Here is a 60,948-nt window from a genome sequence, read left to right on the forward strand (position 1 = left end):
AGAGACCCATAATTCCTCCATTGCTCGTCTTAGCTATGATTTTAGGCTCTGGTCCGGGACCATCATCTATTTCATGTAATTCTTTCAAAATAAAAGAACCATCGTATCCCTTGAGGTTGTGAAAGTAGATAGGAATGGTTCTCGACGGCCGGCATCCTTCGCAATAGAAGGTCGCCTCCTCCTTCACTACTCGGTATCCTGCTGGCTCTCCACATGCAATACAGACTGGATTGCCGTAATTAGAAGGATCTTTTATCGGTTTTATTTTCCAATAATACGATTTCGAATAATCCTCAGCCCGTTCTTCATATCCTTCAGAAAGTCTGTAACACAGGAGAGCCCCGTGAATGTTCTTTTACCACAAACTTTTGGCCGCCCCGGGTCCGAAGGGGCCCACCCCCGTTCCACCATAACATACGAAAGACAAATTGGAATGTGTCGACCGGTCCCCTTCTCAATAATTGCCTCAGTATCTGCATAGACGACGTAGGGAGAAGGAACCTTCTTCCGATGTCCTTCGAATTGACACACTTCCTTAGGAAAAACTGGCTGGGCGTCGTTTGTTCCACAGTACACCTGATGTTTTTCTAACTCTTCTGTTGACTTAAAACCTCTTTTACAAACCGGGCAAATACACTTACTTCTGTGCTTATTCTTACGATTAGTATGAGAATTAAGAAGACGATTTAACGAAGTAATTGGCACGAAGTGACCCCTCCCCACCAACTATCAGTAATATATTTGCTACCCGATCCGCTCCCCCCTCGGCTCTGCTATATAACACAGTTATGTCTGACGGGGCGGGATCGGACTCGTGGATCTGAAACACTTGAAGTTTCGTGCTCGGATTTTGCTGCTCGAAGCGCCTGAATACAGTCAGATCAGCGGGCGTAGGAAATGGAATGCTCTCCCAACAGTAGTCAGCAATAAATTTGTAAAACGTATTCCATTTTCTCCTTACCTGACCACATTTCTTTTTGCGAAACTCAGGATCGGCCAACTTTATACTTGCTACGACAGCATACTGAAAACAATTCTCGGCCCCCGGCGGTAGAATAAGTTCGCTCACACAATGCTTATTTTTTAACCATCCGGGAAGTTGGACTCGTTCCGTTCCCGTAGGAGCCCCGGCACCGAGTAAAACTTCTACTAGAATTACTTCAAAATTAAGTATCTCCTCGAGAACGAGGCCAGAACCCTCAACAGCTTCAATTGTATCAAGCATATCGTCGTAGCGTTTTACTAATTGTCGTTTCACATCCGATTCCGCCCCTACCAACCCTTTTGTGTATGTATTTTTTAATTTAACAGGCAATGTACGATTTTGTGTATTACCAGTTTTCGGATCCGATAATTTGACTTCCATTTCGGTATAAACAGAGTACATCTTTCGTTCCGAATGGACCATACCTTCAATATCCACCAGCTCCCCGATATCCTTGACTCGCTTGACTTCAGGAAATTTTTTTTGTAAAACTGCTCCCTTGAATGCTCTATGTAATCGACTGGCCATAATAATCTTTATGATATATACTATCCTAAAAATTTTTAAAAATGAAAAATAATTATTCTATGATAGGTCATCAAAATCCACTATAATATTTTTGGCAGCATTTATTTGTTTATATATCTCACCTAATCTTTCTAAGTCGACTAGTTCTTCCGCATCTTGAATTTCTGGTTTATTAGGCGCAGCACAAAATAACCTCTCAACAGTGAAAGAAAGGCACGCTTACTTAAGCGCGGTTTAAATGCTAAGAATTCTATCTTACTACCTTTCCTGATATTACGAGGTACAATAGCAGGATTTTCTCGGACTGGCAATGGGCTCACTGTTTTAAAAGCACAGTCAATTTCTTTAACCATATCAATACATGTAGCGAAATCAGAAGCCCCTCTTTTAAACTGAATTTAAAATACGCAACTGGCTGCGCCCCGCGCTTCTGATAAACTTTAGATGGATTGTAAAATCCAGTAGTATTCTTGGAGTGAGCGGTCAGGCTTGCAGCATAACTTTTAGCAGTAGATGCATCGAAACTTTCACCTAGGGTACGGAATATTATTAAATCGGTAAACTTTTGAAGACTCGGTTGCCAACGGACACACACCCCATCGCATGTAGCAGGATCTCTAGAACCGTACTTAGGTCCGATGGGGAAAACCACTTCTAGCTCACTGTCTACGTATATGAAAGGATCTACCAAAGATTCACCAAATATGAGTTTGCCGTCACTGATTTGAATATTCTCTTCTCCGGTTTCAAGTATTTTTATTGCAGTTGAAATAGAAAGGATTGTCATTGTCTTATCGTATATATCTTAATAAAAAAAAATTTTTTTTTTTAAAAATTTCTATGATATAGTATCCCCAAAATGTCATACATATTCATAAATGGACCAATTGGAAGTGGTAAGAGTTACGATGCAGTAAATTTGGCGGAGACTCACGTACCAGAATTTGACACTAGTTTTTCCAGCAACATTGCCGACTTTTATAATGGGCGCCACGTTTCGATTGCCGATTTTCAGAACCAGTTTATAGAACATACTCTTAGTTTACAATGTCAGGCTGGGCTCCCTTCGGAACGCTACATTATTTGTGACTCTTCCATAATTCAACATCTAACTTTTTCTCAGAATCCGAGGCGTGGCAGCGGAAGAAAAAAAGATTGTTTCTAGAGCATTTGACCATTTACATAGTTTCATTATCATATTCAAAGATATGCCTTGGGATTATTGCAGGCGGAATGTGTTGACTCGAGCCAGGTCGTACGAATAGCTGCCTTAGAAGAACTAGAAGAGATTCACAACAAGTTCAAACAGACTTTCTTAGAAATTTGCCACGACTACAGACTTCCATGTTTGGTAATTCGGAACGCTCTTACCCCCCTCGTTCTCAAGAATATACTTAATCCAACAATTGATACAGAGACAGTCAGGCCAGTAGATTTTGCACAAGCTTTTGACTTTGGAATTGCATGGAGCGGCGGCAGCCAAGGATTTTTAATAGACGGTTTCAAGGAGGAGGAACTTGAAAAAGCGTACTTCCCACCTAGTCAAGAACAACTAGAACAACCTAGAGTCTCACTCAAGAACATACACAAACTTCTTAACGCTTGTGAATCTGTGCACGCTTATAATGCTCCGTTTGACCTACGAGCACTTGACATTATGAAAAGGGGGGACTTTGAAGTTACTTGTCTATGGCTCATGTCAGTTGTGTACATTATACTTCAACCAGAACTTATAGATAAAGCTGAAAAAGGGGACTCGAAAGAACAGCTCATAATAACATGAGAAGTCGTTTTGAAGATCTTGCAAACTTAATATGTTCAGGAACCGAGGTACCACCTCATCCACATACTGCCGAAAAAGATGCAATAAGTGAACATTACTTACGACAGTACATGATAAATACTTGGCCAGGTGGTTGGAAGCGGGGTGGTAAACTGACACTTTCGGCTTTCAAGAAATTAAGACTTTTTCCATGGTACTTATTGAATAACTTTCGTAAATACTTACGTTAGTACTTACGTAGTACTTACGTTAGTACTTGACAAGTACCAGCACAGGAACTTACGAAGTTCTAATAACATTTTCCTCTGGCTCCCAACTATTGAAACTTTCTGGATAACCGCGCCATTTTATCAGATAATATTTCTTTCCTCTAATTTTTTTCGTCTTCAAAATTCGTTCTACTCTGTACAGCTCGTCGCGTTCTGAAGGTGCGCTCTGAAGTTCATCGGAGTAGAAAGTGCCGAGTATTTCCTCTCCATTCAGATCTTTTATTTTGTAAACTGGCGGCGTTCCTAGTCCAGCTGCGTACACAACTTTTGAAACCACGAAAATCTCCTCTGTCCAATTTGGTAAATATCCTTTCTTAAAAGTGGTCTTGTATTTTGTAATTCGGACTCGTTCTCCCGGCTTGAATTCAGGGTTAACTCCCCCGGCTGCCAACTCAGGACCGAATAGTGTATAAAATGCCTGCCAATCGTTCTCCTCTGTTACGTCCCTGGGTTTCATTTTGATACTTCCGTGAACGGTGTTATTGTAATTCTCAAGAAGTTCTGGTAGAATAGAAAGCCATTCACGTGTCTGTTTATATGTGAAGTATTTCCACATCATCGTCTTAAGAGTCCGATTAAAACGTTCAACGACGCTAGCTTTTTTGTCACTGTAGGTGTGAAACCAGTGAATTCCCACCTCCTCCAACCACCCCTGCATTTTTCGATTAGTAAATTCCCGCCCCTCATCTGTCTGAAGTTTGTCGGGCCTTCTCCCGGATTTCTTAATCACGTCTTGTAGCGCCTGTAACGTATCATCAGCCGTTTTTGACTGTATCGGCCTGGCCCATGCATATTTGCTTAGCACATCGATTACTGTTAGCATGTATCGAATGTTACGGTTCTCTTTTGCGAATGGGGGAGGGAATTCCACGAGATCCGTTGCCAAAACTCGTCCACCGATGTTACAAAAACGCGCCTCCCGCCCGAACCACCCCCTCGAGTACGAGGTACCGGTTTATGTAGATTATAAGTTAGCTGAGTTTTTAACCAGTCCTGTACCTCTTTCTTAGTAACGTGGAGTCCGCTGGCCCGTGCTGCGTCATATAATTTTTGCACACCTCCAAAACCAGTTTTCGGGTTGTAATATAATTCTCTAAGAGTTCCTTCAGCTTCCATAATTGCTATATTATACGAAAAATTTTATGTCGTACGGATGCTGAAAATTAAATACTAGTTTACTGAATTTTATCCTTTTCAATTGCTTGATTAGGCCCACGGCTTCCCGTTCTGTCATCTCCATTCCATGTTCTTTTATAATAGTTTTGTTGTCTTCCTTGTTCGGTGCGTAAATTAGTACTAACATCTTTATGTTTTCCCTGAATGGTTTACTAATACTAGTATATTGCTGAGTCAGAACCCAGACAGATAGTCCGTAGTGTCTTGCGCTGAAACCAAGTTGGACTAAAATGTCACTGCGCTTCTTCATATCTTTGGACGAGGCGCAGTCGTCGAGTACTATTAAAGTGTTCGTGCCGGCCCATTCGTCCCTTACGTAGGTTAATGTATCATCCACTGCATCGAGTCCGACTGGAAACACAAACACATTATCATCTTCGAAAATGAATCTTCTATTATACGTTTTATTGTTCATGAATGTCGGACAAATGAAAACTATATATTCGAATTTCCTTAAGTACGAACCGGTGAGGAGATCCAACATATATTCAGTTTTGCCAGAATTTGTCGGTCCAGTTATAATCATGTTTAATGGCGGGGTAGCGTATATTGACATTTCCTCTGGATCTATATATTGTAAATAAATAGTAATGAATATGGCTAAAGATAACAAACCAATTTTGCCGTATTCGTGAATAGGGTCTGCGTCGAGTGTTGCAGATGCTGCCCGTTCCGGGGAGGGGAGGGGAGGGGAGGCCCCCCGAGTCGTGTCATTGTGAGGTGACTCTCCGGGCTCGTCCTGCCACTTCACGGGATCCGCCCCTCCTTCCATCTCATGTACAGCACTTTCTCGAACTTCCGTGTTTATATCACCGTTCACCCCGAAGACCATAGATTCAGTTGCGTATTGCAATTCATTATTATAACCTGAGATTGCCGGGCCCGAAAGAATGACCATCTCAGACGGTAAGAGAAGTAAATTGGGTGAGACTGCCATATCAAGTTTGACACCAGTATTCATTATTGTGTCTTGATATCGCCGATAACTGATTACTTTGTCGGTATTGCGAATTTCATCTTCGAGGAGAACGCCGAATTCTTTTCGGACTTGCTGTGCACTGCCAGTATCGCCCACTATGGTACTTCGAATATTAGCTTGTGCACCGAGTATGCAATATACGTAGGCTTCAAGGCTTTCATTGAGGCGGGCTAGGCCAGCCTTTGTTAGTCCCGAGTCTCCTTCAGAGGAATGAAACTATTATATTGTCCCTCCGATCCATCATTTCGGAAGAAATAATAGTGTGGTCTGTCTTTGTCGGGCAGTACATGTTTTTTCTTTCCAAAAATGGTATGTGTATAGAAAACGCCTCCGTCGGCAGAGAGGAAAAAGTCATGACCGTTGTATATCGCTTTTGGCTGTCTAACGGGCCCACGATTAGTATAATATTCATAACCATAACCAAGACCCTTATTTTGACCTTTTCGATAACGAAAGTCGGACTTCGTTGGACTTCCAAATTCTGTACATAGAAGTTCATATTTGACGAGATTGTACGGATTGTCGCCCGCTTTGAAGGTAGGGGTATCGTCTGGAAGTGCAACGCCCATTTCGTGAAGGATCCTACGTATTGTAAAGTATACATGGAAACGGCAGAATGATCGTATTTGGGGCGGAAATTTCCCTTCGGAACCAAATAGATGGGCAAATGATATACCGCAACCAGTAGTGCTGCACCATACGGTGAAATTTAATTGCTGGTCCCAGTATTTCATGTTTGGTCCGCCAAGCCAGACAATACTTTCTTTAGCTGATCGATGAGTGATTACGTTATCTTTAAATATATCCCGTGGATGAAAAGTAAATTTTTCTGTCGGCGTTACATATATTTCTAAGTCCATGAGAATAGGTTTTATTCCTCCATCCGGTTTGGAAGGAATATCAGCATGCTGTACTGTGGTATGCTCGTCTTATTCAATTGAAAAGCAACTGGGAATAGGTCTGTACTCATTATTTGTGTTTCTATATACATATAGATTTAAATGGAGGAGAATTTTCCCGGAATCCCTGTCGGAATCGTTCCGTTAGGGTTACTAACATTCCAGACCATGTTAATATTATATTTCGGATTCAGGTTTAAACGAATTTTTTTTTTTACTAAGAATAGATAACATACTGCAAACAATGGAGAATTTATTAAAGACATCGGCAAATACAACTGTGGCACTACCAACCGCAGCGTCGGACAATAATCGATCCATAATAGAGACGAAACGTGAAAAAATACTCTGTGTCATCGCAAGTGGTCAAAGTAAGTTATTTTTTGGTAAGGAGATTTCAGTTGTTGACGTAGAAAAATGGAAAGATGAAACGGTGGATAAAGCCTTCAAAATGTACGAAGCGAAATACAGTTCTCTTATAAGTGATACCATCACTCAAAGTTTCATAGATCTAGGAGCCCGTGCAATAAGTCAGGTAGTTCCAATCGATGACCGAGATAACTATGCCACTGATCTTAAAAAGGATTTTATTCTGAACAGTGAAATAAAACGATTATCAGGACGGATAGCCTACACGTGGGGGCCCGTGATTGCTCTAATTTCCACTGGTTTAATTACGGGTAAACATTTAAATTTTAAAAAAATCAGGTTAATATAGTACCTGAAATAAATGGATTCAACTTCGCAAACGGTTCCGACTCAGCAAACGACTCCGTCAGAAGCCCCACCGACGGGGCCCGGACCAGAAACGACTCCGTCATGGACGACCTTACCTACGCCACAGCGCAACATAGAGAAAGTGACGTTACCGCCGAAGCATCCAGGGAGAGTTGCTGCGGGCAAGAAATTAGCGGAATGGAACAGGAAAACAGGGAGAAGAAACTAAAAGCAATGATTCATGATAGCGATGCGGTAGCGACTGAAGCAGACCTACCGCCTACAATGAAAGAACAGTGTGATAATAACTCACGCTGGTATAATAAATGTTATCTTGTTTTAGGAATTGTGGGAGTTTCATTGACTGCATTAGGGCTATATTGGGGGAGTGCTCGTCATATTTGTCCAGATCGGAAAGATGAACCAAATCAGAAAGCGAAAAAAACAGAGCCCGTAGCGGCTCCCTCCGGAACAGTTCCGAGGGGAGGGGAGGGGGGACCCAGATCCTCTACATTGTATGAGATGGATTAACTCCGTAATTATTTTATTTTTTATTTTATATACTAGTCAGCAATCATGGATACTAAAACAGTTGTAAACACAATGTACATTGGTATTGTAATCGCAGGACTTGCGATGGGATATCTAATGATCTCCAGCAAATTTTTGAAAATAGAGGTTGGTGATCCAAGTCGTCCAAATTTGACTCGATTGGCAAAATTAGGCGGTGCGACTGCTGCCGCGGTTGCAACCAAAGATCTCCTTGAACAGAAAAATATTATTCCTGCAGAACCTTATACTTTGTAATAATAATAATATTCATCGAACACTTATACTTAGTAATATATACATATAACGTACAACGATGATCATTTGGATTGAAAGCGAAACAGGCAAACCGGTTACTATGTATTTTAACCCTTGCATTGACATATCAAAGTTTACGAAGATAAGACTGCTCGAGTGTTCACTCTTTAACTCATGGTATAACATAACGAGGACGAATAGTATATTAAAATATCAAGAAGGTGGACAACCGAAGAAGTCTATAACAATACGACCAGGTAACTACAATATCAATACACTCAACAAAGCCATCGGGTTGAAGCAAAAATTAATTTTGAAGAACATATGCCGACAAACCGCGTTCTTCTAACTTTGGCTAAAGATGTTAGAGTATTTTTTAATGCCACAGGTAACTTCGCTAACCTCGTCGGCTTTTCAGAAAAAAATGAGGACAACCCCGTGGAAAAAAGTACTATGAGTCCAGGTCAAGCAGATTTCTTAACAGTTACTAAATACATAGTTCATTCAGATGTTGTTGATATTACTGGAAGTTATGTTTCATTTGGCTCTGGCGAATACATACAGGGGAAAGTATCGGACCGTTTACAAATACTTCCCATTCGGGAAACAAAACGAATAAGTGAAAAGGTCACCTATGATTTTAAAAACGGCTCAATTTCCGTGCCACTGAGAAGGGGGGAGGCTTGATGGATTCAATGCGTATTTGGATAACAGATCAGGATGGGAAGATGATCGATTTCAATAACTGGCCCGTCACCTTTTGTATTGAATTATTGTAGCCGTTCCAAAGCCCTGTCGGAATGGTTCCGAAGCGTTCCGAAGGGAGGCCTACCGGAAGATAACCATCCCACGACCAATCCTCCAGCAATATAGATCATCTCATATTTCTTTTGCTCAGGACTGGGCTGATAATAATCTGAGAATTGAACTGGACTTGACGTAGAGTTGCTTTGCACCGCTTCTGCTTCTTCCAGGATTTCTGCATCTGTATCTCTTAATTCTGCCGCAGCATGTGCGTCCTTTGCCTGATTTTCTCTTTCCCAGTCAGCCTGTAGTAATCTTTTTTCTGACCAGACGTTGCGATCATGTTCAAATTTTTCTAATGCTTTATCATGTCGGACCTTTCTTCAATAAGAGCGTCACCATTACCAGAAAGCTTTTGTCCGATAATATTTCCTCCTGTGAATGCCGTTGCATTTAATACAGCACCGAGAACTGTCATTCCTATAGCTGAAGCCATGGTTGTGTATATTACAAGGTATTATTTTAATTTTCACTGTATATAGGTTAATTATGTCTGGTCCAGGTCTAGGTGCAATTCGTGTACAAAATCTTGAGCTTGAAGATCTGAGTGATGTTAAAGTTAACAATAATACTAAGATGGCTGCTAATCATAATAAGGATTACGTCCTTCGTTACAAGGACCGCGAAAAATATTTCGTTTTAGCCAATGCCGCGGCGCCACCCCACGAGCATGCTGTAGAATTTTCTGAACTTACAGACATTGATGAAACCGTAATTGACGCCACAAAGGCTTCGAATGATCCTACTCCTTTTGCACTGACATGGAATTCGGCTAGTCAGAAATTCATGCCTTATAATGTACCGCGTAACATCTTAGATATATTGGATAGTGAAATTAGTGGTGGAGTTACTGAACTGCCAGGAACTCCAAATGTTATTTATTTCGATAGCAATGTTAACAAGTACAAGTTGCTAGATTTTCGTCGTTGGCTTACTCCTAAGAATCCATACATTGCACTTCTTGGTATACCGATTCACCTTAAATTAGTCCTCTTAATACAATAATGAAGGCAGATAATACACTAAGAAGGTGGATAAACGAGGGGGAGAATTATTGCTCGTATACAGCTAGCGGAGTTCCAGTAAGATTATTTTGGGACACAACTTTAAAGAAACTGGGTCTGAAAAGTGTGGGGGAGGAGGTGGCTGAATTAAATTTACAGACTGTAAATCAACAGATGACTGATAATATGAAAATAATTGAGCATGGTACAGTTGTTATCAAATGTATAAAATTAGGTACAGGAGACGAGTTTGATGATTTAGTTGGAAATATTGCTATAAAAACAGACTCAAGAACACCTTGCACTATTTTCATAACTATTGATAAAGATAAAAAAGATTTAGATATTTTTACTCGTACTCCGGAAGAAAGTAGTTCCGGCAACATTTCATTTGTTAAAAAAGATACAACTACTTACACTTTAGATATCAGTACCATTTATCTAAAACGTCTCATATTGTTTGAAGTAATGGTCTTCAGACATATTTTAAGTTCGGAGGAAAATTCTAAAATTTTATCTATCGGGTGAACAAGTTAACTAGAGTCGTTCAGAAAAAAATCCACAGAAAATTTTTCTGAAAACTGTAGAGTTTCAGACCTCTGAAACCACGTGACAAGTTGCTAAGCAACTGAAGTCCGGTATTGCGAAAGCGGTATTGCGAAAGTCGCTACTGGAAAGTTCCTGCCTGAAAACGTTCCGTAGGGGTATTGCGCAACAGTGTTCAAGATCGGAACGGTTACTGTATTGGAGGGAATAAAATAGGTGAAAATCTCGCTCCGATAGGCCGTAGTAAATTCACACAACTAGAAAACGAGTATATACTTACATCCAGAAGACAAAAATCAGCACTGGAACCCCTTAAGGAGCTGTACAGAGCTGCAGCACAGTCGGAATCTATCTAACAAATGATCCGACAGATGTACTGATAGTGGATTACCCTGTGAGTCATAGCTACTGTATTGCGCAAGTCCAGGACCTGACTCAGCAGGGAATTTCCCCGCTTAGTTCAGGACAATGCACTGCTGCGCCAGCTGTCGCGCGTGAGTTCATATATAGGTCAGGGTCATACTTTAGTTACATGGATGGTTAATTTTTCCTTCACTTCCTTTAGATAAATGAATAAAATGGGTGTAAAAATTCTATTTGTCACAGAAGGGAACAAAAACTTACTACTGCTAGCATCTTTCGTGCTGTACAAACATGCGAATTTCTCGACTTTCTGACTCCTTCATGAAAACAGGAAATAATACGCAGACATGAATTTCCATAGTGTGCACAGTTTTCTCAAAGTACCCCTGTACCATTGTTTACTGAAATAATGGCGATACATTATGAAGCCACTCACAGCTTGGAACAGATGCTGAATTTTCTTTGACTTTTCTTCCTTCTCCTGTTGTCGTTTGCTGATCTCTCGTTCACGTATTCTTGTCTGCTTTAAGACCTCTCTCCGCTTTGTCAGAATCTCTGTTTCGTTGATTTGAACTTCTGCTAGAGCGTCACGTTCATCTTCGTCACCACATATGCGAATTCTCAGGGCAACCAAAACCTACAACATAAGTTTAAACACCATTGATTCCATAAACTGGGCGCTTAAAGCTACACTTAACTTCATTAATATGTAAGTACCTGTATTTATGAATTGTATGTGTTAAATTAAAGTTTGTCTTTGTTTGTGGCCTCTCAGCTAGGCGACTGATGCCGTATGTTGTGGGTTCGAATCCGATTGAAAACTAGCCGTATTTGAAAGTTAGAGCTTCATAGGTCTTGTCTAGCTATCGATGAAATTACCATGTTTGATTAACCTTAGATACTGTGCGAGAGAGGGGCCGTATCAATGAACACTAACAAGTGCAGAGGCCAATACGACAATAAAGTTTGACCTAGGCCAATGTCATACATTCGAGTAACAAATACCATGCTAGATACCTCACCAAATAGTTAAAAACCAATGCGGTGGGATTCGGCAGAGGAACGTCATCTGGGCTTTGAGCCACATATCTATAAGCTGAATACCTCATAAAGCGTCGCATTCTATCAGTTCGATAGGAAAAAAAAATCCTTCTGAATGCCAATTTTGCAGGTAGAAGCAATTCGTACAGGATGCTACACTTTCTTTCCTTACCTCGCGATTAGTTGCGAAAAACCTGAGGAAAATGACCGATCCCTGAAAGACAATTTAATGAACTTTTAATTCATGCACATGCCGGAGATTCATAAGCACTTCGATAGGGTAATGAAATGCAATCTAAATCCATACTTATAAAAGAGTGCCATAATTTGAAAATATGGAGTTTCTAATCGACGGTTTAAATATATGGATATGAGGAAAATGAAACAAAGAGTGTGTGTGCCCTCCATAGGTTTCCATACAAAGCAAAACATAAACCCTTATTGAAAATTATAAAATTTCAGAAACATCACGTCAGATATTTTACTTGTTTAATTAAGATTTAACCTTTTACTCACCTCAAAAAATATCATCAACGTGAAAAAGTAGCTGCTGTCCAGAGACTTGGCAAGGGTCGTTGAATAGCCAGTGACACGAACGAAGAGAATCGTACCATATAGAAGCATAACAGAAAACACATCTTCCCTGCGAGAGTAAAACATACACACGAGACCAGACTTGAAATTAAGTAATCTGAAAGATTTCAAGCAATTTAAAATGAATGCTCAATACACAAAGTGATGCTTCTGAGAGGTGACGTTACAGCTGTGTGCAATCTATGTACGTATGTATTGATGAATGCATGCATGCATGCATCCATTGGTAGATAGCTTGTATGATTGGTTGATTGATGGATTGATGGTTAGCTGGACGGGTGGATGGATGGATGAGTAGATATGTTGGTCGATGCACTGATTGATTGATTGCTGGACTGGTGAGAGGGTAGTTAGATAGATGGATGTATGGATGTGAAATAGTTTTATTTGCATACTGAGCAGAGCGAGTGTTCGGCCATTGTATACCAGTTTGTCGTAAAGCGTTCATAAAGACCTATGAATGAATGTAATATGCTGATACACTTACCACAACCTCTCACTTTCGTCCTGACCACATTTTTGTCCATACTTTGTGAAGATGTAGTAAGCGTAGCAAATGATCACTAATGTAATCTGAAATTGCAGAAAGCCCCGAATGATCATTTTACAATACGGAAACATTAAGGAAACCGTTATCGGCTAACAATAATGTGGAAGCAAATCGTATGTGAAACTGATGTGATAAAATATAGCAAATACCTTGATTTTTGAGAGTATAAATCAGGTCAACAATTACTCTGTATTTAAAGTTTGAACCATGATGTCGTACAATAATCATGAGTTTCTGCTATATTGGGTTTCTTTCAATTCAGAAGGGGGAAAAGGCGATAATAGTTTTCAATATATCACACCAATTTAAACAACTACGGCAACGCCCTATGATAAAGGGAGGAAGCAGAGCAGACTTATTGTGGTAATGTATTGTGAAAGGTGTTTCTGATATTATTGCATCGATTTTAGTGATTATAAAAACGTGTGAATTTTCTCCATTTCCTATGATCACAGGTTTATCCGTTCTGGTTGTATTTTGATCCTCAGTCAATGACGCCAAATGTCTCAGTCGCAAATCTACACGTAAGTACCCACCATCATTATCAATACTTCAACTGCTATTGAAATTGACAGGGCATACGTCGATGCGTCAAGCCAGCAGCTGAAAACAGGAGGGAAAGTCCAAAAGATTACAGTTTACAGATTACAGATTACTTCTGTTCCAGGGTCAACAAATAGCGGTATCTAACTAATCATATATTTTTGTAGAATACGTAGGCAGAACTACATCATTAGAAGGAGGCATGTTTCGATACTAATAACATTCTTCCATTCTTTGTTAATATGACATAAAGGCCGTGCGCATTGCACACTATAAGCATCTACAGAAACGAATACTAAAACGGACATGTCATTATTGATCAAACCTTTGGCATACCTGACAATGTTTTCATAATCCGGCAGGCGATTAACATACAGAGAGACGACAGCAACTAATGGTAGCAACCATCCATTCAGCACATACAATATCCTAGCAAAATATTAACAAGTATGGATAAATACATATGCTGTTTGTAAAGAGATCAAAATTTCGGCAATTGGCACATTATTTCAGATTGGTTCCTACGAGAAAGTACCAGCATCAGTACAAATGAAACCATTAATGATAATAATCCAACATTGAAAACTGACTGTTTCAGTTCACATACCTGGCAAGAATCACACGATCTATGAACATTAAACGCCGTAACTGTTGGATGCTCATGTTCATAATCCAACAACAACTGCTGAACAATGAATAGTTCATCGCCACGGCCAAGACTTGGCAAACATTCTGCCAAGAACAAAAAATATGGAGCAACGATTAATAGAAACTGGTGGTGTCAATCTGCCGGTGCAAAATAGTCTTGGTTTTAACAGCCATATGGTGCAGTCATTTTGTATAAGTGAACAGTGCTTAAGCCTGGCCACACAGGTGTGGAATGGGTTTTCGCAACGAAGTTCTAACATACCGGTTGTTCGCTGTCCATGGATTCAAGAGCTGACGCGGTGCAGATAATGATTGGGAAGGACGAAAGGGACAATATTGCTTGACCAAGCACAAAGTATCGATCCGATGGTAATCTGCATGACGAAAAAACCAATGGACGTAGGTAAGTCTCAGTAATTGGGAGTAGAAGACAATAATGGGCAAATGGCAATGCTAGTTGATAATGTTTAGGATTACACCATTATGATATGAGAAGAATAGAAAAGCAGAAAATGTGAAAAGTGAGATGTTGGAATCTGTGACAATCTGTTACCGAGAAGTGATCGAAGACCATAATAACAATGTATTGTTGAATTGTAAATGGGCAAGCAATATCGCAAACGAAAACTTAACGGTAAATAAACAGTACCAGAAAATGGTTGAATAGTGTTGGACTTCAATAACCTTGGAGTAGCAAAACAGTAAACGTATAGCGTTTTTTTTTTTATTTTCCAAACTATCACAGGAGCATGGCTTCCCTCTTACTTCAAAAGCTGCAGGATTTGAAAAATTGGTTTAGCTTGCAGAGCAGCAGCAATACCAAGTTCAATAACGGATGTAAATTGATGAAATTATAATACCTACCTTGAAAAGGAAATCATAAAAAGAGCCGTCAATATCAGTAACGCCGAAATACCACTGTACACCGCCATAAAAGGTTTGTTAGCTGATTCCAAGAATGGCTAAAGCGATAATAAAATAAAATAAAAAATTGCGTCACATGTTGAGCCTGACATGTCTGTTAATGTCCGATCTTTTCTGTCAAATTCACGACTTTTGATCTATTGTTGTAAACTTCGCACACTCGTTAAAGCACGAAGTGATTTTAGTCGTAATATAATTCAAGTTCTTTAAAAGTAGATCAAGATTTGTAACTAATTTACCCTGGGTTATCCAATGGTCTGTTTAAAGTAAATTTGATTTTCAATAATGGGTTTAACTTTGTAACATCAGATTGATGACCAATATTGAGTTCTTTGAAGATATAGTTTAAACTCACCTTAGGCTGCTCTCCCAAGCTCATAATGGCACAAAACGTTCCAACTTGATCACAAACACACTCTACATATTCACCGAACTTATCAAACCCTTGTCGCAGAAGTCGACACACAGAAACATCCCATATTCTGGAGAAAAGTGGAAAATTATCAAGCAAACAGTGACTTTTGATCGCAGAATAAACAGTGGTTATAGCTATCCGTTTAAATTATTATCGCTGATTAAAAAAGTAAATGAGTTTTGAAATAAGTTTGCATACTTACCCAGTGTGTTGGCCCATGTCTGCAAAGGAACAACGTGGGTTGTACCCTTCCTGTAAAAATATCAAACAGCAATCTTTAGGTATGCAAAACTTACTTTCTGTCGGATGAATCATTTGTTTACAGGTAACTAAAGATCAATTGATAATTTGTATTTTTAGTTTCTTTGAAATGGACATGAAGAAAACTTTTATCTGCTTCCCGACGTATTTTGATATTGATACACTTTTTATCAACGAACATCGTTAGGTTACCCTTCATTTATTCTGAACAGATGTTTGTACTCTCAAATTTTTCTATTTTTTCTGGTCTACCACTTGTAGATGCTCATTTTGAAGTTCTCAAAGTAAGAACATTCACCGTCTTAGTTTTTCGAAAATCGAAAATTGTATTTCTCCCATAGAGTTAACACAGGAATTGCGGGCTTTTAGAATTTCAAATATGGGTAGATGTCGGGTAATTTGTTTATTCTTGATTGTTTTAAGAATGGTTGAAAGTTTCATTGTGTCCCGGAAAGTTTGAGCAAAGTTTCGAGGTGTATACTAACTTTTATTAGCAAGAGCTATCAAAGTAAAGGATAAAAACAAAGATTCAATCTAACGATAATTAGATGTTACGCAGTGTAAACATAGTCACCTGTATCTCATATAGTCGGATGACAGCCATGTCTGTTAGGTTGTATAAAGCATTTTCCAGTTTAGGATGAGCTGACACCGCCAGAGCAACTGTATTTACTTTCTTTACAATCCTAGTCGTGGTAACACTTTTCACCCACGCCCGTTTCGCTGGAGTTTGTTTGATATCGGCGGGTAGCATATTCCCTGTTGTCCGGTAAACAGACATGACAAGGGCAACCGGCAAGTCCGAGTCTGAAATGTGAAAAGCATCGCATCAAGGCTGATATTTTGTTTTTCAATTACCAGACTCTCTCAGTAGGAAAGTTAAACAAATGTGTTTTTCAAAATTGAATCATGTGCTTGTCCGTGTCGGCGCGCGTTATATCTAAGGGGCTGGGAATGTCATTCTTCTCACAGCAAGCCTGCTTAGAATTCAAACCTTGGCATATGAGTACACTGCATTTTCTACTGGGTACGATAAGGTAACGTTTCTCCCCGATGGAGCCCTTACCAGTTTCAGTTGCTTGAAATTGATCGAGGAATTGTCGGGAAAATGTTACGCTCTCGTGTGTCGACACTGTGTCGTTGCTTGCAAGAGTCCGCTTCTTTCTTTTCTTTGCAAGGCCAGACCCGCGGTTGACGAAATATCCAAGAAGATCTAGGATCAAATAACATACAAAAACCGTGTCAGTTATATTGTGCCGTTGTCTACAAATTTTTAACACTTTCAAGTATCATTTCTCGAATGAATACAATGATTTTAGTGGACTACTTGTCAGTGTTCACATATTATTCCACTATGTCAGTGACACATACTAAATCGATGAAAATATTTAAGCGTCGATCAGTTAATGCGGTTTCGTTATCGTTGAACTTGTCGTAGACCTTGAAGTGAATATACTGTACACACTTTTCGTACAAAGTTTTGGTAAAAGGTGGCAGGCATCGTAAGGAGTGACAAACTCTCCGACACACTATATTTTGACGTATTCTTGCCGCACGGCACGCCTCTCTAATGAAATTCTGTGGAATCAAGTAGCATCCATGATCCGAATAGTATCGCAAAACATGTTTCGAACTATTCATACAGTGTTTCCATTCACTTCTGTCGCATCGATTGCTTTCAATGATTATTGTTGCCGAAAGAATCCTTAACAACATTGAACACATACCAATATTTTTGCTCTGCAGAAAGAGGTCTTTTCCTGTCTGTACCATGTATAAATACACAGTAGCACCAAAGTCTTCCATTGCGGATAATATCGAGACAGCACTACCATCTGAACCAATATTCTGCATAAGAAACGTCAAAGTGTTGATAGAAAATCAATATTGTACGCCACTAATGGTGCGTGCAAATACACGGTATGTGGTGTCCGCTTTAAAGACATGAGGTAAAGAATGCGGCCAAAAGGCAACAATACATTTGCTTTGTAGGTCGACTTTCTTATAATTTTGAGAATATAAAGAAACATTAATTGTAACATGGTAAAATATGAACGACTTTGCTGTGTTCTGATAATCTGATGGCACTCATCGAAATGCGTTAAATGATTTAATGTTCACAAGGTGAACTTACTCTCCGTGCTTAACCTTTAATTCTGAAAGCTCAAACAGGGCTCTATTTTTTCACTCGAAAATCGACTTTTTTACATCATACATGTATAGAGTCTTACACGAAACTTCATTAGTGTAACAAGATGACAACATCAGAATAATAATATTCACAAATGTGTCAGACCTGTTAGACATGTTCAAGTGAATTATACTGGAATATCAGACCCTAAGACATTTTTGAACGACAGAATAATCACTTATTCTGCCTAGTGATCATGCAGGCTTGTAACGTTGTATTGTGCTGGTCAATGCAACCGATGCAATTTGAGGACACATTTCAGTACCTACCCTGTAAGTTTGCCCCCATTGTTCTTCAACCCTCAGATCAAGGCTGTTGCTGCAGGCCAGAAGAAATTGCTAGAATTATAATGCAGAGAAATGAAACATTAGGCCTAACCTTAGCATGACAAAAATTATTGACATGTGATGCCTTGGTCAGATATCATTTGTATCCCGTACGTTTTTAATATTTTACAGGCCTTATATCCGGCGGGCGTAATTGGCGTAATTTTCATATCTTAAATCGATTTGTCGAGCATCATTTTTTTGCCAAAGATCAATCACTTAAGTGTTGAATATTTGAAATGAAGTGGTGTCGAGCAAGAATATACGCCCTCTAGGTCAGTGTACTTCAATGATTCTCTCGGTGTGATAGTAGTTGAATTTGGTCCCCTGCCCCATTTCTACCACTGGCTGTGGTGCTCACGAAAATAGGGCCAGGTACGGGCTAATGTTACAGTCAGAATTTTGACTGAATATTAATGAGAAGAGTCACCTGACAAGACCATATGATCAGAACATATGTTCATAGGCAAGCTGGGAAATTAGATGTCGACATTAGAAATTAGATGACGAAACATAGAACGTTGAGGTTGTTTGTAGAGCTCAACTTTTAAGTCTTCGATTCTGTTCTTCTGTGATAGTATTTAGTGGTGAAATGACGATTATCTTCTATGACTTTTTTCAGACGTGCCCTGGTGACCATGGTGAAATTTTGTATGTACGGCAATGACTCAAAAATAAATTATTTTTCGTTTTTCATTCAACGTCGAAATAGGATGCTTGCTTCGGGAAACTGCGGAGGTAAAATGACTCCATGGGCATACAAAATCTAATTCGAACGTAGCTACAACAAATAAATACAACGGAATCACTGGACGAACTATCGACCAATAATAGCCATGCTTACAATAGCCCATACCTGACCCTCTTTTCGTTAGCAGCGCAGCCAGCGGTAGGAATGAGTCAGGGGACCAGATCAATCTGATAGATGTAGCCCCCTCGCAGTATGGAAGCTAGCCAAGTACTGAGTTCAAATTACAAAGGTACAGGGCAGAACATTTTATGCATGGGTGCTAACATCTGATTATAGACATTATACAATCAATACCTTAATCAGCGGTAGAAGTTCGTGTATGATACTGCCATCCCTGTTAAAGTATTTGTTACGGGCAATGGTGGCTAATATATCTCTGGCCAACAAGACGTCGCCGCCGGTTAGCGTCTCACCTCTTTGGAGTGTATCGCTTAACTGCTCCAAGACGTCAGTAGACTTGGCAGTATCATTCAGGGTGCTTTCCTGGAACAAGGGCAAAGTGGATTCGTTTCACTTCCAAAGTCGATGTTGTGTAAAGTAATATTTGTAAATATCTGTGAAAGGTTACACAATGGTTTTGCAGGGGAAAAAATCCATTTCAATACATTTCAAACATCACTGAAAATCTGCCATGGGAAATCCGTAAACATAGTGATAGTTAAACAAAAGCAATGAAATTATGATGGTGACACCTTCATGGTAAAAGTACAAGAAGTCCGGTTGTCCCGGTACACCAATTTTGACTCGGTAACTAAGCAAGTATTTCGGGCATAAGATTAGTGCTTTTTATCAAAAAGATCAGATTTGAGTATCAGAAGGCGACATACTTTACGGAAACCATCCAAAATATACGAAACCCGAGTGAATGTTCATGTCAATGTGATACGCACCTCGAAAGTGAAAGACTTAAACTTTTGCTCAAACTTTCCTCAATGAAACGTTGAACAGTACTCTTTTCAAATCAATTATAAAAATCAGGGGTTTGGAACAACAGAAACAAATTATCCGAAGTTAACCAATAAATTTACTCTTCGGTGAAAATTAAAATTATCGATTTTCGGAAAATTAAGACTGTGAAAGTTTTTCTTACTCCAAGAGTTTTGAAACGAATCCCCATAAGTGTTCGACCAGAAAAAATTGTAAAAATTTGGGAGTCCGAATATCTGTCCCCTAGCAGAATTCTACCTTAATAACTCCCACGAGAGCAACCTTCTCATTAATATGCATATTGTCCATAATGCATTACAGGGGTACGTGTCTAAGAAACTTATACAGACTACACTTAGCTTTTAGTACTTCATAAAAAAACTTGGTAATTAGTAACCGGAAAGGGTGACCTCAGTGTAATTTATATTCATTGTGGATGATTCCGATGCAAATATAACACACAAACTGTATGCATGGACTACGTTTGCCAGTTTAAGCGTAAATGGCATGTGCGCACAAATGGAATTCTACTCAAAGGTTCGTCGTCGAAAAGACATTTCCTTCTAAGCATCGTCTTATGTATCCGAGTTTATAATTGGTTGACTACTCACATTCAAAGACTTCTGCAATTCTGACATCTCTTCGCCCACACAGTATGTTGTGTCCGTCTCGGCCCAGGCACCATGCTCATCACAATAGCGTCTCATTATTCCTAAAGCGATTCATTTCAAATTACATGTATCAATTTTAACTCCATGTCTAAGGGTGAGTTTCATTCTACATCATATCATTAAAATGCTTCCAATAAAAACAATATGTTACAATATTTAGAAAATTTATCATGCTTGTCGCAGACCGTACGGAAGCCTTGTGTTCATATCATGCTGCTATTACCGAGAATATTCAGGGGATTCCACTCATATTTGCTGCTGTTGTTATATTGCAATATGTCATTGTATAGACAGAAGTCTCGCTTCAAGTCAATAGTCAATGTAAGTACATATTAGGCTGAATATAATTTAACGGCGAAGCCTATTATAATTCACTGAGAATTGTGATAAGCTTACCGTCAGCATTTTGACATTGTAGCCAATCGGTGTATTGGTTTGCAGGGGTTGCTTTCCATTCGATACCCAAAATGGCATCGTGCTTCGACTTACAAAATTTGCCTGCAATAAAATAGCAACAAGATCACATGGCGGTTTTAATCCCCTATACATTTTGATTATGCACCAATGCAAGAAATTTCGAAAAGCCATCCTAAAGTGAATGCTTCTTCAAACGCGTGACGACGTGAGGGGAGAATATTTCGTATCAGGGACAATCAATCATCTTGGCGGGTTAATGAGTTTAACAACTGAGAAAGAACAAGATATACTATTTGTTTAATTCCTAAGGGACACTCTTCATGACGATTTAAAGGGCGACGCAGAACTATTTCATTACGAGATGAAAATACTGGCTAATAAGAGGCCCAAGGGATTGAAACAGAATTTTAGCCGATGCATTAAACATTTCCACAATATTAACTGTAAGTTTTGCATTTCACTGCATTTTCCAATGTTTATCCAGCTTAATTGTCGTGGTATAAAGTTGCTTAATTCAAAGCATATGGTTTTAAAAATAATGTCCATTAATTTCATTCATCTGAACAAATGAGACAAACTTCTCATATAATTATTCAACCATAAACCCTAGCATCCATGATCATCATGGTGGTAGCGGTGAGAACTTAGCAACTTTGGTATGTAAAACAATATCCTCCGCTTTAACAGAGGACAATATTTAACGTTGGATAATTTTAATTTTGGAAATGGCAAAGACGCGTTGATATAGCCTTGTCCAACAAGTCGCGCCCATCAAATTATTAACCATTACACAGCTCATAAAACATAAGCGTGTGTTATTATTCTCACTACGCAACTGAAATTACTCGTCAATATTTAACAGGGTCGGGTCACGGCCGTCCTCCATGCAAACACTCACCAAGAGGAACGAATACAAATTAATCTAACATACAATCGACGACTTTTAAAATTTACATTTCACCGCGAACAATTTGAAAGAAATATGCCTAGGACTTCGATGATTTAATTTCGTCTCTTTTATGGATCAAGATTCTTAGCTAGGATGACATGGCCTTGTACAAGCAAATTTTATTTTGTTCATTTACGCTTTACTCTCTGCCGACGGGAAGTAACCACCAGGATAAAGATACAGAGTATTGACGCCTAGTCTTCAAATGTAACTGCCGGTTTTTTGTTTGAACCTCAAGGTGTTGCCCCTTCTAAGCCTGAGTATACGCATATAATGCACGCTTCGAATGCGAGCGAAAAATTCAGAATATGTAATATAGTCATGGAAATTAAACGTGTGTTATATTTGAAGACTGAGAGTCAATATTCTGTTTCTTTAAAGAATCAAACTGATTTTGAATAGGAAAGTCAGTGTAAAATTGATTTTGAAACACTTGAATAGGAGCAATAACGTGATACAACCTTCTCGGTTATTAAAAGGGATAGAAAACAAAACTTTTCTAGCGGAAACGTATGGGCGGAATACATTGAAACAAGTGACAAAAAAGCAATCAATCGGGGTGTGGGGCTTGGCAGATAGGGAAGGGCCCTCCTCTAGTTTGATTTTTGATTCGTTGCTTTGAGTGGAAATTGAATAGTTCGCTTTTCCGGGTTCAATCGTGAAAGCCATGTTGGCTCTTTTCATTTAATTCGGACCAGTGAAGATGCGGACCCGCCTTAACAGCAAGTTACCCGTTCTATGGTCTTCCAATATTTTCTGCTTTTCTCTATATTGACTACGTGTCACTGGCTATTCCCCAATGGGAGACGATGCTAACGGTCATGCATTCTATGTAAATACACGATATTCGGAAGCAAACATCACACGTTTTACCTTCATTATGTTGAGTGGCTCTTAAAGATGGAGGAATTCCACATCTAAGTGGTAATTTTTCCTGTTTTATATTAACTTCATTGGTAAAGAAATAATAATCGCAAATTTTTCTGTCCCAAACATCCTCCAGATACATGTATGAACTCTTCTTTCGCATAAACAGTAACCTGTAAACACTGACATCATCAATACACGTGCCGCCTTCTAAAACAAGAGGTTCTCTACATTACCTTCATGTCTCGGTTTTTCCAACCTCCCTGTTGTCGGTGGACTTGCAACGCAGAAACTGAAATCGCTCGCTCGTACAAACCCAGTCTTACATAGACACTTGAAACTGCCTATTGTATTGACACAAAATGCGTTGCGACCACAGATAGTCTCTGGCGGTTTTGTTTCACATTCGTTTACATCTGAAATATAGCCATAATGATCTGAAATCATTTAAGATCGACAATGGTACGAAATTATGGTCGCCTTAAGTATAATATCAATTTGGTTCAGTATTTCTGACCTTGTTAGGACTATTTGGTGTTTACTTTTGTTGAATCTGACGTATCATCATGTGACACCGATTGCATTATAAATTTTCGTAGGTGCACGAATGACTTGCGTTATCTGAAACACAAGTTAATGAATAATGAGGCCGTTTTAGGTCATATTTGATTCAAGCGAGATGCAAAGCTGTTATTTTAATTGTCCATTTCTCGATAACATTTACAGCTTATCTCGATTCATTATTGGCAGTTTTGCGCTAAAGAATCAATACAAAATTTACCCTTAAAATTAAAAAAGCCAGACATGTGTCAGTGTTTAGGGAATATTTGCTGTTCCAAATGGATACACACGTGAACATGGCTAATTACGTTTCACATATTCAATTTGAATCACACAAGGAAATTACTCATGATTATAAAAAACCGTTTAGAACGATATATATACAAAAATTATCAATATACACACTGCCAGCATTATTAATGCATAGCAGTGTCTCATGCTGTTAAAAGCATGATTAGAAATAGATACCAATTCTGATTATAGAACTGTTGTTCGTTTGTTGGTTCATATTTCCTCATTGTGCGAAAAATGTGAAAACCTTGAAAGGCAAATAGCACCGAAGTTGTTGAGCTATAACGACGAAAGCTCTGCTTACCTCTGCATAGTGGCGGGGAAGGAAACCAATGTCCATCATCGCAAGTTGAAGGGTTCCTTTCTATTTGGTAACCAGTCCTACATATTAGGGCAACGTGTCCACCATGTAATACATTCAAACGAATTGCACGACCATTGTAACCTGAACCTTTTGGATGTGTTGCCGTGTACGAGCGTGCTTCGTAAGAGCACGGCTTCTTTTGGCGTTGACTCGGTAGAACATCAGTGTTTGTGGCAGACGTTTGAGTCGTTGTCGAGCTTTTAGAGGTTGGCGAATCTGATTGATGCGCGTGTGACTCGGTACTGAGCTTTTCTGTAACTACTGAACTAGTAGATTTTGCGGGAGTTAATTGATCGTCTTCGTTTTTCATATCGCTTTGAGCTGATGCTGAGGCATCTTTGAGATATCTTGTCGAAGTGCTTGACTCAACTATGAATGTGGACAAAGTTTGGTAAAAGTCAGAAAGGGGAGCATCTGTTCGATCTGCGTATGCCTTCGAAGTCGACTTCTCTGTTACCGCAGAGCTAGATGGCTGTGCAGGAGTTGATCGGCCATTTCCTGTTGTCATATCACTTTGAGCTGACGTTACGGCATCTGAGAGACCCCTTGTCGAAGTTCTTGGATCAACTGTATATGTTGACGAAGTTTGGTGATAGTCAGAAAGCGGAGTATGTGATTGATGCACGTTTGGCTCAGTAGTAAACTTTTCTGTCAGTGAAGAGCTTGTCGGTTGTGTGGAAGTAGATCGGTCGTCTCCGGTTGTCATATCACTTTGAGCTGACGTTACGGTGTCTGTGAGACTCGTTGTCGAAGTTCTTGGATCAACTGTGAATGTTGACGAACTTAGGTGATAGTCAGAAAGGGGAGTATCTGATAGAGTCATGTTTGACTCGGCAGTAAACTTCCCTGTTACTGGATAGCTTGTCGGTTGTGCAGGAGAAGATCGGTCGTCTCCGGTTGTTTCATCACTTTGAGCTAATGTAGAGGCATCTTGGTGACCTATCGTCGAAGTTATTGGTTCTATTACAAGTGTCGACGAAAGTTTGATAAATAAAGGAAGGAGAGTACTTTTTCAGTAAATTTACAGGAAAATCTGTTCATAAAAGTCCAATTAAAGTTTCACATACATCTTCACTGACTTTGTTAATGTTTGGTACGCTTTTGAAGGGATCTAGGTCTGGTGTTGTTTTATTCGACAAAAATGACCAATATATTCAAATGCGTTGTACCTACAGGAAATTGCAATATATCAGGAGTTTCTTAATGAAACCTATGTTATTTTGAATCCAGTTTTGCAAATGAAAATATCATCATAAAAAACGTGCTTCGGGTTATCAGGCGATTTTCCTTCATTTTTTGTAAATTCTTCATAATTGTTTCTTTGGAGTCATATTGATAATATATATATATATATATATATATATATATATATATATATATATATATATATATATATATATATATATATATATATATATATATATATATATATATGTGCCCACGTTCAGAGGTTTTCATAAAGCGATCATATTGATAACCGGGAGGGCACATTGTATACATTTATATATATATATATATATATATATATATATATATATATATATATATATAATATATATATATATATATATATATATATATATATATATATATATATATATATATATATATATATATATATATATTAGTTCTGGCTGTCAGTCAAAAGATTGCAGCTAGAATGCAAGACAATTAAGCACCAGATATGGTTACAAAGTACTTGTAGTAATTTGTGTAGAAATAAAGCTAACTGCCTAGTATCCTTTACTTTGATTGATTTCGTTGACAGCTGAATTGCAGTTAGGACTACGATTATGTTTAAACAATGGCATTATAAATTCTACGCAATGTTTTGTCAGGCGTGCCTTAATTTATTTTACAATTAAACAGAATAAGTGGCTAGAAGAAAAGGTGTGGTTTATTTAAACACTGTGAAAAATCTATCTCTCTTCCTAGGAATATGGAGTTATACAAAACTTGGCGTATATTTCGTTATTTTGTCTTGTTTTCATATGATATCATGGAATTTTAATAAATCCTGGACTTATTTTTGAAAAACAAATTAACAAGAATGTATGTATTACATTCCGTCTGTGTTGCGCGTTAAACTAGTCACACTTACTGCCTTATCTAGGTCGTATTTTGCAAATATTAGTGAATATTTTTTTACATTACAGACGGTGGCTGTTTTCAAAACGTCCCGTATTGCGATAGTCAACAGTGTTATCCTAATTGACCAATGAAAGTATCGAAAGTTGTTGAAACGCACGACATAGCATCATAATATCCCTTTGATGGATTGCCTGTCATACATCCATCTCTTAGAATTCACACGTGATCATGTATCTTTTTGACATGCATCCATTCCTTTAATCTTGACAGCCTGAAGGTGACTGTACATACAAACAGGCTCCTACTTACCACTTTGTTTCTGACATATGAATTTATGTTGCTCATCACAGGCAATGCGTGAACACTAAACTGGTCGGTGTCATCCATGTGTATTACAGGGCACTGCCATTTCCATTCCCATGATGTCCATTGCAATAAACAAAATAACAGTACAATTAAGCTACAGCGAAGGAAAATAGCTACAGTATTATCCGAGCATTGGTCAAGTAAAATACATGGCTGAAAATACGCATGGTCTGTTTTATCAAAGTGTCTCCACATATCTCATCATGGTCGAGACAGATGCAGTCGGCCGTTTCATAGACTGAACAATGTCTGACATTCACTTCACAATTTATTTTAGCATTTGACGGGCACAATAAAGTCGACGAAAATATATCGATTCGATCACACACTAATCCTTATACAAATGAGACACCGTTGATCATAAAACTCATTTGGAATGGTCGAAATGGTGGACAGTGATCACTTCATGTGTCTTTGACTTCGGAACGTGTTGTACAAGCGTTCTCTTCACATTGTTGACACAAGTACGTTTATCTCAGTCATTACGTTATGGATTATATATGAATGCACTGTGTTAGCTCTGTTCTATTTGAATTTATTTGATCCTTTTGAAAAATGTTACTAATTTACATTTTAATAAGCACCTACTTTAGTAATGGCCATTGAATGTTTAGCGTTCCGTATTTGGAATGGGGTTTACAGTGAAATGTTCTTCTCTCCGTCACTGTCAAATGTTAGTTGCTCCTTATCCCTGTTTGATTATCCCATTTCAACTTTTAAGAATTTTGAATTCAAGCACTTTACAGTAAATGGAAGGGGTTCAACCAATCTTGATTTGATGCTCTTATTTGTGTCTGCCCGTACTTTCTTGACGTTTATATTGGAGTCACGGAAAAGTCGCACAATAATTGGCTGATATAATAACTTTATTTTCTTCACGAAAACTTGATATGAGCGACTTAACTTAATAATGGAATAATGTGTTATCATATTTACAGACGATAAATCAATGTACATTGTTCTAAATGTATATTTGCAAATACATTCATCGTACATTTTGTGAATTTTTATCTCAAACAAGAGGGTTCAACTAAGGCAGTAGCGTTATGGCAAATTAAAGTATAACCCCGGCTCGAAAAGGCCCTGGATCGGGATAAACTATGGTGTAAAGAAGATTATAAGCTGTTTCTGTATTTTGTTCTCCTTTGAAATTGCAATCGTTATAAAAATATGATGCCAGATTTTTGGATTAAGTCCGCACCGGGCTTTAAGAGTCTCTTTACCTCAAAGTTCAATCCTATGTACCATTCACCGGTCTTTCTTTCGGTCGTCATGATTGTTTTTAATCTCTTTTTGTCATTAGTAGTGTCTAAGACTGCCAAGTGCGACGACTTGTCTTCACAGTGTTCTTTTGCATTTGACAAGTTTTTACTCACATTACTGAAGAAATAGCATACATCATTTGTATCCGCCAATATCCAGTCAGCTGAGCAACCTTTGAAAGACAAAATGTGAAAACAAAGTGAATACATATTTCAGATCAAAGTTTCCCTGTAAGGTATACTACATCGTTGCTATCGCTACCACTGATTCTATGATGATCTTGCCCTTGCACAGAGCATGCAAGTATGCATCAAATATTGCCAACGGAAATGTCAGAAGGACAGTCAATATCTAGAAGTAAACGTATGGGGTGCGCAATCTCTCGTCCATGGTACGCAGGGAGTGTAAAAAAATAAAAATTTTGGTGATAACACATATCTAGTTTGTAGGTCAACAGAGCTTGCCCCCTCCAGAATGCAGCTGTCCTTAAGCCACTTACACATGCTCACACACACACACACACACACACACACACACACACACACACATACACACACATTCAGTCATTCTGTGTTTTAATGACATTGTTGTCATGTCAGTTACGAAATAGGAATTACAAAATGTCAATATTTTGAATAAGCTGTGAATGTATTCCACACTTTCTATGCAGAACTGCTGTACATAAAACACAATTGGAACTAATTTGGAATAATTGGATAGTGAAGAAATGTCTGTTTAATCTACAAATGTAAGCTTATTTGCTTTTATTTTTAAGTTACACACTTGTTTTTATGAGTAATTTGTAATATTGCAATATTCAGCTATATGGCACCTAGCAGTTTCGAGAAATTTGAAAGATATGAAGATCCAATTATCCCAAAATAGTTCTAATCGTGTTAATAACTGAATGTCACTATCAAAGACAGAAATGCAGCAAATCAAAAACTTTGATGGGTGTTTTAAACTTGCCAGCCATCCAATTACATCTCCTTAAGAAGCCAAAGAGAGCTACTTTTTTATCGTGCACTGTGCAACTTACTTTTACGCAAAGTTCTCAACAACCAAGGTTTATCTGGCTTGAATCCGTCAATTACATAATGGCAGGTCTACGAAACCCGCTGGCCTCTACTCTTAATCAACCTAATTTCCAAAACAAGTACACCTTACAAGGAAATCAATGTCTGCAAGGACCATCATCACACCCATGGCTACCCATTACATTTGATATTCTGCGTTAACAATGCTTGCTGCTCCACTCGACTGTGTTTAGACCATGTATAGACCTCCTGCTGGATTTGACGTTCCTCTTAGCCTTCTCTGGTTTCCTTCGTTGTAATGAATTCACCTGCTCCGCATGCTCGTTTAACCCTGCCTACAACCTGTGTTTGCGATCTCAAGGTTCTGGCCGATACTCACGGCCGTCCAGATACCCTCTCCATCAACATCAAAACGTCAAAGACAGATCTATTGGGTCGCAGTTTGCAATTCCATCTGTTAACCAATGAGTCCACGCTTTGGCCAGTCTTAACAATCCATCACTTACTGGAATTCCGATTTATTCCTGTTCATGCTTCCAGAAAGAATTCCCCTAAACCGTGTGGCTTTCACTGACCTGCTCCACTCATTTTTTTTCAAGACTTAAGTTTCAACCTCACTTATATGCCGGGCCTTCATTCCGCATTGGACCCGCCACCACAGCTGTACGCGCCCACCTTCCTGACCATCTAATTCAAACTTTCGGCATTTGGTCAAGGGATTGTAACCTGAGACTTATATTCGGACACTGGAAAGCCTCCTCCGTCATGCATCCCAGGCATTGACAATACAATAGGGACATTTCTATTCCATATGGACATTTGACAATAGACCAATTTCCTCATTCAACCGGAAGTTAGGTTAGCATATCATTTGCATGGCGATTTGAGATAGTTCAGCTGCAGAAGTCGACTTGTCAACGTCCTCGCTATGGCGATCGTAGCTTTGGGTCCGTATCTGTGGTGTTTTCGGACGGGATTTCTGCCTCTTACGGGCTCGTTTTGACTTTTACGTTTTTAACTCCGCGTAAAAGTCAAAACGAGTCCTTTGATGGATTGACTGTCATACATCCATCTCATAGAATTCACACTTGACAATCTATCTAAGTTTAAAGTGCATCCATTCCTTTGATCTTGACAGCATAGGTGAATACACATTCAAGTAGACTCCTACTTACCACTTTGTTTCTGACATATGAATTTATGTTGCTCATCACAGGCAATGCGTGACCAACTAAACTTGTCGGTGTGATCGATGTGTGATTCAAAGCACTGCCATTTCCATTCCCATGATGTCCATTGCAATAAACAAAATAACAGTACAAATAAGCTACAGCGAAGGAAAATAGCTACAGTATTATCCGAGCATTGGTCAAGTAAAATACATGGCTGAAAATACGCATGGTCTGTTTTATCAAAGTGTCACCACATATCTCATCATGGTCGAGACAGATGAAGTCGGCCGTTTCATAGACTGAACAATGTCTCACAGTGACTTTGTATCAAATCAAACATTACCAAGTGTGATAGTTTGATGCTTAACCAGTATTATTATCTTAATTACTTGCACTATTTATTTCGAAAAAAAGTCAACAGGCAAATATATATATTATATATATATATATATATATATATATATATATATATATATATATATATATATAATTATATATATTTATATATATATCAATTCGATCACACGTTTATCCGTACCTTAAGCAAATGATAACAATTTTATTACAAATTAAGCCCCATTGATGAAAAACCTGCCTCGTGTGCAATAGTCGAAATTGTGAAAAGTGATCAATTAAAGTGTCTTTGTTTTCAGACACTAAGTTGTAGGTTTTATATAAATGCACTCTGATAGCTACGTTCTCTTTAAATTCTGTCTGTATGTGTGTGTGTGTCTGTTCTGTCTGTCGGTCTGTCTGTCTGTCTGTCTTTCTGTCTGTCTATCTGTCTGTCTGTCTGTTTACACAAAAACACCTGAACTCAAAAGCACCTGAACGGATTCAAGTCAGATTTGGTAGACAGGTACCATATGCTACTTGCAATAACTGATTTGACTTTGGTTAGTATTGCTTGCATATTAATAAATTATGATATATCATAATTTTAAATAATGGTTTCCTCTTTAGACAGGAATAACAGTTTTGAGATATATGAAAAAATACTGCACAAAATTCATGAAATTTTTCAGTGATGACTATCTCAGAACATTGTGATGAAACTGAGAATGTCATGTTTACTGCTCATTTGCATATTTAATGAACTTTTGTAATTAATGATATATCCATTCATACACCAGGTTTGATGATACCTGCTACATATACTGATCTGATAGAAATGTAATTGTACTGAGAATCATTGAGGAGTGTCAAGTTAATAAATAACTCATTTGCAAATTTAATTTAGTTTTTTTATCATTCATATAACTCCGAAATTTCTCCACCAAATTTGATAAAATCTGCTGCAGATACTGATCTGATAGAAATCTAATTGTACTAAGAAGCATTGAGCAGTGTCAAGTTAATAAATAATTCATTTGCAAATTTAATTAAGTTTTGTTATCATTAATATACTCCGAAATTACTGCACCAAATTTGATGAAATCTGCTGCAGACACTGATCTGATAGAAATCTAATTGTACTGAGAAGCATTGAGAGATGTCAAGTTAATAAATAACTCATTTGCAAATTTAATTAAGTTTTGTTATCATTCATATAACTCCGAAATTACTGCACCAAATTTGATGAAATCTGCTGCAGATACTGATCTGATAGAAATCTAATTGTACTGAGAAGCATTAAGCAGTGTCAAGTTAATAAATAACTCATTTGCAAATTTAATCAAGTTTTGTTATCATTCATATAACTCCAAAATTACTGCACCAAATTTGATGAAATTTGCTGCAGATACTGATCCGACAGGTATCAGACTTTATTGTCAAGCATTTAGTGGCGTGAAGTTAATTAAGGGTTTATTTGCATATTCAACGAACTTTGTAATTAGTGATCTTACTCCGAAATTACAGCATTAAATTTGATTGAACGTGCTACAGCTGCTGTTCTGATCGATATCTAATTATCCAATGATGCATTTAACAGTGGCAAGTTAATTAACAGCTCATTTGCATATTAAATGACGTTTAGTAATTTGTGATTTAACTCCGAAAGTACTGTGCTAAAGTTGATGAAACCTTCTACATAAAATGATCTGACACATATATGACTGTTATGTAAAGCATACTACTATGTAATGAACCTGTTTAAAACCACATGAGCATGCCCATTCAGTTCACATCTGGTAAATGAGTGCACTGTGTTAGCTATGTTCTATTTACCTTTATTTGGTCCTTATGAAGAATGTTGCGAAATTTGTATTGAAATAAGCACCGATTTTACTAATGGCCATTGAATATTTTACAAGCGTTCCATATTTGGAATGGGGTTCACAGTGAAATGTTGAAATCTCTCCGTTACTGCCAAATGTTAGTTGTTTCTTACCCCTCTATGATTATCCTTGTCCGACCCTGAGGCATTTTTCAATTAAAGAACACCACAGTAATGGGAGAGTTTTAAATAATCTTGATGTAATGATTTTAATTGTATCTGTCCATACTTTCATGACGTTAATATCGGAGTCAAGGAATCTTTGCAGAATGATTGGCTGATATAATACCTTTATGTTCTTCTCGAGGACTTGACTTAAACGACTTAACTTAAAACGGGAATAATGTGTAATGATAATAACAGACGATGAATCAATGTACATTTTCTTAAATAATTTCCATATACGTTCTCGTACATTTTATGAATTTTTATCTCAAACTAGAAGATTCAACTAAGGCAATAGCGTTATGGCAAATGAAAGTTTAGAGTCTCTTTACCCCAGACGTCAATCCTGTGTACCAATCACCGGTCTTTCTTTCGGTCGTCATGATTGTTTTTAATCTCTTTCTGTCATTAATAGTGCCTACGATTGCAAAGTGCGACGACTTGTCTTCACAGTGTTTTTTTGCATTTGACCAGGTTGTACTCACATCACTGAAGAAATAGCACACGGTATCCGCCAATACCCATCCATCTGAGCAACCTTTGGGAGATGAATTTTGGAAACAATGTGACCACGATGTCGGCAAACTCCAGGTCAAAGTTTCCGTGCAAGATACAACTATATTATGACTAATCGCTACCCCTGATTCTATTATTATCTTGCCCTTGCACTGAACTTGCATCAAATATTGCCAATGGAAACGTCAGAAAGACAGTCAATATCCAGAAGTAAGCGTATGGGGTGCCCAATCTCACGTCTCAGGTATGCTGGGAGTATTACAACACCAGTGTCTGACCGATTTGTTCTCATATTAAACACTATTACCTGTCATGATGGCTATAGCGCCCGTCTATTACCCCGAGGGGCCGTGTGTTACCAGAAACATATTGCTATTCCCCGAGGCCGTAGGCCGAGGGGTATAGCGATGTGTTTCTGGTAACAAACGGCCACGAGGGGTAACGAACGGGCGCTATAGCCCGAATAAAGACCAGGTTATAGGTGTTTTATAACACACCACACGCTCATGTTGTATTATGTTATAGTTTTTTATGTGTTTTGAGATTTTGTACTGCAACAATCCATTGTGACAAGTTTACTTGGCGATATTTCCACAGCGCTTACAGTTGTACGTGATACCACTTTCTCTCAAAAACTATCCTAAGCATGCCTAGCAACAATCCTTGGTTGCACTTGAATCTTTTTCGTCGATGAGCTGTTCAAATCATACGCTTTTGGAATATTGGAAAATGTTGGAAAATCTGTTTTAGAGAGAGGCTCGTCGCTCATCCCGGACGCACATAACGTTCTACACACCTGCCATTGTTCCAAATTTGGTGTGAACTATTTCCCTAGGGAAATAGTCTTTCAAAAAGTACCCTCTGACGTCACTTTTGTCGATTCAATCGGGACAAGACTATCTAATTCCTCTTCACATGACGTATTCTGGCGAATCGCGACACGGAATGAGCATGTGGCGTGTTATAATCTGTATTATTACATATGTACCACTGGTTTACTTATTTTGAAGCGCGCGCGTACTACCCGTATTTGCACTGCAGTGCGATACCAAAAACATAATGAGTGTTTACCAATTTTGACCCGTAACTATTTTTGTTTGTAAACACAAAATTTGTCGTTTGCAATATTTCATTTCACTTCGGTTCGGTGCTAGTTATAGTAAAATGGATGACATTTCCGATAAAAACTACGACAAAGAAAATTGCGTGTACTTATGGCGTTGGGACGATTATTTGTGTTATCCGGAAGAGCAGTTTGTCGTCAGCGGAGAAAAAACATTGACAACGGGCGATGTCGGCTCAGCGTAGTACTACCGGGCCAAAGTAGAAATTACTTCCAAGTTAGTCGAAGCTGTAAGTTTAAAGTCCAGATTCGCCGGTGTTTAACCGAAGCTGAAGTTAAACAACATGCAGGTGTACCACCGAACGCCAAGGTTCAACTTAGCGGCCATAAAAACATAAGCAGCCTAAACAGATACGCGGTAGCTCCGAACGACCAACAAAAAGAAATGAGCGATATTCTCACCGGCGGTCAATCAGAACATTAGCCCGATTGTCGACTGGTAACTCTCTTCCTGCCGACATTTTTTAAGCCTAATCCTGTCATAACTTCACAACAAGCAAGTTCGGTCGCGAGTATCTTTGCAAATGCAACAATTACCGGTGAAACATTTAATTTCAACTTTACCGGCGAAGGCAACGGCAACCAAACAAGTGTCACACGCCACAGGGACCGGGATGCCTGCGACGACACGAAAAGACGTCACTCCAAGGTTATGTACGACTCGATGACGAATGAACAGTTAACATTGTCAGAGACGTTTTTGCCAGTAGCTTTGTCACCGTACTTCCCTATTTTCAATATTTAAGAATATGTCATTTTTACGTGCAGTTTACTTTGTGTTTAATTTGTGTGTCCTACACGCTATTGATAAGCAGTGAGCGCTTGTGTGCCGTGGTGAAGACTGAATTGATCATGTTCGACAAGTTACGTTTGCCGTATCTTACTCTTGAATTCCTAAAAAAAATTTAAAGTGTCATTTATATCGATCATTTAGAAGAATTTCAAGCTCAAAATGTGAAAAAATTAAAAGTGTTCCATTTTCAAAGTTCTCTTTCTTAGGCTATCAATGGCTTGTGTAAGTTGCGACGCATGTGTGATCGCGAGCATGCAGAATTCGACCTCTCAGACGTTCCTCTGGGATCATCCTTGATAAACAAGTAAACAATGATTAAGCCAATCAAAATAGAGGGCGTGGCGGCGTTGACCAATGAAAAGTGAAAGCTGACTCGATGCCTCATTACATTAATGTCAATAGTATATAACTCCGAAGGGTGGAGCCTCCTAAAATATACTTTTATCTTTATACATGGACAGAAATCCAGTACAGATACAGAGGTTGACGTCTGTGACTTCAAAGAGAATGATAACAAATACCTGGTACGTTGTATTTCATTACAGTGTTATTTTCTTCAATTATATGGAAGCACTTTTCAAATGTTTGATCATGCATCTTTTAGGAAAAATAAGTGAAAAATTTGTATAATTAGTGCAATGTGTATTCTGCCGTCCTTTTACTCGCTTCGTTCGTGAAGGACTTCTGCCGAATACACCGCAGCACTCGTGCAAATACCGCCTGTGCCGCTCGCTTGCACTCACAAGCCATGGGATTCTGTCATAATATCGTATAGGGTTCAGCCCTTGGTGTCGCACCAGGGGTTATGAATAGACATTTTATTTGTATTGATTCATGATTATTAATAGAAAAGGATAAAATTGAATTAATTGTTACTTGCTAGATTCGTTTGTATGACACTATGCCTAGTTTACCCTCTGATGAAAACAGTTCACACACGTACATGATGTCAGACCCTGCAGGTATAGATTTTCTTTTTAATGTGTAATTAAATGTAAGACATAAATTGGCAATTTTACCATGAGAACAACCTGTTGTGTTTAACAAGAAACGTATTGTGCCATCGTTATCGTTGTAATAGTAACTGCACTGCCTAAACTCCAATTTTGCAAGCTAAAAACTAGCGTTCTGTCTAAAAACTGGCAATTTTTGCATCAAGTTATTGATCCTTAATATCCGGACTCTGCCTTGAGATGTTTCTGTCATGTAAAGTTTCTTGTTAACACATACGTTAAATTTACGACTAAAGCAAGTAAACCAAGTGTATTCATATATTATTCAGCACACAATGTAAAAATGATATTGTGTTATTGACAAGCAAAGGGCGTAACTTTACTCTTAATAATACTAATAGCAGTGAGCAACAAATTCTATTTCTTGCCGGTTAGAATACGAAATATGAAACCTTAAGCCAGTTTTGCTAATTTTGTATTCAATTTGTAGGTAACAATTTATCTTATTTACATATCCTATCTTATCATACATGCTATGACTGTATTGCCATTCTTCTATTGGTTGTTTAGACGCTACTGACATGAAACCGTATTTTAACTAGTTAAAATGTGAATTATATATTTTCACTGTAACCAAACTACTTACAGCTATACGCGTACGCCTGACCTTCGCTGGTATGCTTGACCTTCGTTGGCATGTTCATATAAAATATATACATGTAAAACAGCTGAGCGGATAAGACTTATGACACTCCGAAACGTAATGATGATTATGGTAAAAATTTGTTATTTGCAGTCAGTTCATGGGCATTGCACTTAGGTACAAGTACAGTTGTACCAAAAACATACAAACGAACGCATTGAAAATTTGTGTTTTGCCGACCCGACGTGACACCTATCGTCGTTCACGGCCGGACCCATACGCTGCTGAAGATTACGGTCCCGGTTGACAGTACATTATGATAAAATCGCTATGCAACAAGTTTCCTGTTGACGAGTTTAAGTATCTTAGTGGTGAATTACATCGTTTACAGCCATAAATGAGCCACAAAAATCCAACCGCACTGAAAATACTCGTCACAAACAAGGTGCACATGTTATATTTCCGATTTCTACCTATCAGTGAGATTCATAGGTCACGGTCGTGTCCGGCGGCACCGGTGCGGGGTTTCGGATAGAATGTAAGCTACTAGGAAATTCAAACTTTCGTTTAGGTTGTTAAAAGAAGTTTAGTTCTATTTAGGTAAGCCAGTCACGAAAATATACGAGCAGACAATGTATATACCTTTGACATATTTTATTCGTACAGCAACAAAATCACGAAAGAGTTACGACGCTACAGCTTACAGTGTACTCACTTCACGTTTTCTCTACTCCGCTCCGACCACAAAGTCTTTACTAAGATAGTAAATTCGGCATATTTGACGTCTGGGGACATGTATAACTCTTGGAGATAAACTGACTAGTACGGTTATTATATCCACTGCAGCATTTCATAGATGTCGCAGAGCTCTATGCTCTCACGTGTTCATACTCCATCCAGTTTGAAAGCGAACGCTGGCGCGGCGTAATAACCCCTAAATATCAGCTCGCCGTGAAATTTATACGTTTTGGCAAACTAGATTTCACAATGAAGTACCCACTTCATGTTCGTATAAAAACATTTATTATGAAATGCAACAATATATAAGAAACCTGCATTCAAAAAACGTTACGCAAACAAATCGTCCCTATCCTATTAAGTGGATACATTTGCCTCTCCGTAAACACTGCTTCGGCTGCTTGTCGGAGGTGCATTGGTGCACTTTACTTTGTTTGAGGGGAAGGACAACTTACGGCCGTATGCTGCGGGATGATGAACGCTCTGTCTTGCTATCAACATGACGTAACTGAGAGTGGAGTAGTGTAAATTCGTTAAAATTGAATGACCTTAAAGCTTCTGGGAAATACTTCTTTCCCTTTCTCTTCGTTGACGAATCAAAAAAATGCGTCTTTAGCTTGGCACTTTAACTCCTTGAGCGCCAAAGTCAATTTTTGTCACCTTTACAAAATAGACTCAAGTCAGTTTTCTCAGATTTTTGTCAAAATATTGATAACAAACTGTAACCAATAAAATGTGATTGATGTCCATTTGATCCAAAATAATCAAAAAATTACAGAAAAATTCATAAAAATTGGTATAAAAATGTTGCACTAAAATTTTGGTGGGAACAATTACAGCACTCAAAGGGTTAAGTTGGCATTTCGTCATAATATGCATTCACTGAATTTGTGAGATATCGCCAGAGTTTGCTTTGAGTTGTTCATTACGGGCTCAAATTACCAGTCCTTTAAAGAACACGAAACTTTCATGCACTTTGATCAATCTTCTAGAGAAAAATCTGTAAACCTACCGTAGTTTTGCAATTCTGACGAGTGTACCAACATTAACACGCAATATGAAATCAGGATGATATTCATCTTGTGTACGAGTCGGTTACTACAGTTTGAATAGTGCAGCGCGAAGGCCTCACTTTAAGTAAAATGAAAGGCGTGGCTTATACCAATGTGACAGTCTGTATTATTAATGATAGGAGTAATCAGCTTAATGAGTTATCTCGGAAAACGATCATAAAATGCCACCCAAATTCAATTTAATGGAAAATAATTGCATATAAGCTGTTGTGAAGCGTTGATTAGAGTTATCGAGTCAAAGGATTACGCTGTCATTCGACAGCCAGATTACGGCTACGTCTACTAGCCATGGCTTATATCTACACCAATAGCCAAACACACAAAATCGAACATGAACACAGAGAACGAAAAATATAGTATAGACGATGTGCGGAGCCGCTTTCCCTTTATTATATGAATGAACTCACTGCGGCAACTGAAAAAAGGTTGTAGCTCACATCCAAATTGTGCACAAAAGTCGTCGCGTGGGGGGGGGGGGGGGGTTCGCCGTTGTTTGCTTTCGATGCGTTCACACGGACTCAAGCGCCGAAGTTAAGTCCGAGCTCGGACTCAGGTCCATCCCTCGACTCCGTCCTAAATTAACAATGGTCCAGGGGCGTTGGGAACTGTTCTCACTGACTGACTCGGATAAGGGGCGGTGCTGGGCCACCGAAAACTTTGCAGTGAGAACAGGACTTGAATTGGAATGGGATAGCGGAAGCATGAAAGATGTAGAATCTAAAATGTGATCTGGTGTACGGGCCATCTTTGTTATGACTGCATTCAGACAGCCTGCAAAATATATATATATATATATATATATATATATATATATATATATATATATATATATATATATATATATATATATATATATATATGAAATTTTTGCAGCTGTAACCAGGTCGAGGCTCACTGTAAAATATTGCAGCTGTAGTATCAAATCGAGGCGCAATGTAAATCCTTCGAAGCTGTATGTATGTATGTATGTATGTATGTATGTATGTATGTATGTATGTATGTATGTATGTATGTATGTATGTATGTATGTATGTATGTATGTATGTATGTATGTATGTATGTGTGTGTGTGTATGTGTGTGTATTGTGTGTTTATGTGTTTGTGCATATGTATGTGTGTACGTGCGTACATGTGAGCTTTGAATGAAGTGTTGTCTAATTTGAGGTTTTTAATGTTTGATGACATGGGTGTTACTGCTAATCCACTCTACGTTGGGCGATGATTGTCCTGAGGCCTGCTATACGAAAACCATTCTTAGACGGATCGAAGGTCTTACAATAAACATTCATAAGGCGAGTCTCGACGACAATTTCGTTATATCCGTTAACACCCACAGTCGATTGCTAGAAACAAATTAATGGTAACGAACTTTGATCCGTCGAATATGGAGGCCTCACATTTGCAGTCAAATGATTAATAATAATTAGGCTATCCGCAAACACGAAGGCCTTCACCGGACCGGGTAACTATAGAAACCGGTCGGCACGTCGTTCACTCAGCCCGCCAACTCCCCGGATGTTCCTATTCAAATCAATGCACTGATGTGCGCTCACATCAAGGCATAGTGCGCTCCTCGCTGTCAAACAGCAGCTGAACTTAACGTTATATTTTTAAAAAAGCACGACTCACCAGAATAGGCTGCAAATTGACCAACATTTCAGTAAGTATGAGCAGCGAATCTTCGGAGACACCTTCAAATTGATCGTAACCTGTATCAAGTTTCTGTTTCCAACCAGACTGGTAAGAATTTCTACGAACGAATGTCACTCAGTTCTGAATTCGAAAACTACTGGCATTGAAACCGAAATCAAGTACTCAAGCAAACATTCTAATTTCTTTTTTCAGAATAATATTCTAAGACACAGTCTTGTCGGATTTCAAAGTAAGTTTACTTTCTTCGTAAATTACACCAAGATGGGATACACTTGGGCTCTCAGACGTTTACATTATTTCTTTGGTCTATTACTTGTGATGGCTCGTTTTGAAGCTCACGGAGTAGACAAAGTTTTATTCGACTTAGTTCTGTAAAAATTGAAAATTTGAATTTGACGTGTGGGTGTAGACAGGAAATATGTTACTTTTGTACAAAGTTGCAGGGTGACCTATTACTTTCAAAAGGGAAAAGTTTAAAGTTTCCTCTTGGGAAGCTTGAGCAAACATTTCGGTCTTTCAATTTCGAGTTGCGTACTACTTGAAGACACAATTCTACATTACCTTACACTCTCTATTCATTACAGTAGGAGCATCTTTTTCTCATTCCCTTTCTAATTTACGGATGAGAACCCGAGGGACCCGATATCACCAAACAGGTGCCACTGAGAAAACACGAAAAGAAAAAGCGCATATCATTTGATAAAATTTTTATTATATTTTTATTCGCAATGTAGCTAGAGAGAAAGTGCCAATTAATCAGCAAGTTCCAAATCCCTTTGGAATAACTGTACCGTAGATCCTACTCATTAGTTTACTCTCAAGCGATCATCATAATTATATTATGCAGCTTATTGTAGCCAAAGCAAATTTCTCACCAAAAACGCTAAATTATGTCAACATCTACGGTTATTATGTCCCAAAGAATGGCTAAATTTTCATAACTACACCGGTACACATAGACTGGAAGGTTCGTCGCTCGAGGCGCTCTCTACGCTCCCCCTCTTAGAGGAGGGGAGCGCAGGGAGCGTATTCGAGCGACGGATCTTTTAGTATACGGTGCACAGGGACTTTAGTAATCCTGTTGTTGTGCACGATGACGTTTATGTTGAGGTTTGCTTATAAAATTTAAACCACAATTTGTTGTTGCTGCTATTGTTCCAATGATATTGATATCTTGAAAGCAGGTGTACTAGGACACTGCAATTAGGGAGCCTTCAGTAATAACAGGGGGAGGGTCACTATTTATAAACCTATCTTAGGGGGAGGGTCACTTTTGACAGAAGATTATTTTATGGCCAAACCTTTGAATGTCCATTTGATATTCTTGAATAGAAAATTGCCGACACAATTCAGAGAGTCTTTTAAATACATTCACATTATTGACAAGCTTCACAAGCAAAGAAGATGCATTGGTATCTACATTAAACAGCTTGAACAGTTAAAACTGGTGAAAGACAAGAGACAAATACATATGGGACAGATGGCAAAGTGTATATCAATTATCAAATGTCTGTAAATGCACAGATATTGTTAGTTTGATGTGTTATTTTGGCAATGTATTGTGAATCAACATTCGGTGAAATTCCAAAATCCAATTTGTTTCACACACATCCATTTGTAACCACCTTAGTCTAATCAAGTACATTAATATGAATAATCAAGCATACATAAATACACAGATTTACCTATTTTTGCATTGGAAAAAACTATTCATACGTTTGTCATAGACCACCATGTAAAGTGAATCAAGATTTCAGTGAAATTCCAAAATCCAATTTCTTGCACATACATCCATTTGTAACCACCCTAGTTTAATCAAGTACATTAATATGAATAATCAAGAGTACACAAGAACACAGATTTACCTATTTTTGTATAGGAAAAAAATTCTTCATAATTTCATCATAGACTACCATGTATAGTGAATCAACATTGCGGTGACATTCCAAAATCTAATTTCTTGTACATGCTTAGATTCGAGCAAAATATTTAAAAAATCAGAATCGAGGTCCGACCTACCTTTAAACATTTGACACTTAATCGTGAGTGACTAGACATTAGCCAAAACCAGACTGTCGCTTAGCCAAATAACAGATATCACATTGTTTACTCAAAGTATAGTACAACACAAGGTAATCTCTTACAAGCTTATATCCACTTAAAGTACGTCGCTCTACAACTTAGTATTTTAATTAAACTATACTTCCTAAAGTCACCAAAAAATTATTGTAAATAATTTCCCAACCTCATAAGAATTGATAATTAAATGAACGTAATTTACAAGCAATTAATCAATTCAATTTGATTCAATTTCATTTTTTCTAAACCTTCTTTGTAAAATTTATATTGCTGACATGTAAGCGAATAATATCTAAGTCACCTGACGTATATAAAATAACAACAATCATACAATCCCGAATCCAACAACAAGGGGTCAAAATATGTTAATACATGGTCAATTGCTACAATGACACAAAGCAGTGAGACAGCAAAGTGCCGGCCCACACAATAAAGTCATATCTGTGAGGGAAAAATATATAGCGACCTTTAGCAAAGACCCAAGAAGTAACTTCAAAAAGACAAAGAAGAAACTTAAAAACATTTAAACAAGAAAAATTATGTCACAGTGGTAGATTTCGACGTTATAGGCCATTTTTTTCAATTCATGCGCGATTGTCTTTCTTCTTGGAAAACTCTCCATTGAAGAGATCTTTGATATTCGTCACTTATTTGGATCCCTCCACATTGGCATGATCTGTACTGTGTACCTTACATATACTACACATAAAATATTCTTAGTAAATCATCCCTCGGTGGACGTTTACACTTTACTTGACGTGGACGCGATGGGTACGTTGAGCCTGGAAGAAGACACGAACATCGATTATGGTCGAGAAATCAACATTTACGGACACCAATAAGCCAAGGTTAAAATTGCATTAGCTTAAAATTCCGTTACAAAAAGAGTTGACTCGAGGATATTTGCTTCATTGTGTATAAATCAAACAATAATGCGCATTTCTAGCATGCAAAAGGGGTGACAAAAATGCACGCATAAAAGAAAGAATGGATTGAAAGCATTATTGTTACAATAAATAATGCTAACATTACATCCTGTACACGAGTATTGATCATATTTATAAATCTGACAAGCATCAGCTAGCATCTTTCGTGCTGTACAAACATGCGAATTTCTCGACTTTCTGAGTCCTTCATGAAAACAGGAAATAATACGCAGACATGAATTTCCATAGCGTGCACAGTTTTCTCAAAGTACCCCTGACTATTGTTTACTGAAATAATGGCGATACATTATGAAGCCACTCACAGCTTGGAACAGATGCTGAATTTTCTTTGACTTTTCTTCCTTCTCCTGTTGTCGTTTGCTGATCTCTCGTTCACGTTTTCTTGTCTGCTTTAAGACCTCTCTTCGCTTTGTCAGAATCTCTGTTTCGTTGACTTGAACTTCTGCTAGAGCGTCACGTTCATCTTCGTCACCACATATGCGAATTCTCAGGGCAACCAAAACCTACAACATCAGTTTAAACACCATTGTTTCAATAAACTGGGCGCTTAAAGCTACACTTAACTTCATAAATATGTAGGTACTTGTATTTATGAATTATTAGTGTTAAATTAAAGTTTGTCTTTGAAAGTTAGAGCTTCATCGGTCTTGTCTAGCTATCGATGAAATTACCATGTTTGGTTAACCTTAGATTCTGTGCGAGAGAGGGACCGTATCAATGAACACTAACAAGTGCAGAGGCCAATACGACAATAAAGTTTGACCTAGGCCAATGTCATACATTCGAGTAACAAATACCATGCTAGATACCTCACCAAAATAGTTAAAAACCAATGCGGTGGGATTCGGCAGAGGAACGTCATCTGGGCTTTGAGCCACATATCTATAAACTGAATTCCTCATAAAGCGTCGCATTCTATCAGTTCGATATGAAAAAAATCCTTCTGTATGTTAATTTTGCTGGTAGAAGCAATTCGTACAGGATGCTACACTTTTTTTCCTTACCTCGCGATTAGTTGCGAAAAACCTGAGGAAAATGACCGATCCCTGAAAGACAATTTAATGAACTTAATTCATGCACATGCCGGAGATTCATAAGCACTTCGATAGGGTAATGAAATGCAATCTAAATCCATACTTATAAAAGAGTGCCATAATTTGAAAATATGGAGTTTCTAATCGACGGTTTAATATATGGATATGAGGAAAATGAAACAAAGAGTATGTGTGCCGTCCATAGGTTTCCATAAAAAGCAAAACATAAACCCTTATTGAAAATTATAAAATTTCAAAAACATTGACGTCAGATATTTTACTTGTTTAATTAACATTTAACCTTTTGACTCACCTCAGAAAATATCATCAACGTGAAAAAGTAGCTGCCGTCCAGAGACTTGGCAAGGGTCATTGAATAGCCAGTGACACGAACGACGAGAATCGTACCATATAGAAGCATCACAGAAAACACATCTTCCCTACGAGAGTAAAACATACATACGTGACCAGCTTTGAAATTAAGTAATCTGAAAGATTCCAAGCAATTCAAAATGGATGCTCAATACACAAAGTGATCCTTCTGTGAGGTGACGTTACAGCTGTGTCGGCAATCTATGTATGTATGGTTGGGTGGATGGATGGATGGATGGATGCCATGGATGGATGGGTAGATAGCTTGTATGATGGGTTGATTGATGGATTGATGATTAGCTGGACGGGTGGCTGGATGGATGAGTAGATAGGTTGGTCGATGTACTGATTGATTGATTGCTAGACTGGTTGGTGGGTAGTTAGATAGATGGATGTATGGATGTGAAATAGATTTATTTGCATACTAAGCAGAGCGAGTGTTCGGCCATTGTATACCACTTTGTCGTAAGCGTTCATAAAGACCTATGAATGCTGATACACTTACCACAGCCTCTCACTTTCGTCCTGACCACATTTTTGTCCATACTTTGTGAAGATGTAGTAAGCGTAGCAAATGATCACTAATGTAATCTGAAATTGCAGAAAGCCCCGAATGATCATTTTACAATACGAAAACATTAAGGAAACCGTTATCGGCTAACAATAATGTGGAAGCAAATCGTATCTGAAACTGATGTGATAAAATATAGCAAATACCTTGATTTTTGAGATTATAAAGCCACAATCAGGTCAACAATTACTCTGTATTTAAAGATTGAACCATGATGTCGTACAATAATCGTGAGTTTCTGCTATATTGGGTATCTTTCAATTCAGAAGGGGGAAAAGGGCGATAATAGTTTTCAAAATCTCACACCAATTTAAACAACTACGGTAACGCCCTATGATAAAGGAAGGAAGCAGAGCAGACTTATTGTGGTAATGTATTGTGAAAGGTATTTCAGATGTTATGACATAGACTTTAGTGATTATAAAAACGTGTGAATTTTCTCCATTTCCTATGATCACAGGTTTATCCGTTCTGGTTATATTTTGATCCTCAGTCAATGACGTCAAATGTCTCAGTCGCAAATCTACACGTAAGTACCCACCATCATTATCAATACTTCAACTGTTATTGAAATTGACAGGGCATACGTCGATGCGTCAAGCCAGCAGCTGAAAACAGGAGGGAAAGTCCAAAAGATTACAGTTTACAGATTACAGATTACTTCTGTTCCAGGGTCAACAAATAGCGGTATCTAACTAATCATATATTTTTGTAGAATACGTAGGCAGAACTACATCATTAGAAGGAGGCATGTTTCGATACTAATAACATTCTTCCATTCTTTGTTAATATGACATAAAGGCCGTGCGCATTGCACACTATAAGCATCTACAGAAACGAATACTAAAACGGACATGTCATTATTGATCAAACCTTTGGCATACCTGACAATGTTTTCATAATCCGGCAGGCGATTAACATACAGAGAGACGACAGCAACTAATGGTAGCAACCATCCATTCAGTACATACAATATCCTAGCAAAATATTAACAAGTATGGATAAATACATATGCTGTTTGTAAAGAGATCAAAATTTCGGCAATTGGCACATTATTTCAGATTGGTTCCTACGAGAAAGTACCAGCATCAGTACAAATGAAATCATTAATGATGATAATCCAACACTCAAAACTGACTGTTTCAGTTCACATACCTGGCAAGAATCACACGATCTATGAACATTAAACGCCGTAACTGTTGGATGCTCATGTTCATAATCCAACAACAACTGCTGAACAAAGAATAGTTCATCGCCACGGCCAAGACTTGGCAAACATTCTGCAAAGAACAAAAAATATGGAGCAACGATTAATAGAAACTGGTGGTGTCAATCCGCCGGTGCAAAATAGTCTTGGTTTTAACAGCCATATGGTGCAGTCATTTTGTACAAGTGAACAGTGCTTAAGCCTGGCCACACAGGTGTGGATTAGGTTTTCGCAATGAAGTTCTAACATACCGGTTGTTCGCTGTCCATGGATTCAAGAGCTGACGCAGTGCAGATAATGATTGGGAAGGACGAAAGGGACAATATTGCTTGACCAAGCACAAAGTATCGGTCCGATGGTAATCTGCATGGCGAAAAAAACAATGGACGTAGGTAAGTCTCAGTAATTGGTAGTAAAAGACAATAACGGGCAAATGGCAATGCTAGTTGATAATGTTTAGGATTACACCATTATGATATGAGTAGAATAGAAAAGCAGAAAATGTGGAAAGTGAGATGTTGGAATCTGTGACAATCTGTTACCGACAAGTGATCGAAGACCATAATAACAATGTATTGTTGAATTGTAAATGGGCAAGCAATATCGCAAACGAAAAGTTAACGGTAAATAAACAGTAACAGAAAATGGTTGAATAGTGTTGGACTTCAATAACCTTGGAGTAGCAACAACAGTAAACGCATAGCTTTCTTGCACGAATCGCGTTTTTTTTATTTTCCAAACTATCACAGGAGCATGGCTTCCCTCTTACTTCAAAAGCTGCAGAGCAGCAGCAATACCAAGTTCAATAACGGATGTAAATTGATGAAATTATAATACCTACCTTGAAAAGGAAATCATTATAAGAGCCGTCAATATCAGTAACGCCGAAATACCACTGTACACCGCCATAAAAGGTTTGTTAGCTGATTCCAAGAATGGCTACAGCAATAATAAAATAAAATAAATAATTGCGTCACATGTTGAGCCTGACATGTCTGTTAATATCCGATCTTTTCTGTCAAATCCACGACTTTTGATCTATTATTGTAAACTTCGCACACTCGTTAAAGCACGAAGTGATTTTAGTCGTAATATAATTCAAGTTCTTTAAAAGTAGATCCAGATTTGTAACTAATTTACCCTGGGTTATCCAATGGTCTGTTTAAAGTAAATTTGATTTTCAATAATGGGTTTAACTTTGTAACATCAGATTGATGACCAATATTGAGTTCTTTGAAGATATAGTTTAAACTCACCTTAGGCTGCTCTCCTAAGCTCATAATGGCACAAAACGTTCCAACTTGATCACAAACACACTCTACATATTCGCCGAACTCATCAAACCCTTGTCGCAGAAGTCGACACACAGAAACATCCCATATTCTGGAGAACAGTGGAAAATTATCAAGCAAACAGTGACTATTGATCGTAGTATAAACAGTGGTTATAGCTTATCCGTTTAAATTATTATCGCTGATTTTAAAAGTAAATGAGTTTTGAAATAAGTTTGCATACTTACCCAGTGTGTTGGCCCATGTCTGCAAAGGAACAACGTGGGTTGTACCCTTCCTGTAAAAATATCAAACAGCAATCAATAGGTATGCAAAACTTACTTTCTGTCAGATGAATCATTTGTTTACAGGTAACTAAAGATCAATTGATAATTTGTATTTTTAGTTTCTTTGAAATGGACATGAAGAAAACTTTTATCTGCTTCCCGACGTATTTTGATATTGATACACTTTTTATCAACGAACATCGTTAGGTTACCCTTCATTTATTTCTTGTATTTATGGTAGAATGGACAGATATTTGTACTCTCAAACTTTTCTATTTTTTCTGGTCTACCACTTGTAGATGCTCATTTTGAAGTTCTCAAAGTAAGAACATTCACCGTCTTAGTTTTTCGAAAATCGAAAATTGTATTTCTCAATAGAGTTAACACAGGAATTGCGGGCTTTTAGAATTTCAAATATGGGTAGATGTCGGGTAATTTGTTTCTCTGGTATCACAATGAGCACGGTGAATCCCGACGTTTATTCTTGATTGTTTTAAGAATGGTTCCAAGACAAGAAATTGACCATTTTAAAACTAACAAATCTCTAGTGTTTAATAAGCTCAGAACCCCCATAAATTGTATATTTTCGGAAAGCCTAGATATAGGGGAACATGTTGGTTACCATAGTGTCAACATTGTTTACATAACAGTCACGTGACAGGTAATTTGCATAACCTTTCAAACTTTTTCCCTGTGTTTTGCTTCAATGCTTTGAGATATGTGGCTGAAATTTGTGTGAGTGCAAGCTGTCCTAAGGGTCTTTAAAAGTGTGTCTCAGAATTTTTTTAAACCTTCTTAAACAGTTTTTATGCCAGAAAAACTTCCAGAGCGGTGAATTTAACCGTAGATGATTTCTTTAAAATTGTGCTCCAAAAAAACTAAGCAAGATATAAAAAATCTGAGACACACTTTGGAAGAGCATTGTGACAGCTTGCACTCCAGCAAGTTTGAGTCAGATATTTTGAAGTATTGAGACAAAACATAGGGAAAACCGATTTTTGAAAGGTTATGCAAATTACCTTGTCACGTGATAGTTATGTAAACAATTGTGACACTGTGGTTACCAAAATGTTCCCGTATATCTAGGCTTTCAGAAAATGTATACTTTACGGGGGTTCTGAGCTTATTAACCGTTAGAGAATTGTTAGATTAAAAAGGTCAAATTTCTTGTCTTGGAACCTAAAGAATGGTTGAAAGTTTCATTGTGTCCCGGAAAGTTTGAGCAAAGTTTCGAGGCGTATACTAACTTTTATTAGCAAGAGCTATCAAAGTAAAGGATAAAAACAAAGATTCAATCTAACGATAATTAGATGTTACGCAGTGTAAACATAGTCACCTGTATCTCATATAGTCGGATGACAGCCATGTCTGTTAGGTTGTATAAAGCATTTTCCAGTTTAGGATGAGCTGACACCGCCAGAGCAACTGTGTTTACTTTCTTTACAATCCTAGTCGTGGTAACACTTTTCACCCACGCCCGTTTCGCTGGAGTTTGTTTGATATCGGCAGGTAGCAAACTCCCTGTTGTCCGGTAAACAAACATGACAAGGGCAACAGGCAAGTCTGAAAGGTGAAAAACATCACATCAAGGCTGACATTTTGTTTTTGAATTACCAAACTTTCAGTAGGAAAGTTAAACAAAATTTGGTTTCCAAAAATGAATAATGTGCCTCTACGCGCGCGCGTTCCACCGGTACGGGTACGGTCGTATGTGAAACTGGGCCATATTTGTCAAACGGGCCTAGCATTCAAATCTTGGCAAAGATATACGTTACGTACACCACTAATGTTATGTTTATATACGTCAATATACGTAAATATTCTGAACGTATATCAAGCTTTTTGCCTAGTGTGAGTACATCGCATGTTCTAATAAGTAGGATCGGGTATCGTTTCTCCACGATGGCCCTTACCAGTTTCCTTGGCTTGAAATTGATCGAGAAATTGTCGCGAAAATGTTACGCTCTCGTGTATCGACATTGTGTCGTTGCTCAAAAGGGTCCGCTTCTTTCTTTTGTTTGCCTGACCAGACCCGCGGTTGACGAAATATCCAAGAAGATCTGTGATTAAATAACATAAAATATCTGTGTCAGTTAGATTTGGTCGCAATCTAAAAAAAAAATAGACACAGTTCAGTGTCAGTTAGTGATCAATATCATGATGTTAGGAGACTCCTTCAGTGTTCAATATTATTCCACTATGCCCGCGACACATACTAAATGATAAGACTAGTGAATATAGTTTCGTTATCATTGAGCTTTTCATAGACTTTGAAGTGTATTTACTGTACATACCTTTTGTACAAATTTGTGGTAAAAGGTGACAAGCATCATATAATGAGAAAACCCCATCCGACTATATATAATTTGCCGTAACCTTGCCCCACGGCACGCATCTCTAATAATATTATCAGGATCCGAAAAGTATTGCTAAACGCATTTGGAACGGTTAATAAAGTGTTTCCATTCACCTCGGTCGCAGGGATTGGTTTTAATGATTATTGCTGTGGAAAGAATCCTGCACAACATTGAACACATACCAATATTTTTGCTCTGCAGAAAGAGTTCTTTTCCAGTATGTACCATGTACAAATACACAGTAGCACCAAACTCTTCCATTGCGGACAATATCGAGACAGCGCTACCATCTGAACCAAGATTCTGCACATGAAAAATCAAAGTGTGGATAGAAAACCAATATTGTACATATTGTACGTGGTGTCCGCTTTAAACATACTAGTAAAGAATGTGGCCACAAGGTAACAATACATTTGCCTGTGCGTCAACTTTCTTATAAAGTTGAGAATAATAAGAAACATGAATGGTGACATGGTAAAATATGAACGACTTTGTTGTGTCCTGACCAGGTGAATTTACTCTCCATGATTTAACTTTGATTCTGAAAGATCAAACCGGGTTCTATTTTTTACTGGAAAATCGACATTGTACATGCATGTAAAGTCAAGTCTCACATTAATTGGCATCACGAAAAGTGTAAACATGATAACAAACATCGGAATAATGATACTCAGTGACACGAGTGTGTCAGACCTGTTGAACATGTTCAAGTGATTTGTTCTGGAATATCTGACCCCAAAGAAATTTTGAACGACAGAATAATGTCGTATTCTGCATAGTTATCATGCAGGCTTGTAACGTTGTTTTGTGCTAGTCAATGTAAGCAATGCAATTTGACGACGCATTTCAGTACCTACCCTGTAAGTTTGCCCCCATTGTTCTTCAACCCTCAGATCGAGGCTGTTGCTGCATGCCAGAAGAAATTGCTAGAATTATAAAACAAAGAAATGAAACATTAGGCCTAAACGTAGCATGACAAAAATCCTTGACATGAGTCTTGGTCAAATACAGTTTCATATCATACATGTATATCTCTCACACGCCCAAACTTTACAAATTTTTATCCGGCGGGCGTTATTTTAATAATTAAACCAACTTTTATGCCAAAGATCAATTAAGTGGTTAATATTTTATAATTTAGTGGTGTCGGGCGAGAACATACGCCCTCTAGACCTGAGCACTTCAATAATTATATCGGTCTGATAGATGTAGCGCCCTCGCAGTGTGGAAGTTGCAAATAACTGAGTTCTAATTACAAAGGTACTAGGTAGTCAATTTCATGAACAGATGTCAATATCTCACTAACAATTTTACGATACATACCTTAATCAACGGTAGAAGTTCAAGTATCATACTGTCATCCCTGTTAAAGTATTTGTTACGGGCGATAGTGGCCAAAATATCTCTGGCGATTAAGATGTCGCCACCGGTTAGCGTCTCACCACTTTGGAGTGTGTCACTCAACTGCTGTAAGATGTCTGTAGACTTGGAAGTGTCATTCAATGTGCTTTCCTGGTAAGATGAAGCAAAAGGTTTCGATTTACTTTCAGCTCCAACATTGCATTAATTTCGTAAAAGCTCGATCGGACTCTAACTAAAAAAACACTGCACGTCTCCTACCGAAGACATCACAGTCTAACCGCTGTTACGGGGGCATAATGAAACACTCGCACACACAACATAGCTATCATACATCGCTATATATATATTATGATTTGAGAATGGTTATTCAAAGGTTTTCGGGGGAAAACAGCTATAATACATTTCAAACATCGCTATAAATCTGCAATTGGATATCCGTAAAAGGTGATAAATAGAAGTTATAATACGACGCAACCAACTTGAGATATTTGGTCATAACCGAGCAATCATATATCCATGCTTAGAATTTTATAAATGTTAAGGAAAACCTTAAATTTTGAGGCTTTACTTTTATTCTGCCTTGCACATAAACATGGAAATATTTATTTAAACAGACGTCATTGATAAACCATACGAATATAGGTTTTCGCCGAAGTCAACACGCACGCGCGGCAAATCCTTCATATTTAAATGAGCATCATAAGAAAGCGGGACTCAAAAATAGTTAAACGCAAAAGAATTTCAATGGTGCAATTTGTTATTACAATCGTTAGTGATCAACAACTTTCCTCTGCTTTATCTCTCCCGAGTTTGATCGCGCTCGATCGCCGCACGAAGCAGAGGAAGGCGGCCTTTATGTTTTTACACCAGAGAGTTGCCATGTCAACGGTGTCAACATGTGTCGTGCGCAAGATATCGCTGTCACGCCAGGCGCTCACGACCTGTTCGGAGATGGTGCGAACGGTGGAATATTTGCTGGCGCTTGTGAAAAAATTACAAGAATTTTTATGGAAAAGTGACAACCACTGGATAACATCGTAAGAGTCTACAGATTATTAAGCTACCCAAATTATCCTTGCTCCTTAAAGTCCTGCAATTTTTGATTTCGGCAACATAGCATCGTAGGCTGAGAGCGGCAGCCATTTGTTTGTTTACTTTTTTCACTATCGATTTGCAAATGTCAAAACTGAGGGCGTTTACCGTGCACTCTCGAGGTTTACTGTGAAATATCACGACTGATATTTTACAGTGAACGTCGCCAGTTTGAGCGATATGACATGGGTATATGATAGTCGTTCAAACAAAGCAAATAAACTATGATCATAGTGAGACTTCGTCACTAAGCAATTCTATTGGGCTTAAGATTAGTTCGTTTCTTCAAACCATGAGATTTCTATCAGAAAAAAATACCCAAAATGCTGTACGAAAATCACCCATGCTTGAATACAAAATCCAATCTATTATGATAAGGACTCCCTCAAGAGTCAATATTGAATAATATGCATATTTTTCATGGTGAATTTCAAGATGCACCTGTCAAAGAAACCCAAGAGGAAAGCAAATTTTCATCTTTGAAGAAAAGTCATGACTATTCTTTTATAAAACTCGCTTAAAGCCCGTGTAATTAGTATTTTTACGTGGCTCAGAGGAAGCGTGAAATATAGGATACGCCTTTCAGCCCGAGCGCCGATGAGTATTTTTATTTTTTTTTTATTTATTTATTTATTTAGCACAAATAACCAAATTAATAAGAAAATAGTACAGAATGTAACAATTTACAACACCAAAGGAGACAACGCAGTTATTTGTGCATGGATAGCACAGAAAAGTCCGAAGACTTATTTCCACTGTGGTCCATGAAAAGAAGACTACACAATAAATATAAATATAAAAGATGACAAAGAATTCAAAATTAAGTGAAAAGACAAAATGCGGAAAACAGTCGAATAAAAAGACAATCCTGCTGCCGGTTTAAGACACACAAACAACAACGACAAAAGATCGGTAATAACAAACATCCAATTGTAAACATACAAGGTAAAAATGGATATACAGAATCAATCTAAAGGTCAAGTACACTAAAAAATTTCTCTTCAACAAGCGTTTAAAAACAATGTTTGATGAAGTCAGCCGTATATTACATGGTAATTGATTCCATAAATTCGAGGCAGAATAGTGAAAACCAGTTTGGGCGAATTTCGCACCGAATGGAATATAAATAGAGAGGTCACCATGGCGAATGTTATAATTGTGAACGTTGCTTTTAATCACCACAATAGATGAGAGATAAGAAGGGCCTTTCCCATGAATAATGTTATGCATCAGATTTGACTTTAAATATTCAATTCTTTTGTCCATAGGGAGCACCCCCAATTTTTTGTAGTGAGAAGCATCAATATGTTTTCGCGGATGCAACCCCAGGACAAATCGAATAATTTTATTTTGTGTTGTTTGCAACCGATGTTTCGTGTATGTTTTCAGCCCAAGGTACCAATAGGCACTGGCATAATCAAACAGACAATTTATCTAGGCATTTGACAAGAGTTTTAAGTAAGACAAGAGTAAGTGCTCAAATTGAATTAAGGTAAGTGGTTCTTTTGACGGTAATGTTTGCATTCACTGTTGCGTATATCCTGGTGTGTGTCAGCTAAATTACTCGGTTTGCTACTCACATTTAAAGACTTTTGTAGCTCCGACATGTCTTCGCCAACACAGTATGTAGTGTCCGGTACCGCCCAGGCACCATGCTCATCACAATAGCGTCTCATTACACCTGAAGCAAATTTCCTCAGATCATCAATGTTGACTGAGATTGTAAGCATGCGTACTATTCTATTGCATAACACTTTAAATTTTAAAGTAAAATTTACTAGATTGATTAGGAAAAAACATACATGCAGTTTCCAGATTGTATGGAGAGCCTGACACTCTTCTCAATAGGGAGAGAGGCTGTTTGCACTGCAAAAAAGATTCTTCTTAAATTTGCCAGAAATGTAAACATTCTGAAGTCGTTACACCAACGAATACATTGTTAAAATGGCATTTTTTTCAAACTGACTATAATTCAGCAGGCATTGTGACATACTTACCGTCAGAATTCTGACACTGAAGCCAATCGGTGAACTCCTCTGCAGGAGTTTCCTTCCATTCAATACCAGAATTTGCATCTTCTTCTGAATCACAAACTTCGCCTGTAATTAATCAGTTAGAATTGTATTGCGGTCATCCCCCCCCCCCCTAAAAATTAAATTTACTTTTGCTTCATCGCAAAAAATTCTGGAGGTGACAACTTTCAATCTCAAACAAATTGTTGCTAAAATGTGTGCCGTAGCAAAGACGAGATAATAATCAAGTTTTCGATGCTTGTATTCAATTTGTTTTAAGTGACTGCTGTGTAATCCAAATATGTCGAAATTTATGTCATATATTATACTCACCCTGTAACTAGCTAGGAGGTACCATTTGATATTTAGTTAATAAATAAATACGGACATTGTCAATTATTACATATCAGGCGATCACGTCAGAAATTAGACTAAATTCATAAAACTTTGCAATTACCCAGCGATGTCCCTTAGAGATCATTCTTATGGATTAGCAATCTTCAAATTTGAGGTAAAGTATTATGAAAGGGTATCAGGATTAATCTCTGGAAAAATACGAAAGTTGCCGAGAAAAATGACACCAGGTTACGTGAACACTATCAATTTTGTCATTTAAATGGGCCCTTACCGAGACAACTCTTCCTATATGCTTCCTTTCCTTCATAACGTCTTACATATTACACCAACCCCCTCGAATTATCTAGTGTTTAACTTCGGACCATTGCCATCTTTTACCATTATTTATATTAGCGATATATCCATTGCTTCGATAAAGATTTTTTGTAGTGTTTCATGAACCCTAAAGCGTGTGGTTGGGTCGCAGTCAGAAAAATGTAACATATGAGCTCGGTTATTGAACCACTCTTTTTTAGAGCGGCTTTGTCTATGGCTTCTCCGCTAGTTTACTGAGTGCCTTACGTTGTGAGTTCGAACCCCATCAAACATTTACCGCAATTATTTGTTGACGTAGTCCCCTGGTACCTGACAACTCTCAAATAAAAGAAGTTGACCGTATCATCGCCCGACATCTTTCCCGATTTTATATCTGTATTCAAGCAAATATTCATTCATTTTGTCACAGGATAAATAAATAGACGACAAAGCTCTGGGTCATTTTGTTCAAAAGTGCATTTTGAATTGATTTTTTGAGTGTATTCCTAGTTCAGTTGCATTATTCTTGCAGAAAAGCTACTAATCCAGTCAATAAGATTTCGCTGTCCATAGTTAGCCTGCTGAGAACTTAAGATTTAACTTTATCTTATATATTACTTGAATAAACCAGACTTTTGATCTAGGTAATTATCCAACCATAATGGTTGACATTAATTGATATCTCTCGGTAATTAGCAACACTGGTTTGTTCAATACAAGTGCCGCTGTTACCTCGGTAATGTTATCGTTTATTAATGTTCAATTTGTAAAGATATTGATTCTGTAGAGAAATGATAATATAAGTGGATTAGGTGGACAAGGTAAATCCAATAAATTATTCACAAGGACAAGGCTTGATAACATGTAGGCGTAAAATGTTTTGTTGATGAAGCTGTTTAATTAATCATTCAAAAACACTTCAACATTTGATTACTTATTTTTTTTTATGTCAGCTATTGAAACTTGGTGTGTGAAGAAAATTTAACATGAAATTTTACTGCCTTTGAATGGCGACCTTGAAAAATACTTTAAGAGAGTACAGGTCTAATTTCGTCAGTCACATGTACTTTGCTTATATGAAGTATGTCTGACTGTGTAGCATTTTCTAGGTGGTCAAAATTTTGGGCGATTTTTAATTTTTAGGTATGGATATAAATTCCCTAAATAGGAAAATTGCATCATCAATGAATTGCATCTAATGGCGATGGCAGACAAAGGAAATCTGTCAATTACATTCTTTGTTTCATTATTATCTAATAAGTCATTTTATAGGTTCGGAAAGATAATCGCAGTCTGTTAACTGTTTTAAACCTTCCAAATAAAATTAAATACGACTTTTTACTAGGCCAACGTACGACATATTGTAAACTTTATAAATACATCAGCAATCTTTTAAAGCAATTGCAATATTTTACCTCCATGGCTTGGTTTGCTCGAGCTTCCTGTCGTTAGAAAATCGGAAATACAGATTCCAATTTTGCTCTCACGTACAAAGCCGGCTTTACACACACACACGAAGCTGCCGACAGTATTGATGCAAACGGCATTGCGATCGCAGATATTCTCAGACGCCTGTCGATCACATTCATCGACATCTGAAATGAAAAAAAATTCAAGAAAAGTGCCATGAAGAAATAATACGAGATCGGTGAACTTGATAGAAGCACAATAAGTCCATAGTAACGTTCCGTAGTTGTTAAGATATTTGTCTGTGCAAAGGTCTTAGTCATGTGTTTTGAAACTGACGTATCCCAGGAGGCCAAACATGTGAGACTTAAACAAACAGAACTGAAAACACGTCAACAAAGGTGAAAAGCAATTTTTATCAGATCTCTTGATGTCAATACGATTCAAGCGAAACATCCACAAACTGATAAAACTGATCCCTTGACTACAGACATTTAAAACTACATGTGCATGGCACACAAAATGACATTAAATGTTAATATAATTACACATTGATTAAAATGTTCTGTCTACTACGTTGCAATGTTAATTTAAATGCAATCATATAGTTGCATCTTAATCAACTGCATTATTAACGTAAAACAAGAACTCTCCTCTGGGCATTAACTCTACTACTGATTGATGTTCCAAATGATGGAATCGTGAAAATGTCTTCATTCATGAAATTAGTTGAAGTCATTGCTCTTACCTCGGCATGTTGGATAAGATGGCAACCATTTTCCGTCATCGCAAGTAGAGGGAGTTTGACCGATTTGATAACCATTTTTGCAGATGCTGTAAATTTTCCCTCCATGTGGTACGTTCAAATGAATACCGACCCGGTGCGTTTCATAAGAGCACTGTTGCTTCTCTAGCTGGCTTGATGGGGACTCAGTAGTTGAAGTATAGGTTGGTGTTGATTTCGGGACTGTAACGGACGGCTTATCAGTGGTGACAGTATTTGTTGTTCTTAATTTTGCAAATGCAGAAGATGACTTATCTGTTGTATGCGCGTATGAAGTGGTAATCGGCGGTTGTGTCACCGTAGTAACAGTCAAATGCTTAGAAGTAATAGTTTGGTCGACTGATGTTATCACGTCACTTTGAGTAGATTCGTCGGCCTCTGTGTTGCCACTGACTGAAGTACTTGGCTCAACTGTCGCTGTCGGCACGATGACTGTAAGAAATTCAGTGTTTTTCGTTGTTTGTTATGTCAGTTTTTTAGCTAATGAAGGTGACCTTTTCACGCCAATATTCAATTATTTATTTTGGGAGTAAAGGACCAGACTACTCATCTCCACAAACGTTGCAAATGAGAGAAAATGCCCGGTAAAATGAGTGTCCTGTCGATACGTTATGTACAAAATAAAAGTCACAGAAGGCACGAAGATAGCAAAATGCACGCTACAAATGATAATATCACACTTGGGGCTGGGTTCATAAGCTCACACAGCTACGCTGTAATTACAATAAAGTAACAATTAACTGTTCGGAGTAGATGGGCTTTGGGTAAAGATATTTTCAAGGTACTTCTGTTCATCACAGGTGTTGAAGGACTTGCGGCCACGCGATGGCTAGGCGCGCGGGAGCTCGCTAGGACCAAATATTCAGCGCGCCGCCTGCATCGCAGTCATACTTTATTACATGCCTCGAGGTGACTGCAAATCAGTGCATTGATTTGAATAGGACATCCGGAATGTTAGCGGGACGGTGAACGATGTACTGACTGGTTTCCATGGTTATCCGGGCCAGCGAAGCCTTTCGATGTTTTCGACGTCAAAGTAGACGCTTAACGCTAGATGTAAAATATCCATGCGCGCACTACTATTTGGACTTGCGTTAAAATCTGTTTGCTGCTGGTCAATGATATAGAATAACGGACGACGCGCTGACCAGTAACGTTTATTTTATGGGCAAGGCCGAGAGGAAAGCCAAAAATTAACGGGCGAGGCTTGCCGAGCCCGTTAATTTGGCTTTCCTCTCGCCCGCGCCCATAAATAAACGTTAATGGTCAGCGCGGAGTCTGTTATTTCAATTATATTATCAACGAACCCCGAAAAACCGTCAAAATTTACGAAAATTTCCCGTGCGAACGACAACGGGGCCCCAGAACCTGTCAGTGAGTAGTACGCGCGCTGCAAAAATTTTGCAAATCCAGAGATTTTTTTGAAAAAAAGCGTCTAAACTTGGCCCACAAATGCTCCATTTTATTTTGTGGTTGATTATGATCTTTGTACAAATCACAATTTTCGTTTCAGCCGTAAAGTTACTGTGTTTACGATATTATTCATATTCACGGGCATGAAAACAAACCATTACTGTGTATTTGTGGGCAGTCACATGGTTCAGCTCGACCAATTAAAACGCGATGGACAGGGCATGGTAATATAATGGTAAAATAGTTTGAAAATGCCCTGCATGTAAACAAATGTTATCTAGCATTATGAAGAGGCATGTAATAAAAATATTATTGCCTGAATACCTGGGTTTATGTGCCCTCGCAGCAGGAGACAATTTGCCCTCCTGGCGTCGGGCAATTGTCACCTGCTCTCCGGCTTAGTACCTAAACCCATGTATTCAGGCAATAATATATATTGTGCCACAGCGCTGCCTTGACACAAGACGGCCGCTAGCGTGGCACCGCGCACGGCCGGCTGATGCTATAGAATGATGTGATTATTTACTTGCCTCGAATGTCGCGCGCCCCATTGGATCCAATGGTACTTTGTCGATGACGTGCCGGGCCGCACAGTCATCATTTGACTGAACGTGACCCGGAACTCTTTTTAACTTGACAACTTAGGGATTTAAATGCAAGCAGCATTGCCGGAGCCCAAGCAGTTAAGCAATGATTGAAATATAAAAGTGAACAATACTAATGAGGATATGAGTAAAATTTCAGTTCAAAAGTTAAATTGGTTTTAAGTTTTGAACATTATTCAATGGTTATGATAGGTTTTTAGCAAAATGTAGTATGGTCGCCATACCACGTGACCGATCCATATGCAATTGTTTATCTAGAAAGACACCCACTATCAATAATATGTGTAAATTCTTAGTTCGAGCGGTTTGTTGGTTTTAGGGAAGAAAAGTTTTGAATACTATTTGATGGTTATCATAGGTTTTCCGCTAAAACCAATATGACTGGCAAACTATGTGATCGATCCAAATGCATTTCCCAAACTAATAAAGAACACATACTGATGATGATACGGGTAATATAACAGGTCAATTAATGCAAATGTGTAGGAGTAGAAGAATTTGAATATTTTTCATATACGTTTTTCACAAATTGCAATATGACCGCCAAACCAAGTGACTAATCAAAATGCCTTTCGCAAACTTCATAGCATTGACACAAGTGATAACACGAGTAAAATTTCAGTTCAAGTGGTAAAATAGTGTTCTGATTTTTATAGATTAAATTTGATTTTTCAAATAATCCAGTATTAACGACTTTTAAAGAACAGATAACTTGCTTGCTATACACCAGACCCTACTATAGGTCATCAGAAGAAGCTATTTTAAGGTTTTGTAAAAATTCAATATGGCCGCTAACATTCATGGGTTAGATGACCACCCTCTCATTGGCCATGATTACATGAGAGAAAATGCCGAGAGAGTTTGACCGGTTGACCTCGCTGTTAATTTTATGCAGGAAATTACAATAACATGCTTGGTCGAATGACGCAGTGCCTTGAGGGTGGGATCGCCAGTGGTATAGGGGGAGGAGTACCTTCCCGATGGTGATAAGTGGTGCGGATTACCGTCGCCTAGGTGACTTGCGTTGCAAATACCTGGACTGAACCCACGCGTGGACTGAACCATTTGGTTTTTTTTGGGTGTCGATGGTACTTTGACAATAAAAGTAAAGATGCACAGATATCGAGTTTATTGTCTTGTTTATGAGCGGCCAGTATTTCCAACAGCATGAATTACGTGCATTTGCCCTAGAAGAAATAAATAATTTCGAATAAAACATCGCGAATATAACCACATTCCTTAAGCTCGACGTACCCCAAAGAACCATGAAATCGCCCGACTTTCGATTGAAGAGATGAGTTTTGCCAAACCGCGTATACAGAAAAAGTGGCAGATGACTTTATTTTTAGAATCATAGACAGTATAGCGAGATGTAAAAAATGTGAAAGAGGCTCTCCACGTTAGTCCTAAATGTTTTTGTGTCGAGTTTGTGTTTGATTCGTTTCGAAAATGTGTTCCTACATTCTTATCCGATTGTGTGTGTTAATAAAAATGTTTGTTTCGCTTTGGATATTTGTAGAGAAGTTTGGATTAGTGTGTACG

At 38.1% G+C, this 60,948-nt stretch overlaps 2 protein-coding genes across 2 annotated transcripts; both read right to left on the bottom strand.

Moving 5' to 3' along the window:
* Positions 1 to 12,390: 12,390 nt before the first annotated feature.
* LOC139144410 (latrophilin-like protein LAT-2) lies at positions 12,391 to 21,220 on the bottom strand. The gene is made up of 16 exons (XM_070715112.1): positions 21,099 to 21,220; positions 20,643 to 20,743; positions 19,399 to 19,587; positions 18,297 to 18,365; positions 17,564 to 17,684; positions 16,903 to 17,049; positions 16,411 to 16,643; positions 15,778 to 15,827; positions 15,516 to 15,642; positions 15,101 to 15,198; positions 14,499 to 14,610; positions 14,196 to 14,320; positions 13,925 to 14,017; positions 13,582 to 13,648; positions 12,983 to 13,068; positions 12,391 to 12,544 (listed from the first exon to the last, which is right to left on the bottom strand). Exons 2-16 carry the CDS (start codon positions 20,736 to 20,738, stop codon positions 12,391 to 12,393), a joined length of 1,767 nt encoding a protein of 588 aa, XP_070571213.1. The 5' UTR covers positions 20,739 to 20,743; positions 21,099 to 21,220.
* A 21,451-nt stretch (positions 21,221 to 42,671) lies between these two features.
* Positions 42,672 to 56,786, bottom strand: LOC139143805 (latrophilin-like protein LAT-2). The gene is made up of 20 exons (XM_070714367.1): positions 56,613 to 56,786; positions 54,532 to 54,633; positions 54,115 to 54,215; positions 51,404 to 51,592; positions 50,938 to 51,006; positions 50,263 to 50,383; positions 49,637 to 49,783; positions 49,060 to 49,286; positions 47,685 to 47,734; positions 47,422 to 47,548; positions 47,007 to 47,104; positions 46,417 to 46,528; positions 46,114 to 46,238; positions 45,843 to 45,935; positions 45,500 to 45,566; positions 44,893 to 44,978; positions 44,329 to 44,455; positions 43,986 to 44,027; positions 43,284 to 43,484; positions 42,672 to 42,816 (listed from the first exon to the last, which is right to left on the bottom strand). Exons 3-20 carry the CDS (start codon positions 54,208 to 54,210, stop codon positions 42,784 to 42,786), a joined length of 2,010 nt encoding a protein of 669 aa, XP_070570468.1. The 5' UTR covers positions 54,211 to 54,215; positions 54,532 to 54,633; positions 56,613 to 56,786; the 3' UTR covers positions 42,672 to 42,783.
* Positions 56,787 to 60,948: the final 4,162 nt, after the last annotated feature.

This window comes from Ptychodera flava, chromosome 11 (genome assembly GCF_041260155.1).
Source record: "Ptychodera flava strain L36383 chromosome 11, AS_Pfla_20210202, whole genome shotgun sequence".
NCBI classification, from domain to species: Eukaryota; Metazoa; Hemichordata; class Enteropneusta; family Ptychoderidae; genus Ptychodera; species Ptychodera flava.

Bases quoted from the DNA above. Each gene is read 5' to 3' on its own strand.
- LOC139144410 (XM_070715112.1), bottom strand. From the start codon at position 20,738: ATGAGACGCTATTGTGATGAGCATGGTGCCTGGGCCGAGACGGACACA. The intron at 18,366-19,398 runs GTATTGATTGTA...TTATAATTCTAG, and splicing joins AACTTCTACCGCTGATTAAG to CAATTTCTTCTGGCCTGCAG. The intron at 14,018-14,195 runs GTATGTGAACTG...ATATTTTGCTAG, and splicing joins GATCGTGTGATTCTTGCCAG to GATATTGTATGTGCTGAATG.
- LOC139143805 (XM_070714367.1), bottom strand. From the start codon at position 54,210: ATGAGACGCTATTGTGATGAGCATGGTGCCTGGGCGGTACCGGACACT. The intron at 51,007-51,403 runs GTATGTATCGTA...TTATAATTCTAG, and splicing joins AACTTCTACCGTTGATTAAG to CAATTTCTTCTGGCATGCAG. The intron at 44,028-44,328 runs GTGAGTCAAAAG...ATTGTCTTTCAG, and splicing joins CGTTGATGATATTTTCTGAG to GGATCGGTCATTTTCCTCAG.